Source organism: Mytilus galloprovincialis, chromosome 5, assembly GCF_965363235.1.
Source record: "Mytilus galloprovincialis chromosome 5, xbMytGall1.hap1.1, whole genome shotgun sequence".
Classification (NCBI taxonomy): Eukaryota; Metazoa; Mollusca; class Bivalvia; order Mytilida; family Mytilidae; genus Mytilus; species Mytilus galloprovincialis.
Window position 1 is genome coordinate 9473057 of NC_134842.1, and position 72089 is coordinate 9545145.

The window sequence follows — 72089 nt, forward strand, 5'->3', positions numbered from 1 at the left end:
ACAATAAAACAAACAAGTACTCAGAGTTCCACGAACTCAGTATTCGGTGTGCAGCAGGTTAACTAAGAAAAACGAAAACAAATGTATATACTATATTTCATTATGTACTTTATGCTACCGTTTACACGAGATACTCAATGCATCATTCCTAACTAAAAGGGGAACCCAGGACAACAAATATGCTGATCTTCTATACGAGCATGTGGTTCTTTGAAGTTTCGGTACTAGTATTTGTTTATCTGTTTTTAGTCTTTGAGTATGTTCTTTTTTTACGTCAGGCACGGTATAATTCCTGACGTAAGGATAAGGATAGCCTCTTTTTTTTAAATTTCACCACCTTCTTACACTGCCCTAGGACCTACATACACAGTATAACTTTAAGAACTTTCATTATAATATTCAGAAATTATTTGAATATAGGTATTTGAAGATGTGGTATGAGTGCCAATGAGACAACTCTCCATCCAAATAACAATTTATAAAAGTAAACCAGTATAGTTCAAGGTACGGCTTTCAACATGGAGCCTTGGCTCTCACTAAACAACAAATATGTAGGATTTCCGATGACTTTTTTTCTGGTATCTTTATAAACCTAAGAACACTGGCGCTTTTAAATGTTTTATCGTGCAATGAATACAAAATTCCCATAAATTCTCAAAATATCATTTCGCCAAACAAGACTAGTACACATTTTTGTTTAGATGCCAACTGAAGCCCGCCTCCGGGTGTTGATTTTTTTCACGTGGTAGAAGACCCATTGGCGGCCTTGGAATGTTTTCTGCTATCTTCTTGATACATTCCCCGTTTTCATTCTCCATTATATCTTCACTTGTATATAAAATTGTTATATCTTTTTCTACACCGATTCCTCCCTATGCTTGGGGAATTATGTTCGGTAGATACTGTATTGTTTGTTCAATCACAGTGTTCAGATTCATTAAGTACATAAAAGAGCAACCTAAATACCAGAATGTGAGTACTTCCGTGCCACTTTTACTCATTACAAAACCCATTACTTCCATTAAAAACAGATGGGATATTAAATTATTCCTCACTGGACTTTTTCAATCAAGACATCTTTTGAGTGAATTATCAATTTTTGAGATCAAAATTTCGTAACATGTAACAATAACAATAACCCAACAATCACATATAACAAATAAATGCATGTAACAAGAACATTATTAATAAAATATCTAGTTTACAATTATTTAGGTCCTGATAAATATTTTTCTCGACAAAAGCGCGATAACTATATATAAAATGTATTTGGGAAAACTTTCAGGAATTTTTGGTCCTCAATGCTTTTCAAATTCGTACTTGTTTAGCCTTTTTAACATTTTTTTATTCGAGCGTCACTTATAAGTCTTTTGTAAACAAAACGCGCGTCTAGCGTAAATATAATATTTCAATCCTGGTATCTATGATGAGTTTTTAATAAAGGTGAAAGTCTAAATAGAACTGAAAAATTACTTTCTATAAAAATAAACTATTAAATTGTTTTCATCTTCTGAAAATGTCAAAAGTATAAAACTAATATGGATATTTCTTGAATACAATATTGATAAGTAAAATTTATCGGCAGACACATTGTAAAACATATGTAATGCACATAAAGAAGACATTGACTCTTTTATAAACAAACTAATGGAAAGGAAAAAGACAAGTTAATATCAAAAAGAGTAAAAAATAAACACGAATCCTGTTACACTCGTCAGTTTTAGGGACCTTGATAGCGTGGTGTTCTGTTTGAGCCAAGGTTCCGTGTTAAAGACCCTTCTTTCACCAAAAATATTTTCCTGTTTACAATTCTTGATTAAAGAAAATCCAGAAAAGCGCTTCGGACGCATGAAATTAATAAACGTGTTGTTCCCAATTTTTAATGTAATATGTTTAGTTAGAGAACATTATCTGTGTAGCGGAAAGTAGATTTAAAGGATATTGCCAATTCTTTTGTTTCTTCCTAATAATTTCCTGTATGACGTTAGCCTCATTAGAATAAAGAAACAAGTCTGCAAGACGAGAGACAGAATTAATTCCCATGGGGATGCCTACTGTAGTGTAGTTAATAATCATTAAAAAGAGTTCTCAAGTAGATACATGATTTATTTATCAACTTAAATCCAAACCATCATTCATGATTACAGGAGTCTATAAAGAAAAGGGAAAGAAACTATTAAAATGACTATTACTAATGACTAACTACCACAAAACCAAATAAACATAATATACTACATTCACCCCCTCTAAATGTCAACAAAATAGTTCAATTAAAATTTCAGTTAATCGTCAAATCCAAATCTAGATGGTTTCTTAATTTCACGTGTAGAACATCTAATAACGGGAGATGTTTCCATAGTGTTGTCCGTGTTGTTGGTCATATTTAGTCGCACGCACATGCTTTTTCATTAAAATTGGTCCAGGATTGGCTAACCATGACTGAATAGATTGGCCAGATGATGATCTTGTTGTAAAGTTGAAAAACCTTTCATGTGGACTACAGTTTATTGATGTACATAACAAACTTCGAACAGAGTGCAGTGCATCTGGCAATACACTCTCCCACTGGGTCTCTTTAAGTCCCAAAGATTCTAATGCTAGTGTCACGGCTTTCTAGATGATACCGTTATAGCGTTTACATTGCCCATTGCTCTGTGGGCTGTATGGCGTTGTCCTCTAGTAGCTACTCCGTGCGATTGTAGAAAAGTTCGGCACTCATGAAAGATTGACCACGGTCCGAGTGAATATAAGCAGGCATACCAAAAAGAGCAAATAACTGTTGCGCTTGTCATATCGGAACAAGGAAAGGCAAACGGAAATCTTGAGTATTCGTCAACAACGGTAAGAATATACTTCTTTGTACCTACAGACGGCAGTGGTCCTTTAAAATCAATGCTTAAGCGTTCAAATGGTTGTGTAGCTTTCACAAGAGGTGAAGCATTCGGTTTAGCATACTGAGGTTTTACTTTTGCACAAATCTCACACTGTTTGATTGTTCTCTTGACGTCATCAACTGAGAAAGGTAAGTTCTTTGAACGGACGAAGTGAAGAAGTCGATTGATGCCCGGATGGCAAAGTGCACTATGTAGTTCAGAAAGAGAATCGGAGCTGATGGATGAGCAGTAAGCTCTAGAAAAACAATCGGCTGATTCATTGTCTTGTCCAGGACGATATTTTGTATCATAGCTGTAACAGCTCGATTCAGTTCTCCATCGAATTATTTTGTCATTTTTCACTTTACCATGCTTATTTGAATCAAACATATAAGAAACTGCTTACTGATAAGTGACAAGAGTGAAATGTTTCCCACTTAGTAAGTGTCTCCATTTGCGAACCGCATCTATAATAGCACATGCTTCCTTTTCTACAGATGAGTGTCCTAATTCATGAGCATTTAAAGTTCTCGAAAAGAAAGCAACAGGCCTTCCACCCTGAATGAGACTTCCGGCTACTGCAGAATCCGAGGCATCGGTTTCTACGAGAAAAGGAATAGCTTCATCAATTGCACTTATGCTTGCGTTTTCAATGTCGGATTTCAAATCATCGAATGCTTTCACTGCAATAGAGTCTAACGGAAAAGAAGTAGCGTTAGTTAAAGGTTTGATTTTGTCTGAGAATCTTGGTATCCATTGACTATAATACGAAAACATTCCCATGGCTCTTTTCGCCGATTTAGGACTGTGGGGAACAGGGAGTTCCCTTAGCGGCTTCATTCGATCAGGGTCAGGTCGTAAAACACCTTGACTGATGGTATATCCAAGTTGATCAACTGACTCGACAGAGTACACACATTTGTCCTCATTAAACGTTAGCTGATGTTTGTCGGCAACATCAAGAAATCTTCGTAAATTTTCGTCATGTTCGGTTTGGTCCATTCCGCCTATTGTAATATTATCGATATACACAAATACTGCTTCTAATTTGTTTTCGGCCACTAGACGGTCAACTACCCTTTGAAAACAAGCAACTCCGTTCGTAACGCCAAAGGGGACTAGCCGAAATTGATACAAACTGCCATTGGCTTCAAAAGCTGTATACTTCTTTTCGTGTTCGCGTAACGGAATTTGGTGATAGGCACTACGTAAATCAAGCGTACTGTATACCTTGTATTTGGCGATATCTGAGACCATTTGATTAATGTTAGAAAAGGATAAGCATCAAGTTCCGTAAATCTGTTTATAGTTTGAGAGTAATCGATTACTAGTCTTTTCTTGTGCCTTTCATTTGAAGTTACTAAAACTTGAGCTCTCCATGGTTACATACTAGGCTCAATTATACCTTCGGTAAGTAATCTTGTTGTCTTCTTTCTATGAATTCTCTATCGACTGTACTGTACTTCCTTGATTTTGTAGCAATAGGTCGGCATTCACTTGTCAAGGTGGCAAATAATTCTGGGGGATCAACACTTGAAGCAGCTAAACCACAAACTGTATTTGAGTCATTAATTTCTACGGCTGGTTTGCTTCCACCGAAACTTATTTTTATACTATCGTGTCTTGTCATGAAGTTCTGTCCCAAGATAATATCACAACATAGTTTATTGAGGACAGACAACTGCATATTCCGATAGAAATGTCCATCAATGTTTAAGTTTACTTTGCAAATTCCTACTATAGGACTACTGAGAGCACTGGATGCCATCGATACACTTCCGGTAGCGTCATTTATATTTACTGACATTAATTTTGCAAATTGTCTATCAATGAAACTTTCAGAACTACCTGTGTCTATCAAGGCTTTGCACGGACGTTCATTCACACGCACATTTATTACCACTTTCTTTAAACATTGCGGAGATGCAGCAGTCACGGTTGCTAATATTGGAGTACAAGAGGCAGATGTCCCAGTACTTGTTGTATTAGATTTACACACTTTCGAAAAGTGTCCTTTCTTACTACAGTTATGACAAAAGGCATCCTTTGCCGGACAAAAACGTCTCGCGTGAGCATTATTCCCACAAAAGAAGCACTTTTGTTTACTTCCAGGTCGTTGTACAGCAGCTGCTGTAATCTTGTCTTCTTCAGTGACGAATTGAAGTTTTGTTGTGCTATCTGGAACACTTTCATCTAGTGTTTGTCCAATCGCGGCTGTCACAGAATATGGCTGAACATACACTTAATTACTGCGTTGAGCTAGATCTAATGTTCGCGCCTGATCAAACATTGTCTTAAGGTCAAGAGTTTTATTTTCCAACAAACGCTGTCGAACAATTTGTGAGCTAATGACTAATGACTAACTACCACAAAACCGAATAAACATTATATACTACACCTATAATTTGTTGAAACACACGTACTCCAAACGTAACTAATATTTTGTCAATCAAGAAATCAAGTATCTTGATCATGTCAGTTTCAGGGAATTTTTTGTTTGAATAAAAGAGTGATTCTTTACTATTAAATTAGGATACTTGTATATATGTTGTCCATTCTTTTTTATGAAATAGAACAATACCAAATCTTTCAATTTGTCTTTTAGCTTGAAATGGGGAATAGTTGTGTAAAGTGTAGGAACGTTAAATGTTTTAATACTATTTGAAGATTAATGAGTCTTAGATTGTATGTACTCTAAAAGATCTTTGAAATGTTCTAGTATCCACGTCTGAATTACGCCACCTCTAGAAAAGGCAGTTTCATAATAACTTTGAAGACCACTTTGATTGCTGATAAAAAAGATATTATTATTTAAAAAAAGAAGCACTCGTGACACTTGGAAGAGAAAGAAATGTACCATTATTTGTAAGGACACTTGTGTAGTTTAGGTATCCAATACAGTGATAACAATCCAGTTCTTCTTTGATTGAAATTCCAAGGGAACATAGACCAGAATTATATTCAGCGTTATTTGGAGAACAGGAAATGATATTCCTTCCGGAACACATATTTAATCCTGTGTTTCTCAGTGATCATTTTTCTTTGACCTTTTTGTCATTTAACTGTCCGTCCCATTCAACATATAATACTTATGTTCTCCATTCTGGTTTGAACTTTCTGTCTTGCTTTTGATTTTGTTTTTGCTTTGAACAATTGTTTGAGATTGTTCAGGGTATTAATGTTGTATTGTGTTTACATCGTCTACCCAAATACAGAAATAGTAATCTATGTCAAATAACAACATTACCATCAACTACTATCTCACACGGCGTACGGTATATACTATTTCGTATGTACTCTTCTATACTTCCAAGTTTTATCTTGCTTTTAACTATACTCAGTGTGGACATAAAATTACTCTAAATTTCTTCGACCAGCTTAATGGTATTTCTATTCATTGATATTGTATGTTTCACTGTTAACTTGTACGAATGTACTTTAAAGAGAACAAAGTATTTATCTTTATCCATGTATTTTAATTGTATATAATTATCAACGCTCAGATCAAAATAGTTCTAAAGCCAAACAAGTACAAAATTGATGAGCATTGAGGACCCCAAATTCCAAAAAATTGTGCAAAATACGGTTACGGTAATCTATGTTTGGGATACGAATATTCTTAGTTTTTCGAAAAATTTAAAGTTTTGCAAACAGGAAATTTATAAAAAAAAATACCAAATTATTGATATGCATGTCAACATCGAAGGACTGACTACTGGGCTGGTAATACCCTCGAGGACGAAACGTCCACCAGCAGTGGCATCGACTCAGTGGTGTAAATAGTTATCAGGTACCAGAATAAATGATGAATAAGCCGAATGTCAGGAGTGCATGTTTTAGTAACTGCAAGGGATTAAAAAACAAATGAATACGAGTTTTTAACTTATGATGCATCTTATTTAACAACACTTAGAACAAATTACGTAAAATCAAAAATTAAAACATCACTACAGATACAAATAATGACTACTGGGCTGGTGATATTCTCGATATTTGATCTATTCAAAATCAATTACATTATTCAAAAAAAATTAATAAATCCCAATTTTCATCTTTGTTTATATGTTTTGAAGTATAACAAGGATCGATCATAACCAAATCACCGACACAGATGCGCGTCAGACTCATGCAATTTATAACATACTGTTTTAATTGATAACGATAAAACAAAAATTGTCCTAATTTCAGAATGATATCATTATATCATTTATCTTTATTTTTTACATTTTTTATAATTTACAATGTTCTAGTCTTCGCTTGAATTAAAAGAACAAATTGCTAACTTAAAATCATATTTTGTACATTGCACTGTGGATGCAGCTGCTTAATTAGTACCCTCTATAATCAAAGAACAATAATAAATGGGTCATTTATTTCTAAGTGCAAATTATTGATATGAATGAACATTTTGATGATGATAATGAAGGCATCATTAATAATTATAAATGATAAAGACGTTGAAATTGAAGCTTAAAGTCTTTTGTTAAACAAGTGCAGAAATAAAAATATAAGCAAATTGTTTCTTCTTAAGCTGTTAACCATATGTAAGTAAACTTTCGATGTACAAACATTTCTAAATCCCACCTTGGTTTAGTATTGTTATTCCAAATAGAACGACACAAACGGTATTGTTTTGTAAAATGCATGTAGAATCAGTTATGTATTAAGAGGGCATACATTTTTATTATATTAACAAACATTATTTGATATTCGAATTAGCTATGTGGATATTTATGCAATATAAGTAATATTTTTAATCGCAGATGATACGGACTGAAATACATCTCTACTTTAATAGAAAAAAAGGAAAAACAATTTAATATTTGGAAAATAAGTAGTATACCAGAAATGAAACATATCGGCTTGATGTTTCTTTAATATAATGAAATGAAAATGATATATAATTCAAAACCTCCACACATGGTTAATACAGACACAAGTACTGACAAACTGATCACAATTAAACAACAATGTGTATTTCTAAAACAAGATATCTGCACAGCCCTCTTCAAGACTCTTTTACCAGCTGCATCAGAAATCCATAACTTTTCTTTAAAATTTCCTTTGTTACCTCTTTGTAACTTTTTGATTGACAGGACTCTTTACTGTTTTTTTTTTTTTTAATTTACAATAAAAACGAAATGATATTTTAGTCAACCTTACAAAACAATCAACCAATACAAAAGACATATTGTATCCATTTAATTTTGTATACTTAATTCGTTCCGAGAACATTAAGTTTAACATGGACAATATTCCGTATTCGGGACATGCACATTAACGTTACACGGCGTTAGATTTAGATCATCAGCAATAAATCCTCCGAAGTCTCTATCTCGGCCAGTAAAACACAAAATATCAGGGACAACAGCAATATGGAAGTTTGGTGCAACATCTTTCAAAAGTAATTTTCAGCATAAATTTGGCTGGCGGAAATTAGCCTTAAGAAATCAAATCAGCTGTCTATTTTTTTTCAAAGTTGAAATCTCATAGATTAATTGAGATAACAAACAATAACAACATGGACTCCAAAAGAAATGATATCCAGTGTGTGGACAAATTAATGTCGCCTGTAAGATGGTTGCATATTATATGTTTTTACAAATTAAATTGTACATGCCTATGATTCTTTTAGATAGGTATATTTTTTTATAGTTTTTTTCTTCTGTTGTGATGTTACACCATTGTCTCAGATAGGGAAGTGTTAGGCACCAGCAATCATGATTAACTCTATCATATTCTCTATGCATCTATCCCAAGTTAGGAGACTGTTGTTGTATAGTTGCTTGCGTTTGTCTTTGTATGTTACAATTTTTTTCGTATGTTGATGTTAAAATTAATCAGACCGTTATTTTTTGTATTGTTTTCTATTTGTCATTTAGTGAACTTTTAAAGCTTGAAATGCAGCATGGATTTGGGATTTGGTGGAGAGTTGTCTCATTTACAATCATAACACATCTTGATATTTTGATGATACATTTTATTCAATTTTTAATGATATGAATCGTTTATTTTTAAGAAAGGTTTATCGTACATCATTTTTGAACATGTCAACAATTGTGTTTTCTGTATTTTTAGTGGTTTCATTTGTTCAATCGTCGGTTATCGGTCACTTGCTTTTCTTTTCTTTCAATGAAACATATCATTTTTTTGTTTTGTCTTGGTGTTATCTTTCTTTCTTCGTTGTATGGATTTTGGTTGTCGTTTTGTTTTCTAATTTCTATAGTTGAGTTCATTGTTAATACTAAAAACAAATATGAATGATAAGCAAGATATCAATTGGTTTATTATGCATATTGTACAGCGAAATAACAAGTATATATTACATTAAGCAATTACAATCAATGGTAAGGTAAACTAAAATCATTCTTTAAACTAAAGCTTCTAAAAGCCTATTTCTCTTTTTGTACTTATGCTGCAGAATGGCCATTCTTTATCCCAATACATTTAAGCATATTATTTCTGTTTATGTGCAGAACTTTACATTGAAATCAACTCCAGGTGAATCTAATTTGCGGAGGTAAACCTACCGATTAATGTCTGGAAAGCTTCAAATACAATACAGCTATTTCTTTACAATGTCCACGACAGTAACATTGTTGTGTTTATTTAAACAAGTTGTGTTATAACGTGTCATAGATATAGCATTTCCTCAACAAATAGGCCAACAAAAGACTGTTGTAACAAACGACACTCTGGGTTAAGGTGGGCTAACATACAGCTATAAAAATATAATGACAATGATGATGAATTGTCCTATTCTGCATTGTTCCGTTTTGTTAACAATTATATATACAAGAATACAACTAAAGCATTTCAACGATTATATCGTTCATATCAGGAAATATTATGTATATGATTATTTATATTGGCACTGGCATGATTTTTTATTAGGATAATTAATAACAGGTGATGCTTGGATGTTGAGGGGGGAGTCAATAAAACAGCCCCACCCCCCCTAAAATCATTAAAAACATTTAAAACATTAAAAATATTTACTCTACTTTATAAACATAAACATAAACAAAATCATTACTTTTGAAACATGAACACCATAAAAATCATTGTTTGGGATGATATTTAGAATACATCGAGCTCAATTCAAAATCTGACATATTCATTTAATGGAATATTGAATCCTTAACATGTCAAAATATTGTGTTTTTTTCAAATAACAACATTCGAAATATCCAAGAATTTGCGATATGCTTTTGCCAACGAATTAGTAAACTTTATTCAATCAAAATTGAAGTTACAAGATTTTTTAATTTTAGAAGACTATATGAAATTAACTTGGTAAATAGTATAAGATAACAGTAATATAACATTGAACAAAATCTATTAAAGGAAGAATACTAGGCCTTTTCATCCTAAAATTTCATTACTAATGATTCATTCTTATGCATACCAGTGAAGTTAGACTTATTGGTAATACTCATATAGATCAACTAGACTTATGATGAAACAAAGTCATTCAAGCAATTAAAGGCTATAAATTTGCATGTTTTAGATTAAACTGATCAATGTACATAACTTTCAATGTTTCCTTTAAAAAGGTCCTATGTCTACAAAGCTCATAACAAATGTAGAAGGTAAACTAACAATACTGTTACTATTGATGAGGAACAAATAGTGCTAGCTCCGTCTGTTTCTAACTTGAAACTTCTGCTTACTCGTCTACCATTTAACATTTGGACTGGCCTGAAGTTGTTGACAATTTTGTGGCTTGGCATTTTTTCTTTCAAATTTCGGAATTGTCTTAACTGCAACATAAATCATAATTTATCACATAAAATATAGTTATTATTTGTATTCAAAAGGTTTTATATGCATCAATGCAATTAGGAAAAAAATAGTGTGAAGGGTTTTCAATACCTTTGGAATTTTCGGTCCTCAATGCACTTGATCTTTGTACTTTATTTGGCATTTTAACTGTTTTGATTCGAGCGTCAGATATGTGTTTTGTAGACGAAACGCGCACCACGAATATAAAAATATTAGCTTTGTTTTTGTTCATCTAAATGCAATTGTTAAAGTGAATAATAAATTAAATACATCAGAAATTGTTGTCTTAATAGTTTGTCCTGGATATTATACATAGGATATGCCAAAAATGGTACGATGTGTCAATCATTTAGACATCGCTTTGGCTTCATGTTGAACATTCATTACAAAAATATGATACGAATACGTTTTATCTTCCGAAGCTCGATGTATAACTACAGTCGTTAAAGCATTTTGTTTGTTTTCCAATTGTTTTTCTTAATGACATGCGTCTGTTTGTGGTCTAACAAGGCTAGAGATGACATTTGCATTTTCTATATCTGATATGATTGTTCCATCTGTTCTCTACTAATTCTATATACCTGTGATTCTGAAATGGGAATAGTTTGTTCAAACATTGTCCACGTTACACTTTCATAACATGGTGGAGTTGTCAAACTGCCTTTATATCTGTAGTATTTGTCAAGTTTGGGAATGATTAAATCACTAACTAGAACATCTGTCACATCAACTTCAGCGTCTGAAATAGACAAACAAATACATTTTTATTTATAAAATTTAATAGTATTAGAGAAAATTTGCATTCATCAAATACAATTACCAAATAAAATTAACGTTTAATTTGATAAAGATAAAAAACGATAACCATTAGAGATAAACTTTATTAAAAACAGCTTTTCATATTAAATAAAAACAAAAAGCATTCTGTGAGTATTGCATGGCAATACATAGTTCCCTGCCGGTTAGAGATTCTTTGTAATGGAACGAAATTCTAACTTGATCTATAACTTATCGTAGTGTTATACATAAAATAACAATCAAATCAAACCTACTACTTAATTCTTCAAACAATTTACTAATCTAAAATGTCATTTATCTAAATACAATGTCTTTTACCAATCTTTTTAAAAAAAAAATAGTTATTTCCCTTTGAACAGAAATCTATTAACTAATATAAGTATTTCATCAAAAATGTAATTCCAGGGAAATTTTATAAAAAATAGTTATTCCCCTTTGGACAGAAATCTAGTAATTAATTATAAAGTCTGTCATCAAAAATTTAATTCTAGGGAAAGAGCTTTAACTGAACAAGGAGAAAAGCTAAAATTTTGAAAATCGAACTTAATCTGTTACTAATCATGACATATCATTCAATATTTCAAAGAATGATAAAAAAAAGTCTGGAAAATTAATTGCCGAACTGACGGATGGACAGAGTGCAAACCTGTCGGTATGGGACTAAACACATTAATCACCATCTCATATGCATAATACATATGTTGTTTTATTGAAATTTGTTGTTAAAAAATACGTGCATAGCTTTGACTGCTTGTCAGAATTTGGTTATTCAACGTTTGTATTCAAAATTTGATTTTACATATGTTAGAAGCAAGCATCACTGAAGAGACATTATCAAATATGTATGTGGTGCAGTAAAATTTGAACCATTAACGATATTAAATGGCCTATTATGATAATAAATTAACAATGTATGTACGTATTAAGGCTTAGGATACAATAATTAATTGTACTGACCATTTGAACAGAATAATATTTAGCTTCAGATTGCAGAATCGATAATGTTATATTTTGCACGGATAAGAGTCATTAACATTCACATAATCACATAATGACCGAATTATTGTTAAGGTCATGATAAATCATTATCAGATCCCCTATTTCTCCAAATTGTATAATCTACAATTTAAAAAAAAGCTGGTTTACCGCAAAATGTACTTCTGTTATGGTTTAGTATAAACTATATCAATTCAGCATGGCATTTCTTTCACTTTTTCAAAGTTTAATTATTTCATTACTTCATTACCTGCGTTTTGTATCGATGTGAGATTGCTCACCAACCTGGCAAACATTTTGTTGTCCTCGGCTACAACCTAAAACAATGAATGTCATATAAATGTATGAAATAATTACTGCTGTCTTCAACAACTAGTAAGATGAATAACATCACTAGCAAATGATTCCGATCCAGTCCCATCCTCTCTTGATCGTAATCATTGTCAAGAAAAGATGGACGAATAAGTGCATTTAATATTAGTGTTGCAAAGCATCTATATCAAACATTTAATGAGAGTATAACTAAAATATCGAACTTCAAGGTAAAGACAAAAGAAGGGAAGTGTATAAAGACAGACCAGATCAAATAGTGTCAACCAACTGAACGAGAGAAAAACAACAAATTAATGTTTTCCCCAAACTTCACCGATAGTTCGCTAGATTTAATTTCTTTTTGCTTTTACTTGACCGATTCCCAGAATGTTCTAAGAAATAGATATTTCAGTAGTATGAAAAACATTTATGAAATATGTAGGTCTTTTAACATGGGTCTTATCAAAATAATTAAACTGGCTTTAGTTATTCAAATAACAATGTTAAATCAATATTTAGAATAAGAATTGCCATAGTGACAGAATATACGTTTTTTCGAGTATTATTATACAGTTATAGAAATATCATATAATTATACCTTAAACCAAAAGCCCAGTACTGCAAGACCATCTGGTTTATTAGCAGCAGCTCCTAAGCTATCATATTTACTGTTAAAATTGACTATATGCATCTAGAATACAAATCAGAATATATGAATAGAAATAACATTTTTGATAAATTACCTTTCCTTACTTGCCACGAACACCACGACGGATGCAATTAGTCAAGCAAGAACTGATATCCAATTTGGGGTATCTGAGATAATTCCAAGATTAAGAAAGGTATCGTGTTACTGAATCTATATAATTGTCAATATTATGTTTTCTGAACTTTTGTTTGTTCTGTTTTTGTTTTTTGTTTGTTTTTTGTACATGGTGGATTATTTGTGTTGTGTTTTTTCTTTTGGCTTTTTTTATACTACTTTCATTGATTTATTGTTCCTCTTTCTTTGTGATCTGTTTTTTTTTTCATTTATAGAATGAATAAAAAAGATATGATGTATATAAGTCACGACACAAAATCACTGCAATCCCTTCAAATAATACTAAATCAAATATGAACATCGATATAATCAATGTTCGCCGTTTTAAAATCACAGCAGTGAGTAAATATACTTTGACAATTGTTCTTTCATGCCTTCAGAGAAAGTATATCTTCTGTCTTCCAAACGTTGAATATGGGGAATAACTTTTGAATGTGTTGCGTCTACATTTAATGTTATTTAGAAGTTGAAGCCTTGTTCTGTGAGTTTATAAAAACATATATACATGTATAACTGCTGTATTTAAACTTATCGAATGTCATTTTCAAGTTGTATATATTATCTATTTCCTCTAACTGTCGTTAAAGTGGATAATTTGGAAATCGTTATACATATGGTTAAACTATCAAGACAACCCTACCATAAATTTCCATTTCTTTTACTCTTAACCAAATATGTTTGTGTAAGCACGACATATGATCATCATTTATACGAAGTTTGACTGCTAATGCATATTTTCTTTTATCATTTTTTTCATCAAACATCGATTGTTATTTAATTCCGCTTCTATGAACAGTATTCTGCTGATTTTATTCTGTAAATATTCTATTCTTTATCTTATAATTACAAACACCGTTTCATTCGAAACTGAATAAAAAGAGTGACGCGAACGAAGACGAAGATACAAGACGACAAAAGGTGATACCTGTGTATCGCTAGCGACTAATGAACACTATCAAGCCACACAACAAGAAGAATTTCTTTTATGAAGCTAATCTGTTCTTTACCTCTAAGGGGAAAGCCTTTGTGTTGCGTAGATGCTCTGAGCCTTTGATACTGCTACTGCCCCAGTGGAAATGTAATTGAGCAGTTTTGAAAGTTCCTGATAAGCCTCCGCCTGATACTGTTAAATCTCCAAGTATGTTAAGTTGAGCTGCCATAGGAAAAAGAATAATTCATGAAGAATTTTAATCAGAACAAGTTCTTAAGTCAAGAATAATATTTACTGCTTTACCACTATTTTTGACATTTTTACCTATCGTGTCTGCTTGTTTTGTTTGCACATCAGTGTTTTTCCTCGGAGTTCAGTATTTTTGTGATTTTACCTTTTTCTATTCAAGAAAATGCCTGTTCCAAGTCAGGAATATGACAGCTGTTTTTCTTTTGACAAGGGACTTTCCGTCCGAAATTTTCCTCGGAGTTCTGTATCCTTTTTTCTTTTTGGGTGAAGTATATGTCAATTGAAAGAAAAAAAAACTTCGGCATGGCAAAAGTAAAACAACTTTAAGGGTTTAAAAATGGTTGCTATCTTTGCATGTGGTATAAGTAAATTACCTTGACAACCCAATATATATTGCTTCAATACACATGACTATTGTCATTGTAAAAGACCGTTTATTTATCCTTTCATTTAAACATTAAGGATATGCAGTTTATATTAGAGAGGTTTTTTATAGGGTTAAGTTCGTATAACCTTCTTTGTTATACACGAGAGGTTTTTTATAGGGTTAAGTTCGTATAACCTTCTGTGTTATACACATTGATTGTTTTGTCTTTACATTTATCTTGTGAACACATTTACATATCATATATCTTGTGAACACATTTACATTTATCTTGTGAACACATTTACATATATCTTGTGAACACATTTACATATCATATATCTTTCTAACTTTATTTCTTCGTTTGAAACTTATCACCGTGTTTAACTTGTACAGCTGACGGATGTCTCTTTGGGATAAGAAACTGCATATCGCCCCGCAGCACCTGAATAGAAGTCCACCTACGGCTTAAGTATGGTTCGTCTCGGTCAATAATTATTTTTCTGTGGAATAACGTAATGCATGATGGAGATTTATTTATCCTTTCTTCTTGTTTTCATTATTTGTGGTCATTCTGTGAAACTTTTATATTTCTCTCCGATATCTTCCTAATTTCTTTTACAGTGTATTTGAATCTTTTACAGTGTATTTGAAATGGTATATTTCTGTATATTCAAGTGAGAGGTTTAGCTAGCTTTAAACCCAAATTTAATCCACCATTTTTTACATAAGAAAATAAGGAATATGATAGTTATTATCCATTCTTTGATGTATTTGTGATTTTCATTTTGTCATTTGATTAGGGACTATCCGTTTTGAATTTTACTCGGCGTTCGGTTTTTTCGTGATTTTACTTTTGAGTGTAATTTTTGTTTGATAAGACGTCTGTTCAACGTGTTTAATTTTTAAGCAGATAGATACTTCAATGGAGTTACATGAAATCTAAGTTTTTCGTCAAAATAAAAGAAAAACACTACAGCTTACCTGTATGTCCATTGTTGACAAGTTTTAACTGGTTTGTTTTCTTTTCAAATCCCATGACTGCAAACGGTACCAGTCCTTCGTCATATTGAGCGTTCATAGCATCTGGAATGTCTATTGGTGATTGTGCCCTCCGATCACAAGCCTCATTGCCATGTAATGTCGTCCAGTTTGATGGCCCTGTAGATTGAAAATAGAAAAAAACTTAACTCATCTCTAAATATATATTTATTATTTTACTTAATTTATAAAGCAAGTTATTTCTCTATGTTAAACGTTGTCTTGTCGGTTGTTTGTTTTCTTCAAATGAACAGAAAAATATTTAATTAAACTGTCAATTGTTCTTGAACAATTGAGAGGTCTTTCCTTTTGTAATGTAAAATACATGTTCAAATAGACGTAGAATGTATTAAAAAGCTTTAAAACACACTGAAAAACCTTTAAATAAGGTTAAAAACACCAAATTCGCTATATGGGACATGACCTTGACCTTTGACCTTTTGACCTTTGTCAAGGTCATTAGTCCCCAATGTCATTGCCGAAGACCCCATGGGTCTAGGACCTTTGGTTATATAGTAAAAGATGATTTTGTCTTTCCAGAAACCTAAAACAGGTGTTATGCCCCTTAAAAAAAGGTCAAATCTCTTCGGTCAAAATATAACAAAGTTGCGCCGTAATGACCCAAACATTTTCCACTATTTAAAACTTCTGTAAGTATAATGGTTTTTGAGTTGTTCTGATAACAAGGTGTTAGGTCAAAGGTCAAGGTCAACATACACATTTGACCTTGAGGTATTTTTGAAAGTCTCATGAATTGTTGATGAATGGTGAAGATCCTAGGTCTCTACGATTTACGGTTTCTGAGTTTTGGTGGTCCACCGACACCGGTTAATTTTCAAAGGGGCATAACCCTACCAATGAGTCGTTGAATCTTTTCGAATCAAATGTAACGAAGAACCGGGGTCTGGTCCTGAACAAATTTCACCCTTCGTTTTTTTTCTATCTATTACGGTTACGGTGTTGGAACGATAACAAGGTTTTTTGGTTTCGGAGGGATTACTCCGAACCGACAAAATATTTCGACTAACAGGGTGAGTTCCGGATAGGTATTCATGACACCGATACAAAGTGAGAACATGAAAGCGACACGTCTTACGGTTTAGGCTGCTAACTTCGTCAAAGTTTGGCGGAAAAAGAATAATAATAAACAGAAGAAATACAGTAAGGTCTTTCCTTATAGAAAAAGGAAAGACCTTAATTACTGCTTGTGTATTGGCAAGTGGTCACGACAATTATATTTCACAATATCAAGAACGATTGGGGATTCAAGTTCATTTGATATAAAGTACTTGTTTACTGAACATAGAAAATGATCGTGCGAGTGGGGCATCCGTGTACTAGGGACACATTATTGTTGTTCAAATGTTTTTATGAGATGTTAGTGATGCTCTTTTTAAAGACGAACAAGGGGAGATAAAAACATATAAGAGAAAATAGATGATAAACTTATACTATAATATAATATTGTCTATACCAACTGTCAGCGACTTTAATAAATACACTATATTTATAGATATCTTATTTAAAACTTTGTATGAATATTTCATTGTTTTATTTAAAACTTTGTATGAATATTTCATTGTTTTATTTAAAACTTTGTATGAATATTTCATTGTTTTATTTAAAACTTTGTATAAATATTTCATTGATAAATACTAGCTGTACAATAAATAAGAACCTACCATATGGTGAACTGTAGCCCCATTCTAAAATATAAAAAATGTAACGATAAAGTAAGCATAAAATAATTAAATATTATTTATAAGCGGTATTTTAAATTTTCATGAAATTGTGCACGCATTGAAAGTCCTTACATGCATCTGAATATCGATATTTTTCTGACGTCGCGTACGGTGTTGGTGATAATACGGGTTTTGCTTTCCAGTTCGTGTTTATTGCATTTGTTATAAGTTTCGGAATTGATAACTATATAAATGTATATATCAAAATATGCGTAATTAAAAGCAGAAATGGAATATGCCTTAAAATCAATACTTTTATTCATTTTGTTACTCGAATGATCCCTAATAACACTGATTTTGAGCGTGTAGACAAGTAACACCGCGACATATGATCAGCGTTGCTTTGAAGTTATTCTTGTCATTTTTTAAACTTATTAAGAAAAAATTGTACTCCTAGCAAGAGTAGTCTTTGGTGTTAATGGTGTATGTTTTATTTATGACGTAATCGTTAACTGGACGCGTCTGACCAGGACGAAAAGTTCACTTTTTTGTGGTCAAGCCGAAAATAGAAAAAAAATATGGATATGGGTGAAGTTAAGAGTGATTTTAAAATGAAATTCAAATAGATTATTCCGAAAATGATATATCTTTTTATTCCGTATATAATAAGGAAAAAAATTAAAAAGTTTTGTTACAACATTTCAAAAGATCGTGGCAGAATTAATGATTTTTTGAAATTTGTATTTCTGTCACAAATCCCAAATCTCGCATATTTTTATGAGCTCTTCAAAATTCGAACGAAAGCTGCAGATCCAAACCACAATATACATATCCACCCTTCCTGTGTCAAAATTATACAACACATATACAACTTTCTATGTCTTCAATTAGTAAGTATTGTTTAAATTATGTCCTAAATTGTTCATTTTATTTAATCCGTTGAAATGTCACACTCGCCGTTTTCTGACGTTTTGGCGTAATTGTAAAGTGTCTTATGAAAAGTAATAGGCAGTTGCAGTCTTTTCTACGATGTGAAATTTTATTCAAATGTGAAAACTTTTTTTTTAAGTGTATGAAAAAAAATTGTGTCTAAGTTTTAAGAGAAAATATTGAAGAAAAAAAATAAACGCGATCTTTTTGTTTTTGTCTAGTCAAAATGTCACAAAACGCCGTTTTTTACATTTTTGTTACAAGTATGATAAGTCATATTATACAGTTTTGGAGGAGGGGAATTGGAAATTATAATAGCACAAAAAAATACTATATAACATTAAAATCTACTGTTTAGGGATTTTTTTGAACCCATTTTCGATCAAATGTCGGAAGTATTAACGACACAGTGATCGACTACTTTTGTCAAGTCATAATGTCACACCATGCCTTTTAACTTGTTTTGACGTTACGTCCTGTACAACTTGACATGTAGTGCCTAACGTCGCAAATTACGGAAGCCTTTACGTGCCATACTAATTAACTTTTTCCAATTTGATATAACGAATTATGAATTTGATATAACAGATTATGAATTTGATATAGCAAATTATGAATTTGATATAACAGATTATGAATTCGATATAACATATGAATTTGATATAACATATGAATTTGATATAACGAATTATCAATTTGATATAACAGATTATCTATTTGGTATAACAAATTATCAATTTAATATAACAAATTATCAATTAGAAATAACAAATGGTCAATTTGATTAACAAATTGTAAATTTATCTACCAATAGTATGATTTAATATAATAATGAGATTGATTGAAACATTGCGTAACCCAAATTGGCGCATTTCTTTTGTGTGTATTGATTCATTGTTTATCTGACGTCCAGCGACAAATATGTCATTGAATGCGTATTCAAAACTTTATTAATAGGTTTAATGTTTCTGACCCTTTTATCTTTTATTTGAGGCAGTTTGGGGGACATTTTTTGAACGTTCTCTATTCATATCATGGGACCTGGTGTCTTAGAACGAACGTTTATAATAGAAAAAGGATCAATTTATATTGCACATAAGAAAATCAATCCAATCAATCCAAAAGAATGAATAGTATGTTTCTAGGGACATAGGAACATGCAAGGATAAAAATGCTTCCCTTTCCTCATTTTCAAAAGCAGATAAAAAAATGAGCCCTCGACACCATTCGCGAGTATGATGGTCTTTTTAAACAATGAAAGTCCGTCGGAAGGGGGCGATAAATGACTGACCCGTGTTAAGAGAGAGCAATATCTCTTGCACGTAAAAGATATAGATTTCGAAAAGAACAGGCTAAGGCTACAAGGAAGCACTCGCACCCTCAAAGTCGAAACGGATTAATATAAGTTGTAATAAGTTCCCAATACACTATAAATAAATATGTTTAAACTAAAAGAAAAAGCAGCAGAAAAGACAGTGGTTTTTTACTTTTTTTTAAATATCCTCTTTCAATTAAAAGAAAAGAAAGAGAAGATATCTTTGCTCCAAGGGGATACTAATGTAAATGAATATTATTTTTCTGTTTTAATTTAACTGTACTTGAAAACATATATGTGCCACTTTTGCATTTCGGTTCTATACGTTGCAAGTCAAGCAAACCGCTCATATAAATTATGCTGTATGATTGAGCTGCACGAAATGAAAAAAGTACGACGTTATTTATACAATGCATGAAAAATAACGTCAAACTAACGTTACCAAAACTAACACCAACACCGTACGCGACGTCTCTACAATTAGCATTTCTTATCAACGAAAATCTATAAATCTATAGAATGCATGTAAAAAGTGGTGGAATATGTATTTTTTACCATCAGTTGCCGTTTCACGACAATAGTATTTTTAAAATATGCAAATAATATGCTTTAGGCTAAGTAAAAAAAAACCTCAAGAAACATACTGTGGTACCGAGATTAAAATCATAATACTAAGCCGCTTGCATTGACGTTAGGGAACAAAGCAACGATAAAGACTTCAAAAACTAATGTTGGAGCTAGTAGATATAAGAAGATGTGATATGAATGTCAATGGGACAACTCTCTCGTCCAAGTCACATTTTGTAAAATTAAAACATTATAGGTCAAAATACGGTTTTCAACACGGAGCCTTGGCTCACACCGAACAGCAAGCTATAAAGGACCCAAAAATGACTAGTTTAAAACCATTCAAACGGGAAGACCAACGGTATAATCAATATAAAAAAAGAGAGACGAGAAACACTTATGTACCACATCAACAAACGACAACAATTGAACATCAAAAACCTGTTTTTGTATTCAAATGCTCTTAACAAGTTTTCCTTATTTCAAGCAAAAATTCAGTAATAAACCATGAACAAACTCGGATTGTTGGTACGACAAATGGCAATGGAATGGGATATATCTTTGGATATCTCGGTCAAACCGTGGTACGATAAATGGCAATGAAATGGGACATATATGTGGGTATCTCGGTCAAACTGTTAAGGTAATCTATGTAATTAAATGTTTTATGTAATTTCTATTCCTTATTCCTGATGTATTATATTTCTTATTCGGCAGACACCTGAAGGTTTTTCGATGTTAAATTTTATAGCATGTTTGCGTTATGTATTTGTGGATCAGAGATCAAATTGCAATTATTTGCAAGCAGAGCTCATTCAAAATTCAAACGACACGGGTTCCTTGGTACTTAATCGATGATAAGTGACCCGCTTCAAGGTTAGATATGCTTTTATTTTGCATAAATAAACATGATTAAAACACTTTTATTAGAAACATATTCCTTCTCAAATAGCAACAAAAAATTTAAATGTAAAATAAGGATCAAAATGTTTATCTAATGCTGTTTAAGACTTTTCAATAATCATAAAAGTTCCTCTTGACTTAAAAAAAATATGCATAACTTTCAAAGACAAAGAGGGCGAGCAAAGTTATAACAATATTACCCAGACGTTATATAAGGAATAAAATCCTTCAAATTATGCTAAATCATTGTATTTAACCATAACGTTTTATGGTTGTTTTAAAATACAGACAGTACTTGGCATATTAAAGATTTTTTTATATGCATGACAATGCCAAACTAATATCGCAAGCACGTGTAAATGAAAGGACACTTGAACTATACATCGATGAGACAATAACCATACAAACAAAAAGACGTATAGAGGTCAAAATTCAAACAGTAATGAACAGTTCTATAGTTAGGTGTTAGTAATAATTAATATGTCAAACTCTAAATGTTCCTTAAATTAGAAAAGTATATATATAATATAATAATTTTTTCAAAGTTTAGCTCTTAGTAGAATTTCGTCAAATAAACAAAAACGTCATAATGACTTCTGATATTATGATACCCTAGGGGTCTAATTAGATCACCAGCAGTATTTTAGATAGAACATGAAAATAGAATTTATAAATTTGGTGCGTCTACTTTGCGTTCCAGCGGCGAAATACCTCGCGAAATACATCACAAGTGCAATGGAATTCGGACAGCGAAGATAAAGAAAAAATTAAACATAATGGCATAAGTAAAAATTGCAGATTTTTAAAACACGTCTACTTTATATTCCACTGGTGACAGTTGATGTCTTGTGGAATGGAATTCGGACAACAATGACAAGAAAATATCGTGGTATATACTATATAGGTAAAAATAGCACATCTTTAAATGCACGTCTAATTTATAACAGTAGTGATATACAGAAAATAAACAATAGGAAATATATTGGATGACCTACTAATTCATTTAATATATACCTACGGTTATAGAATATTTATATAATGATTGCTATATATTATCAAAGATAAATATCATAACGACTCTTAATGTTAATTTCGAGTGATTTGTATGCTTTGTCGTGGTTACATTCTGTAATTGTGATAGGGACTTGCAAGAAAGCAGCTGTTTAAGATTTTACAATGGTCCACATGAAGTAAACAAAATCTTTTAGGAGTTAAAATTTAATGCACACTTAAAAACCACATAAATCTGGGTGTATTTGTATATGTCATCTAATATATGCATCTCATCCTAGTCTTTGTTATGATACATCGTAACAATACTAGTATGATATAGGAAATATGTTAACATTCAAAATTACATACGAAACTACAACGAATCAACCCTAACCACGATTTACTGATTGGTGATTGATGTAGGCCGCAATAGATATAAATCCATTAATATGTTTTCCTGTAAACACAAAACAATATCCATATTCATACATCGTGATTTAAGCAGTAATTTCCATGCCTTCTTTTTGAAAATTCTGGCTATCGCCACCGTTTCTTCTGCATCAAATATTTTCAGTAGATGACATCGAGTCACTTGTGAGTTAAACGAACAATTTCTAAAGGACTATCGATCTTTATATAAGAAACATATAATATTGCGTTCTTTGACAATATTGACCGGTCAGTATTACAAAAGTCAAAACCAATAATCAGAAGATTATCATGGATGTGCAAGACTCTGTAGTAAGAAGTTCGTTTTTACATATGGTAGTTATCTTTGATTGCTTTTACATAATCAATATACTGTGGTTACGACAGATTAGCTTACGTATAATCAATACAAGACTGTTGACCACTGTAGTGATTGGTGGTAAAAAAGAATATACAATTTGTAGATATTCGTAAATAGTGCGTTGAATTTTCATGTTGGCATACTAGTATCATATTTTAAAGTTACAAGTAACTTTTTTCAAATCGTTATTTTTCAATCTTACTATTAAAGTTGAGTTGAAACCCTACAACTCTGATAAAATTGATGATTTTCATCATGCAATGTGGATTTCTATTGGTCAAAATTCTTATGACATTTAATTTTTTGTTGTTTGTTTGCTGTGCCATAGACCTCCACATTTCTTTCCATTTACGTCTTATGACACAATCTGCAGAAAAAAAGTACAATTTACTAAAACATTGCACACATTTTGCCACACCAATAATTTAAGTTTAAAAACTGAACGAAAAAAACAACAAAAGCAGCAGGCAAAATGAGTTCAATACAACTGTTCAAAGGTATGGCTAGTTCAATTGGTACATTTAATGCACCTGAAAAAACAAAAATCACTGGAGGAGAACAGTGCACTGTAGAAAAGTTTCTTTTCTTCTTCTTTTAGCAGATACCTTTTCTCCCCAACAAAGCGATTAAATTTATCAATTCATTTGAGATTCCGTAATTGATAATTAACGATAACAGCTTCCGGATGCCAGTAGTAAAATACTAAAATATTAAATTAATATGACAGGGTACAAATCATAAGCCAAATTATAATTATTTCAGTAGAATTTTGTTGGACACTTTTACAAATATGAATATATCCTGGATACAACATGGAGTGATAAATCAAAGTAGCAGGAGTAAAAATCAAAGGAGCAGGAGTAAAAATCAAAGGAGCAGGAGTAAATTGAAATTGATTGCAAAATATTTATCAGAAAATCATCTAGTACTATATACTTTTAAGAACTGATGTATATAAACTTTAATCCCTATGTCCTAATATGTGACCCGACATGACAGTTCCAGGCTTATGGAGGTAGAACGTAATTGTTAGAAAAATTATAAACATGATAAATATTGTAAAGAAGAGATAAACACTTTCCTTGGTTTCTTTTTTGCGGACGTCGAACTATACATCATATACAAGATTTGAAGAAGTTTTATTTTATCGTTTGAAGTGAAAAATATTTGAATTAATTTTAAATTGATACACAAAAAAAAATCAAAATTCTCTGCTCTATAGATTTTCTTGAAATATATCTATAACAAATGCACCGTATCAAATGCATGTAAGAGAACACCAACTTATAAACTGTTACGCGTCGCATACTATGTATAGAGAGATGCATAATAAATCTTAATTAAAAGAAGGAATTCTTAAAGCTTACTTTGACAAATTTTAAACTAACTTCATTTCAACAAGTTTAAATTTCATGTTCTAAAATAGAGCTAAGAATTGTTTATATTGTACATGTTGTAGTAAATTTAATTCTTTGAAGTTTTATTCAAATACGCTATTGAACATTACTAAGAGCCAATTAATACAATAATTTAAATTGTATTTTATAAATTAGTGCCTTCAATAAATAAAAGTCGTCATAGAACAGTCTCATTTTCATACCGGTATTCGAAATGACTCGTTTCATTACTATTACAACAAATATGTCATAATAACATGACAGAGAGTTTTGTTTCGGAATATTATATAGATAAATATACAAAAAGCAAATTTTAGACAATGTACCCTCCTAAGCCTGGAAGTGGCTAGTCACATAGATAGTTGACGGCGTTTTTTCTCACAATGATGTTCTACCACCATAAGCCTGGATATGTCGTGGCTGGTCAAAATATATGCATTTTAAGCAAATATTTTTTCTTTTATTTCTTCCATATAGTTGTTAATATAAAAAAGAAGATGTGGTATGATTGCCAATATGAGACAACTATCCACAAAAGACCAAAATGAAACAGACATTATCATCTATAGGTCACCGTACAGCCTTCAACAATGAGCAAAGCCCATACCGCATAGTCCGCTATAAAAGGCCCCGATAAGACAATGTAAAACAATTCAAACGAGAAAAAGTATAGAAAAGCTTAATTTTTAGAACATTGAGTGTTGTTTTGAACCAATATATTAGAAAGGTTTAAGCTGGACAAGAGAACTCTGACTAGAAAGGAAAATTTGACGAGGAACACACAATCTAAGATGGTCTATGTTTATAATTACGGGTTCCTCTGGTAAGTTTTCTTCGAGATTGAAATATTCAGATTATTTAAATTGTTTAAACAAATCCTCTGCTGCCAGATATATGTTCTTAATGAACCTTTCTAAAATCAAGTCAATTACGTATCAAACTGAATGGGGATTTTTTGTCGACAAAGTGTGTTTTTCACCTGTTGTAAGACAAGCTTATTAGATTCGCTCGACAGTTTATACAATAAATCGTCTTCCCTCTCCACCACCAAGCCAACACGCTTTGAAAAAAAATGTTCTTACCAATAACGGATGCGGGGGGTTAAATATAAGAAAAAAAGAAGATGTGGTATGATTTCCAATGAGACAACTCTCCACATAAGACAAAATGACACAGAAATTAACAATTGTAGGTAACCGTACGGCCTTCAACAATGAGCTAAGCCCTACCGCATAGTCAGCTATAAAAGGCCCCGAAATGACAATGTAAAACAATTCAAACGAGAAAACTAACGGCCTTATTTATGTACAAAATATGAACGAAAATCAAATATGTAACACATAAACAAACGACAACCACTGAATTACAGGCTCCTGACTTGAGACAGGCACATACATATATAATGTGGCGGGATTAAACATATTAGCGGGACCTCAACCCTCTCCCTACCCTGGGACAGTGGTATGATACCAGTACCTGTACAACATAAGAACGAAGTATAATATATGTTTGAATAAGTACCACAATTGAATTTTTTTCTATCAAATTATGAATATTTGAAAGCACTACAATTACTGCACTACTCATCTTCTTTATAGTGTGTATACATCAATATTACTACCCCAGAAACTACTACTATTTCAAAACGTACCTTGTCCTTGAGGGTATGAAGCTAGACGTAGCAGTAATTGTAATCAAAGCTAATAGGATCTACAAGCTTGATCTTAATACATTGTTACATTGTGTATATGTAAAAAGGTTTATCAGTATTTGGTGTAAGGTTATGTACTTCAGGTCTCTGCCAAATATTTTAAGTATACACGAGTATTTTAAGAATCACTCTATATATATAAGAGGCTGTAGAATTTTCATTTTGGAATTGAATGGTATGTTGGGTGGGTGTAATGAACTTCTTTAATTATCTTAAGTTTGATATCTTTAAAGATGTTTTTTATCAAATATTGAAGGGCGTCATTCGCTCTTACTATCGGTTAGGAGCTTAGGTCATGTGATCATATTTGAATACCTTATTCCACCCTTTGTGATATAAAATACATAAAAATAGAAATTTCGTATTTACATAACTTGGGTATTTTCTTTAAGAATTTAAGAATTGAAAAGCTTATATCTCTCGATAGAGCCTGATAATATGTAATATTATTAATTCGTATATTTTAACAAATTTGATTCGTTTAGGGATAGTCACATGTTAAACTATATTTTCTAAGGTAGAGAGAAAAAGGCGGATAGCAAAAAGCATATTGACCGGCAAAATGCATATCGCACGGTTATTTTTAGAATATCTAAAAACCGATATACTTTGTGACGTCATGTAATGAATTTCAGGATTTAATGTTTAACGTTTGAAACACATGATATCTGTGATCGATTATTTGACGAAAAAAATCTTCAAATACATAAGATGTTTAAAAAAAAGTAAATGAAATAACAACTAATATGTTGTTATTGTCAAGGAGACAATGTAATATGATCTATAAAATTCCAACAAACCTAAATGACGATTTTGATACAAATATGGTCGGAAATTAATAATATAACAAATATAGCCTTTGTATGAGGTCAATACAGGATATATCGACCCAAAGAAGTATATCGACCTCGGACTTCGTCCTCAGTCAATATACTTCTTTCAGGTCAATATATCCTTGTATCGACCTCATACAAAGGCTATATTTGTATAATATTCACAAAAAGAATGATTACCCCGTACCAAATGGAACTTCCATGTTTATATATCAAAATTTCAACAACGCCTGCAAAATTAACATATCTCAATTGATACAATATTATAGAGCTTGTGTTTCCTATAATTAATTCCTTGATAGAGGATTCCTGCTTACAAGGAAACCATCTAAACAAATGGTTCCAAATGGTAACGTTAAAATCTGCCTTTTTTAAAAGGACACAATCACTAGATGCATGATGACCATTATGAAATATCTGTGCCAGAGATAGCCATGAATACGTTGCAGTTGTCGTTATCTTTTTGTAACCACAATCCTGTTTTCTTTTTATTTGGTTGTGACGTCACCAAATGTGTACTTATCATGAGAAACATGACAGGTGCCACAGGTGGAACATGATCTGTTTACTACCATAAAAATTATCCTAAACGTGGAGGATGTATCTTTTATATTGTAAGAAGATAAAAATCATTTAGAACTTTTTTCAGGAAAAGTATCCCTTAAAACTTATGAATGTTCTGTTGTGTTTGTTATGTTTGAAGTTGTTTTATTTTTAATGTACTTTTGTACTATATGATCTTTTAACCAGATGCTCCGCAGGTCGCAGCTTTATACGACCGCAGAGTTCGAACCCTGAACAGTTGGGGCAAGTATGGACACAACATTCAAGCTTGATACAGCTCTGAATTTGGATTGTGATTAAATAGTTGACACAACATAGGTTTCTGACACAGAATGAATGTGGTCTAAGAACTTAAACTTAAAAATTAAAAAAATTTAAATTGGACATTTACCTATTATGGTCCAATATCCAAAATCTAAATACATGGTTAGATTCAGCATATCAAAGAACCCCGAGAATTCAATTTTTGATGAAATCAAATAAAGTTCAATTTTGGACCCTTTTGACCTCAATGTGGACCAATTTGATAACCAGGCCCAAATATCAAAAATCTAAATACATGTTTAGATTCAGCATATCAAAGAACCCCAAGGATTCAATTTTTGTTGATGTCAAACAAAATTTAATTTTGGACCATCTTGAAAACTGGTCCCATCAGCAAAAATCTTAATACATGTTTAGATTCAGCATATATCAAAGAACCCCAAGGATTCAATTTTTGTTGAAATCAAACAAAGTTTAATTTTGGACCCCGATTTGGACTAACTTGAAAACTGGGCCTATAATCAAATGTCTAAGTACATGTTTAGATTCAGCATATCAAAGAACCCCAAGAATTTATTTTTTGTTAAAATCAAACTAAGTTTATTTTTGGACCTTTGGACCTTAATGTAGACCAATTTGAAAAGGGACCAAAAATTAAGAATCTACATACACAGTTAGATTCGGCATATCAAAGAACCCCAATTATTCAATTTTTGATGAAATCAAACAAAGTTTAATTTTGGAACCTTTTGGCCTCTAATTCATAAACTGTTGGGACCAAAACTCCCAAAATCAATCCCAATCTTCCTTTTGTGGTCATAAACCTTGTGTTTAAATTTCAATGATTTCTATTTACTAAAGTTATAGTGCGAAAACCAATGTGTCTTCGGATGAGACGACGGCGACGCCAACGTCATACCAATATACGACCGCAAAAATTTTTTGCGGTCGTATAAAAATTGTCCTGCCCACATGGTTCGGTATACACAATGAGGGTTATTATATAAAAAAAAATAAAAAAAAAAACTTTACCATTGGACCAAAATAATACTATATCCCTTATGCTTTTGTGTCCGCTGTAACGAGGAAACTAGAGATGTCTGAATTGTCCAATAACACAGAGTATAACATCCTGGATGAGGATGTTAGATATTATGTGGAAAGGATGATAAATTTTCTCATCTATTATAATTTATAATTGAATCGAAAAAAAATAAAAGTAGGAAGTCATATTATAAATTGAATACAGATTGTCCGATTGTTCAACTATAATTTGGCATAAATCAAATTGAATTCATTATATATAAAAAAAAAAAAAAACCATGCTAATAAGAATTAACTATGATGTAAGCGTAAATAAGTAAACTATCAAACAAACAGAACAATACGACGACAAACCATTCAACATGAATAAATTAAAGAAATATCTGCACAAAGTCAGGAATATGACACTTGTTTTCATTTGTTTGATGTGTTTCAGCTTTTGATTTTGACCTTTGACACTTGAAGGAATTCCGCTTTGAATTTTTTATGGAGTCGGTATTTTTGTTATATTACTTTTAACAACAACAAAGAACTATACATTAAAGATGTGAAAGATTTTTTTTCTCTGAATTTTGATAGTTTTGAAAATACTTAAAAATTAGGGTTTGTGTTTGACACAAAAATCTTTAAAAAAAAACATTTTCAAATATATTAAAATAGCAACAGCTTGTTTGCTCAATTTCTAACCCAGTTGACCTATTGCAAAATCTAAACATTGTTTTAATTAGATGGTCTGTCGTAGGGGTAAAAATGATAAAAATCACGGTATTCCCGTTTTCCAGTGACAACCCCGGATTTTAACGTGTTTATGTCTTGAATGTGTATAAATATTTGCCAACTTAGCATCTATTAATAAATTGCAATCATAAGAAAAAAAAGTTATCAACGAAACAACTACAAAGTGCAGCCAAATAGTAAAATGGAATAAGAACATAAATGCCATACAGGTCTTAGCAGTTCCTCTACACAATGATAACTAGCCTTTCAACACAGAGGTTGTGATTTCGAAGCCTGCTCGTTGTCGATATGTATCAGATCTAATGGACCATTTTTTCCAGTTTACTGCAAAAGTTCACAGGTTCACTCCGGTATACTAGTGCTTGATCTACCAATACAAACTGGCTGTGATATAACCAAGAGTGTGAAATTGTGTTAAACACCAAAACCAATCAATCAATTATAATGTCTCCGAATGTACTTATAATTTCAAAATATAATACAGAAAGATACCTTGAGATTGTTAGAACGAATGGGCATACTTGTATCTAATTTACCAGACTATATAAGGTTGCAGCAACATGGATATCGTTCAATAATTAAGAAGGTGATATTGTTTAGGAATTTTGTCTCATTTATGGAAAAAGCATGAACAATGTACGATAACTAATCATTGTTTTAATGTTACCACATGTTAGACAGTATCAGTTAGATTTACACACTTCAGGAGTCTTCAAATCTTATCGAATCAGCAGCGTTAGCACTGTACATGTAATTATCAAAATTGGCGTAATTCATAATAATCAATGGTGTAATCCTTAATATCAATCACATCTCCTCTGATTAATTTCTTCAAAATGCAAGACAATCTGATCAAACCCCTACTTCTATATAGTATCTGATCAAACCCCTACTTCTTTATAGTCGTACTGTTTACTAGTTTTGCAAAAAAAAAATATTACAGTTGCATGATTCCCATGTAACCTTTCAGTTACCTCCTAAGTAACCACAATTGAAAGATGTAATACTAATTCTTAATCTGATACACAAAATTGTGTTTTGTGACCCTTATAATTTTCTCCTTTGAAGTCAGTATATACTAATAAGTTTATTAGCAAATGAACGTGATTTTTTTGGTGGTAATTTAAAGCGCCCTTTTAGTGTCAGGAAAATATAAATATGTGTGTTTGCCGGAGATTTATTCTGATGCGCACCAGTTTGAAAAAGTTTCGTGTACATGACTTGAAAACTAGTGCTCCATATTTTAAAACGGATGCACATGACTTTAAAACTCGTGAGCACGTTCTTATAGAGTCGGCCAAACGTTGCCTGTCAAAAAGCCGAGCACACGAATTTGAAAGTCGTGATAACCATTTTGAAAGTCTTGCGCACCAACTTCGAAAGTCATGAGCACGAGTTTGAAAGTCGTATGCATGAGTGGAAAGTTGTGCTCACCATTTTTAAAGTTGTGCGCACAAGTTATGAAGTCGAGCGCCGCATAGTTAAAAGGTTGTTTTTCTAAAAATTTTAAACTGGCGCGTACCAGATTAAATCTCCGGAAAACGAAAATGTTTATATGAATATGTTACTCATGGAGATCCCATGCATAGAAATAAGCCTAGTGTTCTATGTTTTACAAATTTACAATAAATCTTTGCCCTAAAAATCTAATGAAACAAGTTTTTCTTACATTATTAGTGAAATATTCCCCTTTTATTTAACTTACAAACACATAAAAATTAACATGTGAATAGAACAATTTTCCTTTGCAGAAGTATAGCTTTGATTCATTAATTTTGGCATGCCAACCTTTATATGAATGCCATAAAAACCTTTTTGATCGTCAATTTTAAACTTCTTACAAATACAAATTGTCATACTGATCAAATATACACGTATACATAGGACAAGAGCTACTTGTCTTTTGACGAGTAATTTCCTCTAATGAATCAGCTTATAAAAGTTTAAATAACTTTCAAAAACCTTTGTCACACTACAGTGAAAGTATTTTTTCCTGTGTTATATTATATAAGTAAACACTCTGGACACATTTGATGGGATTACCCAATTATACTTAACGCCTTAATTATGTAATTTGAAGTATATTTTTTAACAAATATTCCTGTATGGATTATAGTCTCCTTCAACCAAGGACAACAGACTATATAGTTACAACCTAAGCAAAGAACCAAAAGCATGAAGTATTTTCTTTTGTCGCTACACCATTCATTCTCGCCGCCCGGTGGTCTCAGCGTAGCGTGTACTCCTAGAGTGCGGGAGGTCGTCTTTTCGATCTCCTGCCGTGTCAAAATATAGATTGAAAACATTGTGCTTGCTGCTTCTTTGCTAGGGCATAGCAGCAAAGAAGGATAGGGTGACATGTCTTCCCAAAAATTGTAGCTTTCTAAGCTAAAACGTGAAAGATCCCGCTGAGAGTACAAAGATGGGTACATATTCATATCGCACTAATATATGTTCGGCCTTGCTTTTATCTAGCCTCTGGACTTTAAACGATCACCCATCCATCATTCATCAGTCCCGATGTGTTTTGTTAGGTATAAGGATTAGTGCATATAAAATTAATAGACATCCATGGCTTTTTTTTTTGGGAGGGGGGTTGCTGTTGCTGTTTAATTTTCATAGTATTTTAATTTTTTTTTACCAAGTACCATCTGTACATTGCACTTCGAAAATAATTGTACAGTCTATTGAACTATTTGTATAAAAGATAGAACACAAAATTGTGAACATCAGAGACATAAACCTAAAATCCATTAAATATAATTTGGATATCTTGCATTTATTTTTTTATCGTACAAAAAAGACGAAAAAAACGTTTTAAATTATTGAAAGCAATCATTGTTCATTAACCATACTATCAAGGTGTAAATGGGGCTAACGTCCTCGGGGTGATATCGATTATTATCTGTGTATGCGACAGGCTGCTTTTTAACATTGGATCAAATGTCTGAAACAAACATTGATGAAGACTACTCGAAGTCGGAATCAATAGACTGGACATTAATGGAGGAAGCTTAAGATATATCTGTATTTGTTAATCGTTAGAACCACATCTACACTGTCATACATAAGCTGGCATCGGTAAATTTGATCAACTGCAGATTTAGTGACTATCTAAGCTAAACTTGAAGTGCAAAAAATAAGTACATAAAACTTAAGAATTAATTACCAGGTTTGCAGAAGAGAAATGTTCGGAAAATTGTTGAAACTTTTAATATCATTTAATGTCATTAAATGTTTAAATCAGTTAAAACAAAAATTCTAAAATCATAACTCCAAAAAATAGAAGAATTCTATGAATTTTATAACTTTTAAGACAGAACAGTTTTAAAAATTAATGTATAAAAAATCATATTCTCTGTTCATTAATTTTTTGAAACATATTTTGTCGATTTGCAGAAAAGATTAACCGCTTTTAAATTATCTAAGAACCCTGTGTAGTATGCACTTACTGTTTTGACATGGTAATTATTGAGAGCAAGGCCATCTGCGTAAGCTAGTAAAGATAACGTAACAAATTATTCTTTTTTAAATTAAGCTTTAATCAGTATGGTTATCGGAATAAAACTTCGAGCTGCTATCTATCCCACTACACAGTCAACATCTACATGTACATAGTACTAGTATATTTCTGATCTCTATTCTATGAGTTACTTTTAATTATATGCGTCCCTGTAGGTACATAAAAACCATATGAAAGTCTCCTTCTCAATAGGGGCTGGCATGTTCATCCTATCAAGTGGGGTTTTAAAAAAATATTTTTAAAGTATATGATTTTAATACAGAACATAAGGCTGTGTAGATATCAGCATTATGAAAGATGTAAATGCCCAAGATAAGCCCCAATTTTGCCTGGCTTCGTGTTTCTAAATTTGTAGAATGTGTGTATTTCGTACTAATTGAATTTGTCCTTTTAGTATATTGGTAATCGAGTTGTCTTTCTATATTTTATCTCTAACAAATTATACGGCATAGAACCAAGATTTGTCAGAAAAAAAATAAAATAAACATATTAATTCAGTTTTGATGTAACAATTCCTTCTCCTATCTCACAGCACTATGTTGATGACACATAGCATGCGTTGATGAAACATTAAATATCCACAGAGAAGTCAAGATCTCATACTTCACAATATGATTAATATCCGATAACTCAGAACACATATCTAATGCAAGATGTCAACTGAATATCTGTCTAAATGTCATTCAAAATAGTTCACTAGATTTTTTAACTAATTTTGATGATTTTGATGATTTTGATGCATAATTTCAACAGTTTCTCATTTTATATGTATGACTTTCTTCCTTCTCATTCATTTTTTTTTTTTATTTTTATTTTTCAGGGTGAACATATAATCTTTCTTAAAATATATGATTTTAATAGTAATTAATCTTAATTTTCCGATTCATAAGGAAAATTCACGTATTTGCAGTAATATGATGAGAAAGAAAAGTTTTTCAACTGAGGATAAGTAAAAAAAGATTGATAATATCCATTTTTTTTTTATTATTTATCCTCAGTTTAAAGGAACATAATTTGGAAGAAATTTTGAGACCTACGAAGACTTATATTATAGGACTATATCACGGTCAGGATTATTTTATTTGATTCTTTTGGTAGGGTGTGGTAAAGGCCTACCTCCTAGCTAGTTCAACAGACTTCTACTTGTTTCCAACTTTACAAAATGTAATCTCATTTGCTGAATATCACGTTTTAGATTATTTTTTATAATCGAAAACAGCCACACCGTAGTGAAACAAGCAATCCATTTACTTCCTACCATGCATTAAAAACATTAAAAAAACACAGATTTCTTTTAATTAGATCTGCGTGTTTACTTGATACCATGCATTAAAACCATTAAAAAAAAGATTGGTGTTAATTTGATCTGCGCGTTGACTTTTAAATGAAGTTAGAAATTAATTTCCATGTATCTGGATAATCATATTATACAGTTACAGATATATTTTATAAAATGAAGTCCTGTATATGTAAATATATATTGTGTGTTTTTGCGTATGAATGTCTCTATGCAAAACGAAAGGAACCAAGCATAGTTGAGTGAACTGATCCCCCATGGTCCCTCCTCTTCATTACTAAATATAAATCCCTGATTTCCCAATATATATATATCAGTTATTTTCGCTATATGAATACCAATATACCAAATTTTAATCTGAGTATATATTTACTATCAATATGCCACTGGACTCGTATTCCTCAATACGTGTACGCCCCCATCTCATTTCTTGATTACAAAACAATATCATTTTTAGCATAAAAGAGAGGCAAAAAATACCAAAGGAAATTCAAAGTCAACTGTTTTAAATAATCTAACAACCCCCTGGAAAAAAAGAAAAAGACCACAAGAAAACAACAGTATATACACAAACACAACATAGAAGTTTTTAAAAAGACTGATCAACAAACCCCACCAACAGGGGATGATCTCATATGCTCCGGAAGGGTTAACAGATTCGACTCCACATGGGGTACCCGTCGTGTTGCTCACACATATGCAAACCTGGGATAGGCACAATTTGGTAGGTTACATTCGGGGGAAAGAGGTCCATATCTTCTATTCTACTAGTTGAAACCGATGCTTGTGTGTTTTCGTTATTGATGAAACTCCTGAATTCATGTGTAAAGTTTAACTTTCATAACTGTGAAACAAACATAACAGGTAATTCGGATTTACCCAGATAGTCATTTAAATAAAAGACATCTGGTTTTCTAGGACTAACATCATGCGTCTTGTTTTTTTCTTCTTGACTTGGCTTAACTAGCAAAATTTGTATCTTAATGTTGAAGATGTTTACAGATTATAGGTATTGGTTTAAAACAGCTGATCTGCACCATATAACATGCCACCATATATCATGTCCCGTGGTGAAGCAGACAGGGAAATACCTCACTCGACTAGTGAAATATATAGTGTATAGTCTAGTTGACAGAGCGTACCACAGCGATACATTGCAGACGGAGTACATCAGTGTGCTGGATACATTGCAGATGGAGTTGCAGTCGATGAGGGACAATAATTCGTTATCGCAGATCTAACATTATTGGACTAAATTTCAAACGAATAGAAGAGAGAATGGAAACGGAGAATGTTTCATTTATTGTGTTGGTCATTTGATGGAGTGAAGAATTTGTAGTTAATATGAATTTTATCGAACACAGAAAGCTTAAAGATTTATATACGTATAATAAATTGTATAAATGAAATTTATACCGGGTCCTGCGAATGTAAAAACAACAATTTAATAAAACATTGCCATAAGGTGGCTTGCTGTCTCAGGGTTGCTGAGTCGATGTTATTAAACCTGGCCATACGGTGTGTTATTGAAAATGATTTATATCATGTTGTAAATACATATCTTAATATCATTTTACCTCCCACCTCTTATATATTCATAGTGTTGCTGTTTTATGTTACATAATGTTCCATACACACACGCCCCTGCACAGTTATACAAATGATTTGATTAGATCATCAGCTTTATAATTAAATCGTGTAATCTATTGCATCAAAGACATCTGTACCCAACATTTAACGACCTACATATACTTCAAATTAAAAATATCTAAATTTAAATATTGCATATTTTTATGATTGATATCAAAATAAGGAGATGGGGTATGATTGCGAATGAGACAACAATCAACAAAAGTTAAAATAGAGTGGAAACAAATATGTTTCATGTAGTTTCCCTTTAATGAAGTTTTCAAACCATGAATGAATCAGTTATCATCATGAGTCGATTTAATCCGTCTGCTGCAAGACACGGAACGATGCATCTGTTTATTTTCACAGAACTTTTTCATAGAATAACTATAATAAGTTAACAAGTCAAGGAAATAACATAATAAATCACTTGGTCCTTTAAATTTTCACCGAATTATAAAAAAAGGAGTTGTCTACCGTTCTTTTTCGAATGCACGAAAGCATATACAATCGGTTAAGCAAGATATAAGTGCAAATAGTAAACCTCACTAAATTATGCATATAACTGTACTATTTGCACTTATCTTTGTTTAATCCCTTGTTGAAGAAACTTTTCTTCATTCCCAAAAAAAGGACATAGATTAGCAACTATAAAAAAGTACAAAAAGTATGATTGAATAGGATCTGATGAACGTAGGTAAAGCTTTAGAAAATGTCTAAATTCACCCCAAAAACTGAACAAAATGCAAAAAAGCTGAAAAGAGAGTACGACAAGTATACACCTTAATAGAACTAATTAATCATAGATTTGATTAAATCATTTTTAACAGGAATTTTATGTTATATCCTATTTCTGGGAATAAAAAAAATGCTTTTTAAAATCAAGTGATGATTGTTTGTCCTATTTCTGTGAACGAAGATATGCTTCTTTTTTATTTTTTTAATTACTTGTAAATGTAATTCCCCTGTCTGTGGTTAAATAGTTAACTTTGCTGTATTATGCATGCAACTATTTCCTCCCAACTTACTGGACGTCCATAACTTACTGACAGTTATTAGTACAAAGAATAACGTCAGACCTCTTCTTTGTTTAATAGAAATATAGATTCCTACACTGCAACAAGTGTATTACGATATTTCTCCACTCGAGACAGTTAAATTTTATTATTTAAAGCGCGAGGCTTGCCGAGCTTTTTAAATAATTAAAATTTAACTGTCGAGAGTGGAGAAATATCGTAATACACGAGTTATAGTGTTGGAATCTGTTTCTCTGATGATTTTTATCCTTCGCTTTCAAAGATTTTCAGAAACTTGTGTTCTTTGTATGCGACGTCATCAGACATTGGTCGCCTTTTTTCCTGACGTCACAATAGGAAAATTCAGAATTAAACACAACATTTTGACGTCATAATCATATTTCGACTAATCATTTGCCGAGAACAGATTTTCACTAGTGAGGAGAAATATTTTTCTCACACCGGTCAGGAAATGTGAAAATAGCACAAAAATTAGAAAATATCTATTCTAACTTATTGAATGATAATTCCCTTTAATGACAAATTAAAACAAAATCTAAATGTGTACGTGAATTCATTCTCTTGTTTTCTTACTCTTCAATATAAAATGCTAAAAGTGCATAGAAAATATCTTCTGATAATCTTTTTTTTTTACTAGAACATACATACAAATTTGTTTGTGTTTTTCCCCCAATCTTATTTATAAAAGTCATAAGTAGACTTTTGGAATTCCATGATATAATATTTTGACTATCTGTCTAGATTCTAATCAGACCATATACAGATCAGAAAGTTAAACGATTCATAAATACATAAACTAGGTTTGGAGTAAAAGATAAAACCGCCAAACAACTTTCAATAATTAAATTCAAACTTGCCGGCAACATGTCCAATAAATAAGTATTAAAATTAAAGAAAAATGCATAAATATATTCCTACCTGCACATGTGACAAAGTCATTAATTAAGCCAAACAACACTAATAAAGTTGGAGAATAAAACATTATTCTTCCGTCGCTAAATACTGGATATCCAATAAGTATGTCTTAGTGTGGTCAGCTGCGAATCTCTTAAACATATGATCAATCAGCACATCCCAGCATAGTATAGTAAGTACTTATATCGGCGGAACAGAACTATCGAAACTTGGAGGCTTGCCAGCAAATTGTTTATTAATATTATCTCAGGATATAATAATAATCACAATTAGTATCATACTTTTTGATCCCACTATAAACAATTGTCTTATTTTATTTCATCATTTTGCATGTTTAACTCCAGTTGACGTTCACTTTTATAATGAAAGTTATAATTTGCATTTCAATTATTTAACAAGATATTTTGGAAGGTCTTGATAAGGTTTTAAACTCCTAGACGAATTATAAATTATCTCATTTGCATTTATACATAGAGTTATAGAGATATTGTATTTTTCTTTTTGTTTGTTTTATATTTCGTGGAATCAGGAAATAAAATAAGGCCTTGTAGTTTTGTTGTAGTCAAAGAACAACTCGTTTTTATTCTGATAAAACTACCGATTTACTGCTAAGATAAGATTAAAAGCAAATCAAATTAAAATATTTATTAGTATGAAATCAAAATAGTTAGATTTACATGCATGACATACAAATGACAATTTTATAAACATACAAAATTCGAAATTAACAAATATTAAAATCATATACGTGTATCCCATCATAAGATGTATCGAAGGAGACGATTTTTTGCCTAGTTAGAAATATAAGTACGATATTCCTCATGATATTGTTATGATAGATATAAACTGAATGTATTTTGAAGAAAACAAATTACAAATTTATAGAGCATAATTCTAGTTTTTCTTGTCAGCTCAGATGATTTCCTTTTATCGAGTATCAAGTATCGAGTGGTAAAAGTGAGTATCAAATTATGAAAACGGGGCATCGAGCAACGCAAAGTATGTATCGAGTGAAAAAAAGAGAGTATCGAGTAACAAAAAGTAAAAATCGAGTAACAAAAAGTAAGAATCGAGTAACAGTAAGTAAGTATCGAGTAACAAAAAGAGAATAACGAGTAACAAAACGTAAGTATCGAGTAATAAAAGTAAGTATCGAGTAACAAAAGTAAGTATCGGGTAACAAAAAGTAAGTATCGAGTAACAAGAAGTAAGTATTGAGTAACAGAAAGTAAGTATCGAGTATCAAAGAGTAAGTATCGAGTATCAAAAAGTAAGAATCGAGTATCAAAAAGTATGAAACGAGTAACAAAAAGTTAGTATTGAGTAACAAAGAGTAAGAATCGAGTAACAATAAGTAAGAATCGAGTAACAGAAAATAAGTATTGTGTATCAAAAAGTAAGAATCGAGTTACAAACATTGTGAATTGGTAGCTAATATTATACATGATCCAACATGTAGTTGAAGATTGGATATTGATGACATGCGTCATTTTGCCTTTGACTATCTTTCCTTTTTTAATGAAAAATTGAGAATGGAAGTGGGGAATGTGTCAAAGAGACAACAACCCGACCAAAGAGAAGGCAACAATGGGTCTGTAATACAGCGAGAAACCCGGCACCTGGCTTCAGCTGGCCTCTAAACAAGAATATGTACTAGTTCAGTGACAATGGACGTCATACTAAACTCCGAAAAATATAAAAGAAGCTAAAATTAAAAATCATACAATACTGACTTGGGACATGCGTAAAAATGAGGCGGGGTTAAACATGTTTTTTTTTTAGATCGCAACCCTCCACCTATACCTCTAGCACTATTATGTTTGATGTTCTCAGTTGGCTTCCAGAATCTGCAATTTGGGCATTAAAAATATTGGTTTTCCGTGTTTTGGAAATGATACCATTCTTTCTCTTTATGTGATCAAAATGTGCAAACTGTTAATCTAGTCTTTAATCTAATAAGGAGATCAAAACGGTTCCTCGTGTTTAATATCAACATAGGTTGTGTCTGACGATAAAGTTGTTGCTATGGGTTTTTTTTCTAAAAAAGCTTTAATTTAATTGGTCAAAGTTGTCATAAGCTCTTGCAATTGGACACAACGGAGCAGCTTGAGTAATCTTAGTAAACATAAGTCATATATATAAGAAACCTACAGACTATAACCGATTTTTGGATGATGTTAATGAACCTTTTATAATGTAGACTGGTTTTGAATTCGGTTGAATACTAGCATCTCTATAGGCGTTGATAAATGAAATCTTATTTCAACCGCAAATCAATCATATCAGCTGGTGTCCTTTCACCAATAGTTTAAACCAAGTTATTATATAATATAACGTTTATAAATTACATAATGTATATAAAAAAGAAGATGTGGTATGATTGCCAATGAGACAACTATCCACAAAAGACCAAAATGACACAGACATTAACAACTATAGGTCACCGTACGGCCTTCAACAATGAGCAAAGCCCATACCGCATAGTCAGCTATAAAAGGCCCTGATAAGACAATGTAAAACAATTCAAACGAGAAAACTAACGGACTTATTTATGTAAAAAAATGAACGAAAAACAAATATGTAACACATAAACAAACGACAACCACTGAATATACAGGCTCCTGACTTGGGACAGGCACATACATAAATAATGTGGCGGGGTTGAACATGTTAGCGGGATCCCAACCCTCCCCCTAACCTGGGACAGTGGTATAACAGTACAACATAAGAACGAACTATAAAAATCAGTTGAAAAAGGCTTAACTCATCAGATGGACAAAAATATAAGTGGACGTGGCCGGGTACTTATACATCCCGACACAAAAAGACACAATGAACAGATCTGAGAGTACTCGCAGTTATCTGACAGCTAGTTCAAAGCCACTAACAACTAATAAAAAAACATGCGTCTAAGACTAAACTATCAATCCGTACACATCCAACATCCAATGGATTTAGTGTAAAGACATCATAAACAGCCAGAGAAAAACATGACCTTGTGCAATGTATTTTACAGTTTATAGAATACTTTGTGATCCATTCGTGCGTCTTTTATGGTAATATTCTCTCGTGACAAAGGACATTTACCTCAAAAGCTAATTTTGAATCGGAAATAAACACATTTATTCGAAAACGAGTTGTTGGTATGATTCAGGTTATGTTCTTTTCGCATGAAAATTTATGATAGCTTGATTACTAAAACAAAACTTGGTGATATTCATATAACGAAGACAATAATCTTTCAATCAATTTTACTGAGATGGAGATTTCATGTCAGAAACGTCTAGTTATATATGGTGACCGGTGAAGGCCATTTCGCGTTTTCATATTCTATAGGACGAAAACGCGAAATCGTAAATTCGAAAACGTGAATCCGAAAATGCGAAATCGGAAAGAAAAAATGTTTCGCATTTCGCGTTTTCGACTTTGCGTTTTCAAATTTTAATAAGTTACTGATATTTTTAAAAATCGTGTTTTATTTTTGTTCCTCTGTTGTATTTTTCACTTTTTTCACATTTATAACGGGGTATGCCAGTATCTACGGCACACAAGTGTATCCTTTGCATAATTTGAGACAGATTTGTAAAATCAAATTTTCCTGTTTTTGAAACTTAAAGGTTTATTTCAATTGTATTAAACCGTTATGTGATGATTTATCTGAATAATTATAGTTAAATCTTAGCAATTTTATATAGGCAACCGCGCGGCATTCAACAAAGAGAAAACCCCACATCCTATAGTCGGCTATAAAAGGCCCCGACATGAAAAGTATATCAAATGTTCAATTGAGACAACTAACGGCCTAATTTATAACAAAATGAGTTACGAAAAACAAGTATGATAGACATGAACCAACGACAACCACTGAACTGTAGGCTCCTAACTTGGGGTAGGCATTTAAAGAAAATGGCGGGGTTAAACATGTTTGTTAGTGCTGAAACCCTCACCTAACCTGGGACGAAAAAGCGTCGAAAAAAATATTCCCTGGATTTGGACAGTTATAGGAAATAAATTCCGCGTTTGATCTAAAACAACTAGTGCTTCAATCAGCGATTTTACTTCAAAATAAAAATTGTGGAAGCAGTAGATTCTAAGAAACTGGATTAATTGATTGGTTGCTTGATGTCATGTAGCAAATAATGGTTCGCTTTGAAACGAGCAGAGATTTCGCCTTGCAACGGGACTTCTATACGTTACTGAGAGTTTTACTTTGCAACATGACTTATACGGTCCTCAGATTTTTGCCTTGCACTAGGACTTCTTAACGGTCCTCGGTATTTTGCCTTGCAACAGGACTTATACTGTCCTCAAATGTTTGCCTTGCGCTAGGACTTCTACAGTTCCTCATAAGTTTTGCCTTGCAACGAGACTTCTATACTGTCCTCAAATTTTTGCCTTTTTCAAGTACTTCTACAGTTCCGCAGAGTTTTACCTTGCAACGGACTGCTATAAGGTCCTCGGAGTTTTGCCTAGCAACGGGACTTCTAAACAGTGCTCAGAGTTTTGCCTAGCAACATGACGTATACGGTCCTCAATTTTTGCCTTGCACTAGGACTTCTTAACGGTCCTCGGTATTTTGCCTTGCAACATGACTTCTACGGTCGTTAGAGTTACCTTGCAACGTGACTTATATACGGTCGTCAGAGCTTTGCCTTGCAACATGACTTCTAGGGTCCTCGGAGTTTTGCCTTGCAACAGGATTTCTTCGGTCCTTAGAGTTTTGCCTTGCAACAGGATGTCTATACAGTACTCAGAGTTTTGCCTTCCAACATGACTTCTACGGTCCTCATAGTGTAACCTTGCAACAGGACTTTTGCAGTCCTTGGATTGGTGCTTTACAACAGGACTTCTTCAACCTCAGAGTTTTGCCTTGCAACAGGATATCTAGGGTTTTTAGAGTTTTGCATTTCAACATGTCTTCTACAGTGGTCAGAATGTTACCTTGCAACAGGATTTCCAGGGTCCTCAGAGTTTTTACTTTCAACGGGACTACTGAAATCGTAAGGGTGTTGTTTTGTAACAGGATTACTAGGGTCCGTAGAGGTTTGTCTTGCAAATAGACTTCTACGGTTCTCAGGAGTTTTCCTTGAAACAGGATTTCTAGGGTCCGTAGAGGGTTTCCTTGCACCTAGACTTCTACGGGTTCTCAGAGGTTTTCCTTGTAATAGGATTTCTAGGGTCCTTATAGTTTTGCCTTGCACCTAGACTTCTACGGTTCTCAAGGTTTTGCCTTGTAACAGGATTTCTAGGGTCCTTATTTATAGTTTTGTCTTGCAACTAGACTTTTACGATTCTCATGGTTTTGCCTTGTGACAGGATTTCTAGGGTCCATACACGTTTGCCTTGGAACTACACTTCTACTGTTCCCATGGTTTTTCCTTGCGACAGGATTTCTAGGGTCCTTATAGTTTTGCCTTGCACCTAGACTTCTACGGTTCTCAGGGTTTTACCTTTTAACAGGATTTCTAGGGTCCTTAGAGTTTTGCCTTGCACCTAGACTTCTATGGTCTTCAGGGTTTTGCCTTGTGACGTGATTTCTAGGGTCCTTATAGTTTTGCCTTGCACCTAGACTTCTACGGTTCTCAGAGTTTTTCCTTATAACAGGATTTCTAGGGTCCTTAGAGTTTTGCCTTGTACCTAGACTTCTACGGTTCTCATGGTTTTGCCTTGTGACAGGATTTCTAGGGTCCTTATAGTTTTGCCTTGCACCTAGACTTCTACGGTTCTCTGGGTTTTACCTTTTAACAGGATTTCTAGGGTCCTTAGAGTTTTGCCTTGCACCTAGACTTCTACGGTTCTCATGGTTTTGCCTTGTGACAGGATTTCTAGGATCCTTATAGTTTTGCCTTGCACCTAGACTTCTACGGTTCTCAGGGTTTTACCTTTTAATATGATTTCTAGGGTCCTTAGAGTTTTGCCTTGCGCCTAGACTTCTACGGTTCTCAGAGTTTTACCTTTTAACATGATTTCTAGGGTCCTTAGAGTTTTGCCTTGTACCTAGACTTCTACGGTTCTCAGGGTTTTGCCTTGTGACGTGATTTCTAGGGTCCTTATAGTTTTGCCTTGCACCTAGACTTCTACGGTTCTCAGAGTTTTTCCTTATAACACGATTTCTAGGGTCCTTATAGTTTTGCCTTGCACCTAGACTTTTACGGTTCTCAGAGTTTTTCCTTGTAACAGGATTTCTAGGGTCCTTATTTATAGTTTTGCCTTGCACCTAGACTTCTACGGTTCTCAGGGTTTTACCTTTTAACAGGATTTCTATGGTCTTTAGAGTTTTGCCTTGCACCTAGACTTCTACGGTTCTCAGGGTTTTGCCTTGTGGCGTGATTTCTAGGGTCCTTGTAGTTTTGCCTTGAACCTAGACTTCTACGGTTCTCAGAGTTTTTCCTTATAACAAGATTTCTATGGTCCTTTTAGGTTTGCCTTGCACCTAGACTTCTACGGTTCTCAGAGTTTTTCCTTGTAACAGAATTTCTAGTGTCCTTATTTATAGTTTTGCCTTGCAACTAGACTTTTACGGTTCTCATGGTTTTCCTTGTAACAGGATTTCTAGGGTCCTTACACGTTTGCCTTGGAACTAGACTTTTACGGTTCTCATGGTTTTACCTTGTGACGGGATTTCTAGGGTCCTTATAGTTTTGCCTTGCAACTACACTTCTACGGTGCTCATAGTTTTACCTTGCAATATGACTTCTATTATTCGGGAACTGCTCTCGTCTGTTGACTCTGTGTTGATGTCTTTGTTTCGTGTTATTTCTTTATTCTTTTTATGGAGAATTATACTCATGTATTCAAACGGGACCCTTAAAAGGATAATCCAGTCTGCTAAATATATTCTTAACATCGTTCACAGTCTAATGAACTAACCAAATTTTGCACTACTTTATATAGCAGAACTACACTGTGGATTACATTTGACACATGAATAACTCAGTGCACAGGTTTCTTTGATCTATGTTTAATGAAGAAATAAAATATAACGGATAAGGGAAGAATTATATGTAATTTACTATTCAAATCCATTCGTTTAAAATTTATTTATAATTATCTTTTGCCTCCCAAGTTAGCACAATTATCAATTTGCTGGTGTGCATTTTTTAGACAACATTAAACATGTTTCAGAAAGATAAGCAATTACATTGATATTTTTAGAAAATTGTTCTATACTAGTCAACAAAAGAAACGATACACGACTTTGGAATAAAATTTATCAAAAAGTATTAGTTATAAAACAAAATGAGATACATTATTTTAAAAAGCTTTCATTTGCAATGTATGCACATATGACAATGAAAATCAAAACCTGTCGGAAAGTAACAAAATTCCATGTAAACGATCTTAGGGTGCAAATTATTTTTGCGGAAAGTTGGATAAAATCGGCACACAATTTTCAAAGTACTAAATGAATTTTAAAATTCAATTAAAAATATCCAATGTGCTCATGTTCATATTGTAACTAATGGGTTGAAACATTGTATTTTACAAGTTTTGGTAAAAAAGGGTTTCAACAAATGCAAAAAAAGAAAAAAAATGTTTTCGTCTCAAATCAATGCTTAAGCTATGAAAACAACACACTGTACATTTGGAACCTTTCGAGTATAGTTTTAAGATTGTGACCGTTTTATTTTTTTTTTTTTTTTTTTTTTTAACTTTCACTTTACACATACTGTCTATAGTAAATCAATGGGCAATGTATACATTTTGACGATTTCTTGTGGGGACAAACTTTGCTTTACAAATAAACAAACAAATGGCAAACATCGTCTTACCTTTCAATGAGAGGTTGGTATCATTTGTTGGAACTTCTGTTTTTAAAATTGTCGTTTTATGTAAATTTTGTCAAAAAAAAAAAAAAAAATTCGCCAAATGACGTCATGAAAGCAAAAATTCTTTTTTTTTAAACGGATTTATATTTCCATAGTCATTAAGTATTACTACCTTCAATATTGGTCCTATAAACGGAAAAATTCATCTTGAAATTCGAAAAAAAAATCGCGTATCGTTTCTTTTGTTGACTAGTATCTATATAAACAAATTAGTTTCTTAAATTCGTTTTATAGTTGAGTTTATTTCTATTCCAACTTATTTTATAATTTTATGGTAAATATTTTTAACTTTGATGAATTTACCCATCATTTAACAAAACATTATTAATAAATATTACTAAGTAATGTCTTTAAGTATTTCGCACTTTTGCATCATTTTACTTCTTCGCATTCGGCTCTCTGAGTTTTGTAGCATGTTACACAATTGGTAACATTAATTAATTATCAAGGAGTATTAATTAGGAAATTTATTAAAAAGGAAATAAACAATTCAATGACAATCATGTATGCTTTGGACACTAATAACCATCTGTGAATACATTAAATAGCAGAAAGCCTTTGGACACTAATAACCATCTGTGAATACATTAAATAGCAGAAAGCCTTTGGACACTAATAACAATCTGTTCGTATACTATGGACATATATACCCCGAAGCCCATAAATGACCATGTTTACTTCAAAATAACATTTATCCGTCAGGGGTTAATTACATTATTTGACAATTAACCTCATGTAAATAGTACTCGATAACCGGACGATTATACAACCGGCCTACAGCTATAGGCAGGTGTATGGACCATTGGACTATATAAGATACCTCAATGGACTACAAGGACACAATTCGATCACACCAGAATTCGTCACATCTCGGCCAGTGTCAGTGCAAAACATTTATTTGAACTTTAATCGCTCTTTGAATATACTTGTAAATTAAGCAATAAATACTAATTGACAAGTATCACTTATTAACTTATTGATTGTGCCACATCAGTCAAATTGGTGCCGTTCAGACCACGGATTAAGGACTTCTAACCACTATACGACCAAGGAACCAAGGAACCACGTAAGTTGCAATTACCATAGCTTTCATTCTTTTTTGATGGATAACCAAGATACTTCTATGTCAGCACAAAAAGTAGAATTAGCTTTCAATTCTGTCGCTAACGAATTACATGGGTTACGAGAGGTAGTTACGATTCAAGGCGATGTAGCCACGGAAATTAAAGGGTTAAAATCAGCCATTTGTTCTCAAAACGTAGTTCAAGGAATAACGCCTTTTGAAGGTAATACGAAAGATTTTAAAGCCTGGATTAAGTCAATTGAAAAATATGCTTTACTTTTTAATGATAGGGATCGAATCAAGGAAATAGCTTTTCAAACATGTAAAGGGGCTTGTTCAGATTACATACAAAGGTATTTAAGAGACCATCAGGACACCACTTGGGAACAATTAAAAAAAGAATTAACTTCAAGGTTTGGGGAAATTACTGACCCTCAACATGCGTCGACACTTTTGAGACAATTAAAACAAAAAGGGGACGAATCTGTTCAAATTTATGCAGAAAATTTATTGAATTTGGCAAATGAGGCATATTCAGATTTAGATGGACATAACGAAGCTATAGAAAGGGAACTCGTAGGCATTTTTATAGATGGTTTAGCTCATTCGTATTTAAAAATGAAATTAATGAGAGAAAACCCAGCTACTTTTTCTTTGGCAGTTAAAAGTGCAATGACTGAACAAAATTTGAGAAAAAGATTTACTTTAAGAACGGAAAGGGTAGACGAACCAAGGTATAAAACGACACGACCAATGACATTAACAAGACCAAGACGGACTGAACCTTTGAACTCTCATGAACCAATGGAAATTGATCATTATCGTGATGCAAAACGTTGTTATTCTTGTGGTAAAGTAGGTCATGTATCACGTGATTGTCGTTCTTGGGGAAATTTGAGACAAATTAATGCCGTAGAAATGCAAACATATCACGGAAATTCGGGTAGAAATAGGGAAATTAATTGTTATTCTTGTGGTAGGGTAGGACATATAGCACGAGATTGTCGTTCTAAGGGAACCTATAGACAAGTAAATGCAGTTGAAACGCAACAATATCAAGGGAATTCGGGAAGAAATAATGAGATAGTTTGTTATCAGTGTAATCAACGGGGACATATTAGGCCAAATTGCCCAAATAGAAAACCTAGGACTGTTAACATGGTAGAAAACTGGGGTGTATATCCGGAAAACTAAAGCGCTCTTGTCACGTTGAAGCCAGTGATAAGAGTCCAATTAAATTACCTACTTATTCTATAAATGTTGCAGGAGCTCCAAATTCAACTTTAATTAAATTTCAAAATCAAAGATATAGAGCTCTTGTAGATTCAGGCGCTAGTGTTTCTTTGATACACAAAAGAATTTTTGAAACTTTGAGGGATAAACCAAAATTATTAAAGAAAACGGCTAATTTACAGTCCGTAAATGGGGGGTCTTTACATGTAGAAGGTTGTGCAAACCTTACTTTTAAAATAGGTAGTACAAAAGTTACTCAATTATTTTATGTTGTTAGAGACATGAACAGAAATGTTATTTTAGGAAAAGATTGGTTAGTACAAAATGGAGTTAGGTTATATTTTGATTTAGGATGTTTGAGAATTCAAAAAAATTATGTTCCATTAGAAGAAGATATTAATGTGGCTTCAGTTGTAAGATTAACCGTAAATGCCGTATTAAAACCACAATCAATTAATGTTTGTCCCGTAGGCCTTAAGAACAATCCAAGTTTTGGAAGTACTAAATTGTTGGAAATCTCACCTGTAGCTTCAGGGTATGTTAGTACAGAACCAGGCTTAATGATAAGTAATACGGTGGTTAATTTTAATAAAAATAGGAAGTTTCCTTTGATGATTGTAAATAACACAAACAAATCAATTAGGTTAAAAAGGGGTTGTGTAGTAGGTAAGGCTTCTCATTTAGAAGAAATAAATTTAGTCAATGTGAATCAATCTCAAGGAACTTCGGGACTCAAAAAGTTAGATGAGTCTGAAATAAGTGTACCGCAAGAATTTAAAAAGGATATACTTAGAATGATAAGGGACAATGAAGATGTTTTCGCAACTTCAGATAAAGATTTGGGGTGCACTGATACAGTACAAATGACTATCGATACAGGGAATAACCCACCTATTAGATTAAAACCTTATAGGGCCCCACTCAATCAGAGAGAAATAATAGATAGGACAATTGAGGAACTACTAGAGGCTAAGATTATTAGGAAGTCTAGGTCGGCTTGGGCTGCGCCTATCATTATTGTTTCAAAAAAGGATAAAACTTCAAGGATGTGCGTTGACTATCGCAGGCTAAACGCAATTAGTAAAATTTATTCATTTCCGTTACCATTGATTGATGACTTGCTTGCTTCGGTAGGTAAAGCCAAAGTAATGACTTCGCTAGATTTAAAGTCAGGTTATTATCAGGTCAAGGTCAAGGAGTCAGATAAGGAAAAGACTGCTTTTGTATGTCACAAAGGATTATTTGAGTTCAATGTATTACCATTTGGTCTCGCCTCAGGGCCCAGTTTATTTAGTGAACTAGTTACAGAAGTATTACAGGGGTTAGAGCATTTTTCAACTGCTTATATAGATGATATTTTGATATTTTCCGAAACAGAGGAAGAACATTTAGGCCACATTCAACAAGTTTTTGATAGATTACGACAGCACAAACTTAAATTAAAATTGAAAAAATGTAATTTTTTGCAAAATGAAACCAACTATTTAGGCTTTATAATAAGTAAAGATGGATTAAAACCAGACCCTGAAAAGGTTAAGGCCATTCAAGGCATGAAAGCTCCCTCGAATGTAAGGGAAGTAAGAGGATTAATAGGTTGCTTGAGCTATTATCGCAGATTTGTACCTTCATTTTCAAAAATTGCAGAGCCTATAGTGGCTTTAACTAGGAAAAACAAGGTTTTTAATTGGACCACAACTTGTCAGGTAGCTTTTGAAAAGTTAAGGGATGAACTAGTGAAAGTACCATTATTGGCATACCCAGATTTGAATAAACCCTATGTGCTGTAGACGGACGCTAGCGATAGTTGTGTAGGGGCTTGTTTAACGCAATTACAAGAAAATCCAATCAAGGGTGAAAAGGAAGTGGAAAGACCGATTTATTTCCTATCTCATAAATTGAGTGATACGCAAACACGTTGGTCAACCATTGAAAAAGAAGCATTTGCTATTCATTATGCGTTACAAAAATTGAATCATTATTTGTATAATGCTGAATTTGTGATAAAGACAGATCACAAACCTTTGAAATACATTTTAGAATCCCCCATGCAAAATAAGAAAATTCAACTGTGGGCTTTGAACATAACGGGTTATAACTGTAAGATTCAGTATATTCCAGGGCCCCAAAACGTGTGTGCAGATTTCATGTCTAGATTACCTTCAGATGAAAAACCAAACGAAAATCCAGATCCTTATCCAGATATTAGTGACAATACTTACGAAGTTAATGTGATTAATTCAAATAGATTTCATTTTACTGATTACGCAAATAATGACAAATTAGTTGAAGATATTCCAGAAAAAGAAAATTTTCAGTTTAAAGAATTTGATATGTCAATTGAACAAATGAAAGACAAAACATTACGCGAGTTAAAGGAACAACTTGTAGGCGATAAAGTACCCGAGGCAGTGCAAAACAAGTACATCATAATAGATGACATACTTTATTACATCTCAAATGTAGATAATGATCCTATTATAAGGTTGTACATACCTTCTCATATAAAACAAGCAGTTGTAGAACAGTATCATGATAAGAATGGGCACATGGGCATTGACAAAACATTTGATTCGATTCGTCAAAAATATTTTTGGCCAAACATGTTTAAGGAATTGTATAATTATGTCACCACTTGTGTACCTTGTCAATCACGCAACTTACAAAAAGTTAGAGCGCCAATTCAGGAAACAAAAATTCCGCCTTATCCTTTTTGTCATGTAGGGGTAGATTTGAGTGGACCATATCCAACTACCATGTCAGGTAACAGGTACATTATAGGATTTATCGATTTGTACTCGGGGTGGCCAGAAGCTTTTAGTGTCGCAACAAAAAGCACTGACAATGTTGCACATCTTTTGATTGAAGAAATTACTTCAAGGCATTCTGGGATACAAATTCTAACAAGTGATAACGGAGGGGAAAACTGTTCTAAGGCTATGGAAGAAGTTTGTAAAGAACTTAATATAAAGCATATTAAAACTTCATTCTATCACCCTCAGGGTAATGCAAAAATAGAAAGATTTCATAGAACATTACATGATGTTTTGTCAAAATTAATAGAAGATCATTCCACAACTTGGGACTTATACTTGAACCAAGCTTTAGCAGCAATTAGATTCAATATCAATGAGTCCACCCAACTTTCACCTTTTTATGCATTATATAACAGGGATCCAGTTTTACCTTTAGATAACATTTTACAGCCTAGGAGAAAATACAATGGGGAGGAATATCATAAAATTGCCTTACAACAACAACATAAATCATTTATGCTGGTTCATAAAACTATGAAAAAATCTAAGCAGAAACAAGCTAAGTACGCAAACAAAAATAGCAAAGATATAAAGTTTGAGGTAGGAAACCCAGTTTTTTATAAAAATCATAGAAGGGCAAGCAAACTTTCAAAAAAATGGACTCCGTACTATAGGATTATAGAACAAACTTCACCTGTTAGTTTTATTTTAAAAAATCAGTTAGATGGGACAACCACAAAAGCTCATGCAGAACAAATTCGTTTGGCTAAGTTAGATTGGGAAATTCCTAACAACAATCAAGGTAGGACATTACGTAAAGCCGCGTATGTAGTTCCCATGGAGTCACAATCGGAAGACTCCTCTGATGATGAAAGCATAGATTCAGACACTCCGTTAAATCAAATTGCAAAAAGATATAAGAAAGAAAGGGAAAATTCTGATTATGAAGATGATATACCATTAATGGAATTATCTAAAAAATTAAGGGGGAAGAAAATTTTCTCAGAAAAAGATAATGTCAATAATGGTCAATTAGAAAGTGATGATCAAGTCATGAAAGAAAAAGTAGGAAATTCGCCGTCTGATTATGACGTCTCTGACATTGATGATAACATGTCTAGCACTCATTCTTCGTCAGTAACATCTGAAAATTATGACATGGAAGATAACATGTCTGTGAATAGTGTTAAAATAGAAAATAATCAGAAATCTACTGAGATTGGGGCTAACGAAACAAAATTGGTATCTAAGGAACATGTACAAAATTTAGTGAGGGCTTTAATAGGTATTATGTAGGTATCAATTGGCTTTATAGGTAGTAGGTAGGATGCAAATCATTTAAGAATTTCTAAAACTTATAAAATATGTTATTTAAACCATTTGTAATTACAATTAAACATGTTGTCCTTAGGACACATGTCACCTAGTCTTATCTCACCCGGTAATTTAAGAGTACTATTGACTGACATAAAACGACTACCAGCGACATTAAAAATACCTGGTGACGAAGTTAAAGATATTTGGAACTTTTTTTATAAATTTTTGACCATTGCTGCAAACAAAAAAAAACAAAAAAACTAAATATATGCTGTTAAATACCAATGAAATTGACAAGTGTTCCAATCCTTTAGTTAATTTTTGTGAAATTAAAAGTCCAGTTTATCCAGTTAATTTAAGTAAATTATGTATCATAGCCTTATTTGCCAATAAAGAAAATTGGAAAACAAGATGTACAGCAAAAGTACGACCAAATACAATTTTGCCTATGGCAACTTATTTGACCGATAGTATGTGGGCAGTTACTACCATTAAGGAATTTAGAATCACAATTAGATGTGATGACAATACAAACATGTTGACGGATCAGATAATTAATCCTCCTACCACTATAATTAATTTAAAGCGAACTTGTACCGCTACGAGTGATCATTTGACCTTATTACCTACTTATCAAATGGAAAGTACATTTTTAACAGAAAAAAAACGTTCGATAGATTCTTAAATACCTTTCAAGTATTGAATACAAGTTTATGGGAACCCTTTCATGCTGCTTTACCAAATTTTACAAAGCTTGAACTACCAAGAGAACTAACGGCTATTAAACAAATTCCTATGAACGCTTTGATTGAAAAACTTAAAAATTTACGGGAAATTGAAAATGATGTTGTATTTCCAAATTGGGGAGTAGGTTTATCCATGGGTTTGGGTGCGATATTCATTGGAATAGCTATATTTTTGTACTGTAAGTTTTTTTAGAAACAAATCTTGGTTAGCCAAAAAGAAAGGTGAGAGTTCGGGTTCTAATGCCACGAACGATGGGTACCAAATGGTGACAACGAAAATGGTTGGGACAGAAGTACCTGATTCCAGAGAGAAGCTTCCCTCTGCACCATTACTCAAGGACGATGTTAGACCAAAGACCGATGCGACCAGTCTTTTGAGAAAGATGTACCCAGAGCTAGATACGTCGACTACTTCGTAAAAGGACTGGATTGTAAACCATACAACGTAGACGACCGAATCAACTAGCGGAAGACGAACCGTGTAAATAATTTTCAAAATGACTTTATGAACTGTGTAAATAGAATTGTATAAACATTTGCGTTCCTAATCAGTATTGAGGAACAACTTATTATGAGGGTGTTGGAAATAAAACACGAACTATGTATATCGAAATATTTTCAAATGACCTATGTGTAAATATATTCAGATGTTGGACTTGCCGAATTTTAGGAACTATATATGTGGTGATGGTTACCAAAAAACTTAACAATGGAACTACTGGATTTACAATAGCATAAATGAAGAAGGATTATCGTATTTTCCGAACTTTCATTCTTATTGCGAGGGAAGGAATAATGTTACACAATTGGTAACATTAATTAATTATCAAGGAGTATTAATTAGGAAATTTATTAAAAAGGAAATAAACAATTCAATGACAATCATGTATGCTTTGGACACTAATAACCATCTGTGAATACATTAAATAGCAGAAAGCCTTTGGACACTAATAACCATCTGTGAATACATTAAATAGCAGAAAGCCTTTGGACACTAATAACAATCTGTTCGTATACTATGGACATATATACCCCGAAGCCCATAAATGACCATGTTTACTTCAAAATAACATTTATCCGTCAGGGGTTAATTACATTATTTGACAATTAACCTCATGTAAATAGTACTCGATAACCGGACGATTATACAACCGGCCTACAGCTATAGGCAGGTGTATGGACCATTGGACTATATAAGATACCTCAATGGACTACAAGGACACAATTCGATCACACCAGAATTCGTCACATCTCGGCCAGTGTCAGTGCAAAACATTTATTTGAACTTTAATCGCTCTTTGAATATACTTGTAAATTAAGCAATAAATACTAATTGACAAGTATCACTTATTAACTTATTGATTGTGCCACAAGCAGGGGTGATTAATTATGTACACCTCTGAGGAGTAAAGAAAAATCTAGAATTGTTTTTTTCTTAATCTGATTTCAGGATTTATATGAGAAATAGATGAAGAAAAATTCATATGGTTGTGCACTTCTTTATCTTTTCTTCGACCATTTGAAAGTACCCGTTTTTGATATTTTCCCATTTTTCATCCTTAAAAAAACCCATTTCTGTGCTTTTATTCTGAGACTACTATAACACGTGTCTTATATATATATATATATATATATATATATATATATAGTACTCTCAGTTGTAATGTTATACAATAATACACTTTCAAAATTAAACTTTATACTTTTACTGAAGAAGATTTAGTGACCAATCTGAAGAAAAAAAATAACTTAACATATTATTTCAACTTTTTTGTTTATAATGATTGAAAACAACATATCCAAGAATTTTTAAAAAGAAAAAAAATTGATATGACATGTAAATTTTTTGGGGAAAACCATTTCTTTGTCCGTACCTATCACCATCTCAACATTGGCTAATGATATTGATCGGATTGGTTATAAAACTTTTATATATTTTATTACTTAAAAACTGCATATTGATATATCTAACAGAAGGACATCTATACCTCCGCATAGGCTTCAATGCCGGGCGATACATATAATTTGTAAACCCTAGTCCTCTTTTGGTGAAAAGTTAACCACAAAAAACATCCTTGGAACTCATGAGCAAAACTACAAAAGAGGGGCGAAAGATACGAGAGAGACATTCGAACTCATAAATCAAAAATAAACTGGAAACGCTATGGCTGCAAAAGAAAAGGACAAACAAACAATAGTACACAAAACACGTATATTTAGAAATGAATAGTATACTAGCAAACCCGAAGTATCATATAAGTTGTAATGGTGCCACATGAGGAGCAGGATCTGCTCACCCTTCCGGAGCCCAGTTTTAGGTTGGATTCGTGTTGCTTAGCCTTTGTTTTTCTATGTTGTGTTCATTTGTTTCATTATCACTAGCATATTCAGGTACCGGATTTCTTAAATAGCTTGGTCACGATCATCACAGAAAAAAATATTATTTTTTTTTTAAATGTACATCTGGTGCAATAACTTTGGTGCAGTCAATCTCTCTGGAATTTATCACAATATTACAAGACATAATTTTAGTGCAAATATGTAGGATGTCAATGAAGATGGCATTGAGTGATCATGGTGATGGCTAATAACTAATTGAAAACACATTCAAATTTTAGAATTGCACTTTAATTGTTCTCAGATTCAGACAGGAAAACAATTGAACTCATAGGATGTATGTTAACCTTTCTACATTCGGTTAGATTACTTAACTTCTACATCTTATCAAGTTTTTCATTTGACAAAATATCTTTGACTTCTCTTTGTTCTTACACAATTATTAAAAATGAGGCGACATGCTGACTGTTTAAACAGCGAAATTTAAGTGATTAAAGTTATATTTCTAATGACTCCAATGGTAATACTGAGTAAAATACAAATTGCACATCCACTTCTTTTTGTTCCTTTTCCCTCTTTGTTTTGTTTTAGGTCTGTTAACATTAACCTATATATATATATATATATATGTGTGTCCTCCTTGCTTATGTGTTATAATTAACATAGGTGTACATCTATGGTTATAATAAAAGTGTGATACTCATTAATTTACTGTGTAAATAAATTTATTAAGTATAATTTACTATTATAATACACCAGCATAAAGTATATTTAGAGAGATAGCAACACAGCGTAGCATTTTTGTTAAGGTCAGCTACCACAGAGACCTGAAACGGCAATAATTATTGGGACAAAAAGAAGGCATAGATGTTAAACTGTTCAATGACACGTTCACTTAGCCATGTTCTTTTGTAAAGAACATGCATAATAAAGAAACAAAAATAGGTCACTAAAATTTCTATTTCAAATCGTCAAGAGCACATGTATTCTGAAGAAAACCCTGAATTTATAATAACTGTATAGAATAGTGTTCATGTCGGTGTTCTTCGTTCCATTGCTTTTGGTTAGAAAAATGTCCTTCAAGGATGGATCAACTTCGTTGTTACTTGATAAACTGCATTTCTAGACGACTGAATGTCGAGTAAGGACGATATTCGACTACTGTAATTACTTAATCTTACAGCCATAGTCGTTTGTAAACTGGTTATGAATTTACAGGGAAGAAACTCAATTATGGAACCGCGCTTTCAAAAAAAGGGCCTGAAAAAAGTCGGCAGTCAACCATCAGAAAAATATAATAAATACACAATTTTCAAACCATAGAGGGGCATGAGAACCCCTCTAACCTGAAAAGTATATCAAAGCCGTTATATATTTACTATAATATATACCAACGCACAGTATTTTTGTTAGGAGACGGAAGAATCTTAACAGGGTATCTATAAGAATCTCTGAGTTGATTTTAATTAAATACGAAACGTTGGTAACATCCAAACAATACCTCAAATTATATTTTGAAAATATTTTCTGAAACTGTGTTTTTATATGTATTAATAATAAGGAAATTTCATATAAGTGAAACATTTTTGATATAAGACGGTCTACTTTTATTCGACCGTCTCGACGCTTTAGTTCAGGTCATGATTAGTACAAAGTAATTGAAATTAAAGGACTCACTTGACATTTTATTTTTACACTATTTGTCAGGGGGAAGATAACACTGTCTGCTTTTTCATCCATAATTATTTAGAAAGTATGTGTCATTATATAAGAAAGTCTTGTGTCGGAAATACTTGAAAAGGAAATGGAATACTATAGTACTTGATAATAGTGCTGTAACAGCATTTCTCACACCATCAAATTCACCCAATACTTTGTCGAAAGCCTATAGTCATAGTTGCTTACATCTGCTTTTGTAAACCTCTGGTGGACAGATGTCTCATTGGCGATCATATCACATCTTCATATTTTCATATTAAATTTAAAACTGAGATAGTAGAATTTCAGGAAGATTTTTACTATCTTGACAGTGCACTAAGGAAGATGTTATATGCAACCAATTAATAAATATTACTTTAAAAACTTTGTTCTTGAGTTACCACTTTGCAATATCATCCAATAATATGAATTATTTCAAAATAACTGTATTCGTCTACAGAAACTACTTAACGATTTTGTTTCTTCTAATTGGCTAACTGAGAGCACTAAGATTTAATTTATCAGAAACGCAATAATTACTTTAAAAAAAAAAGCGACATAAGAACCATTTCCCAGTCAATCAAGGACAATGTCATCAGACCAACAAACTTTACAAATCCTTGTAGAAGTTGATTGACCATTTCTGTCGTTTGTCTATTTGACGATCACATTTTGCTGATTATTTCTGCCATTGCGATTTTCTCTCCATCATTCAATAGTATTTCGAAAGAAAAAAACATGTCATTTAGGAGCAATAACTCCACTAATTAGTCCGGTAACATATATGTTTCTGCCATGTTTTAGGTAGTATTGTGTTGAACATATTTTACTATTCACAGTTTTCAATCTATTATAATTCCATCGAAAACACAAAAAAAAATATTGTATTTCAAGGACAATTACTCCTATAAGGAGGATCATTTGTCAATAGTGTTAAGTTTTTGTATTTTAAAAAAACTCACAGATACTACAATAGGTCAACTAAATGAAATGAACAGAATGATTGGAAGTTATGCATGTAAACTCTCCTAACACTTTAGTCCATAAAATATATAATAATGTAGAGAAAACAAGTAAATGGGTTAACATTGTAAAAGACTGGTTAAATAAATTAGGTTTTGGTCATCTCACTTTTAATACTTTTAATTTAAAATATCACATAAATAGTATCCAACAAAGAATCTATGACCAGGCTTATCAAATTATGAATTGTTCTATCAATAAATGTGAAAAATTAAATTTCTTTTGTCATACTAAAAGAATTAGAAAAAGGCCCCCATATATTGATATATGTAAATTCAAAACCGACCGATCAGTTTTCAGTAAATTTAAACTAAGTGCGCATTCCCTAGCAATTGAAAGAGGGCGTTATACCAACATTGAAAGAAATAAACGCATTTGCTTATCCTGTAACAGACAAGAAATTGAGGATGAATACCATTTCTTCTCAATCTGTCCATGCTATAAATCATTAAGGGATACCTATATACAAAATATTAATAAAAATCTTAATTTCAATTTTATTAAATTGCAGTCCACTATAACACTAAATCATTTAACTGTACTTTTAAATAGCAGTCTACCAGTCATTATAAAAATCACCATAAAGTATATTAATGATTGTCTTTTATTAAGAACATCTGTGTAACTTTTTTTAATATGCAACCTAATTTTTGTTTGTGTTCTTTTTTATAATTGTTCATGAACATTAACAATGTGTAAACTGTTGATATTTATAGCCTTTTTCTTCTTCGCTGTGAATACCACTGTCACTCTAATATAGTTATAATCAATTTAACTATTGTCAGTTTATTGTTTTAATTTTGTATGCCATAACCATTTAATGTAAATGTGTTTGTGCGAATAAAATATTGTCTATTGTCTATTGTCTATTGCATGTCTGACTGACAGGTATCATATGACCTTGACCTCATTTTCATGATTCAAAAGTAAATATTCAGTGTTCCTGTATTTCAGAAACTATAACAGGGGCGGATCCAGCAATTTAAAAAAGGGGGGGGTCCCAACCCAGAACAAAAGGGGGGTGGTTCCAACTATATGTCCCCATTCAAATGCATTGATTGTCCAAAAAAAGGGGGGTTCCAACCCACGGAACCTCCCCCCCCCCAAATTTGTTGTGAGGTGCACATGTCTGCCAGGTATAATTTAACTGACCTTGGCCTCATTTTCATAGTTAAACAATAAATATGAACTTTTCCTGTTTTTTCAGAAACTATAAGCAATAAGTCAACACATTTGGTGTTAGGATTGATTGTACAGGTCTGTCTGGCAGGTATCATCTGACATTGGCCTCATTTTCAAAGTTCATTGTAGTAAATCCTTGACCTTATCAGATAGGATTTGACCTGCTGCCAATTTTTACCCACAGCTAATTTTCCCTTGCTTAACAATTTGAGATATAAGCAGTGGGGGATCCAGAACTTTTTGTAAGAGGGAACCTGCTAACTGACCTAAAAAGGGGAGGGTGCTCACTTCAGACATGCTTCAGTGATTCCCTATATAATCAACCAAATTTTTCCCACAAAAGAGGGGGATATATGATAAGCAAAATATAGCTGCTTTATCCCGTTCTTTATTTAGTGACAGCTGCCTTTTTTGTTGATGGATCAAATTCCTGGATATAATTTTAAACTATATTCGCTAAGGAAAAGTTGGTGTTGTAGTTTCATAGGTTTCTTTGAAGTTTAGTGATAGATGCCAAGTGATGGCAATAGTTCACAGAGACCTGTTGGCAAGGTGATGTAATAATATGTGATGATATCATTGACCAATAGCTACAAAAAGGACATGTTGGATGGAATTATGTCAAAAGAAGGTTAACAGGCATGAAACACAGGCTATTATAAAATTATAAAACTATATTGTAAAAGCAACCCAAAAGTTTTGGAAAAAAGATACAATTAAAGTTTTGTCTGATTTTGTTTGATTTTTTATTCTTTTGGTGACCGTGCAAGTCATTATTATTTCATTATTGTTGAAAGCAACTTGCCTTTTTAGTAATTCTAATTTGAATTGTATATGAAATTGACTTCTAGGGATTTTTTATTGATAATAGGCTATGGTGGTAATCACCCTAAAGTGTCCAAACATTTTCAAATTGCACTATGGGACTTTCAGTGATAAAACAAATCTGTAATTTTAACTGACCCCCAATTTTACTGGGAAGACAAATCTCGATTGTCCATGTCATAACAACACTTGATCAAAGTACTGTATCAATCAGTCAAGAAATACAGCAGAGCTTTACATGTCCTTAACATACACTTTGGCAATGACATAAAACAAAACACTTTTGTCCATATTTAACTTATATTTTATTCAAACAATTTAAAATCATAACAATTATAACTGTCCTTAAATTAACCTAGATAAGTGATAACTAACGAGACAATGTATAAAGTCCAGACTTTATACAGATGTATAACTGTGGATTCATTTATGGTACAATATATAGCAATTTTTATGGATTTTGTGAATAAGAAGAACATGTTTCATTTTTTATAGGCTAGTATGTGGGCTTTGGCAAACCCATAAAATCAAAAATATCCTAGAAATAGAACTTCACCTCTTTCCCTGCAATTTGGTACCAATGATTTAAAAAAAATAAACAAATCCACAAATAAATTATGAAATATTTTTATACAAGTTTGAGTAACTTGTTAGTCTGCCTTTGTCCATTCATAAATAATATTAAAAGATAAAATAATGCCCTTAAAAATCTGAATGGTTAATAATACTAGTTGTAATATCTTTTCTGAACCTGTTTCACTCCATTTAACTCTACCTAAACATTATAATATCTCACATCTGTGACATCAAATGAGAGACAAAGGGATATCTATATTTGTAACAGAAACTTTCAAACAGTCAACTTTGATTGTGTTGAACAATTGCTAAACAATTAATCCTGTCAAAAAGAAAATTAAGTCAGGAATCTGATGTTCAGTAATTGTCGTTTGTTCATGTGGTTCATAAGTGTTTGTCGTTTCTGTTATTTTATAGAATACTTGGCATAAATTCTGAAGATGTGACACTTTTAATATTTAAATAAATAAAACAAGAATGTGTCAATTGTACATGGATGCCCCACTTACATTATCATTTTGTATGTTCAGTGGAACTAACAATTGGGGTTAAAACTCTAATTTAGCATTAAAATTAGAAAGATCATATCATAGGGAACATGTGTACTAAGTTTCAAGTTGATTGGACCTCAACTTCATCAAAAACTACCTAGATCTAAAAACTTTAAGCTGACGAAAGGACGGAAGAACCAACGGACACACAGATAAGAAAACATAATGCCGCTCTATTTCTCTGGATTCATTTATTTTCATGGATTGTCGAAAACTTACATATTCATGGATATTTGATTTCGGGGTTTTGCCAATTTCTGTATATAAAGCCTATTGAAAATATGATATTCGTTGAACATTTAAATTTGTGGTTCACCTGTTCCCATGAAACCCACGAAAATTGGTATCCAACGAATAATGATGAATCCACACTATCCTAGATGGGGCATAAAAATTGTCTGAATGTACCAGATACATGAGGTATACCACTGAATGTACCAGATATGTGAGGTATACCACTGAATGTACCAGATACGTGAGGTATACCACTGAATGTACCAGATACGTGAGGTATACCACTGAATGTACCAGATACGTGAGGTATACCACTGAATGTACCAGATACGTGAGGTATACCACTGAATGTACCAGATACGTGAGGTATACCACTGAATGTACCAGATACTTGAGGTATACCAATATATATTAGTTCATGTTATGATAGGCTAATTTTTGATATTATTGTATGCATAGAATTCTAATCATAAAAGTAAGTAAACATTTCTTTGAAAGGTAATTTAAAAAGTGTTTAATCATCCCATCTTATTGTCCTTGGTGGTCTTGTGGTAATATGTGAGCCTCTAGAAAGGCAGGTCATGGGGTTTTAATAGATTGTCAAACCAAAGACTTTAATATTTATTTTTGTTGGTTCTCTGCTAAGCATTTGACATTTTTGGTGACATAGTCGGACTTATGTCTGGGTTCGTGTGACCTGATACCTTGTGAACTGGCATGTTAAAAATTTTTATCCTGCAATTGGGTGTCCTACTATACAGATACAGCCCTACAGATATCGCTATGCTGTATCTGTATACTATACAGATATCGCTTTAAAGCTCTGCCCACTGCCGGACTGAGTATTGTTTGAACCTGTGTGACCTCAGAATGTGTATTCCAGTTGCATTCCAATGAAGATGACAATTGTCGATTTCAAACTTGAATGTGTATGATTGTGTTACAAAATCAACCATGTCAATTTCAGCATGCATGTTTAGTGAATGTCAAGTCTGAAGAACAAGACAACTCGTACACTTCTGTTTCAAATTTGACAATGTTTTGCTATTTGTTTTTACGGTTGAAATTAGTTGTTATGTTAAAATAGATAATTATTCACCTTGAACAATGTATTATTGTTGACCATTCAAGTTTCTTTTTTTGCGAACCCGTCTTCAGCGTAATGTGTGATTTTGATATTACTACTCGGGCCTCAAGGGATTACAAATCGACAATAAATTGTAAATATGTTAGTTTTTGTGTCTTTCAAAACACAAACAAAATACAGAATTAATTGCAGGATAAAGACAATAACTGTTTAGTGTCTTTAAATATCAGCTGTATTTGTACTCGGCTAGAAACAGGTGTAGTAGCTTGCTAAAAGCTCTCTTACACCTTGTTTCCTAGCCTCAAACAAATACAGCTGATATTTAAAGACACTAAACAGTTATTGTCTATGTCTCAGCTTTTTGGTTTTAAAGTACATGCATTACTTTAATATGCTATTGTACTGACACAAGAAGAAACACTGCTAAACAAATAAGCCTGTTACAGAGGTGAATACAGATAGATCAAAAACATGTTTTGCACATCATAAATATTTTTAATTTTTTAAATGACAATTTTAAAGTGTGAAATAAATATGTTCAGGTGTACCATGTAACTCAATTTATAACTTGTGGAACTACCAGTACACTAATTGCAATAGTTTTTAATTCCATAGTTTCAGGAATTGTTGAATTAATGAACATATGCATCATGCTACAGTTCACAATATAAATTCCCTAAAAATCTGAGTGGTTAGTAAAAATCAAAGTTTAAAATACATATAATATACACATACTATAATATGTCTGTCGCTGTGATTCATTTATAATAATTTTATAATGAATACTGGAAATAGTGGGTGATTTACCATGATATATATCCTTGTATATTCTATAGATATTAATTGACAGTCCTTTGTGCAAGTTTATGAAAAATAGCATAGTATTTAAACAGTAAATATAAACCAATTTATGTCTTTTTCTGTTTTCTTTTATGTCAAATTATATAATTATTGATGTGTTCATGTTTCATATCATTATAACATTCCATGCTATATATTTGCTTTGTCCTTTGAAGAAAATATGAAAATTTCAAAAAACTTGAACCACACACACTATCGGACAAATTTTATTGAATATATAGCTGTTTACAGAGTTATCTCCCTGTACTGTTATGTACAACCTTAACCTAAACTAAACTACAATGCATAAACTAGTCCTAAAAAAAGCTGTCACTTTTAAAATATTATTTCTCACAACTGATGTTTACTGTCTATTTTTCATATTGTCTTGAACATACACAAAAAAACTATTACAAAAGGAACCCTCCATTTTTTTTATGTCTGTATTGTTCACATGTGCTTTAATATTTAATGTAATTGTTTATACATATATATTTTATATTACTATGTTTTGTAGTCAATGAGACATAATAAGCATTCAATCATTCACATTGGCATAAACAGAACTTCACAGTAAAGAGTCTTCAGATAAAAATGTCTAGTTTTCTTGTAATTTCAACCTTAACATCATATAAGCTAAAATAAAGCTAAATATGTATTCTAGAAAAAAAGTTGCATAGGTGTTGGAAAGCATTTTTCTAACATCCAAAACCCATTCAAAATATATATAAATAAATATAGGCTGTACATTTGGACCCTAAATTATGACTAAATTGATAATTTTGTGTGCCTTACAATCTCCATACAATTTTCTGGAAACTTTCAGATCTGCTAAACATTTAATAATTCATTATGTGATAAAAATATGATTTTTTTTCTAAGCATTCAACAATTACTGCAGAAAGACAATAGGGTAGCTTTATACAACAATATTCTTCCATTTATTTGAAAATAATTAAGGGTTTTCCCATAAAAGTATACTTGGTTCAAATACAATTTAAACTTGACAGATTACATAATTAAAAGCCAAGCAGAGAAACACAATGGTAGGCTATATACTAAAACCCTGGTGGTGGTTTTACCGACTTTTCAGAGAACCCCGGTGGTGGGCCTTTAACTTCAAATCCTGGTGGCCTACTAGTTCTTGTATCTGTTTTGGTAGTTGAGCTCCCTGTTATTTTGTCTACATTTTTATCACATCCTTGTTTTTCTTGTCTGTCTGAACTCATTTTTGAATGATTAATACTGGTTCTATAACTTCTGTGAGGTATTGCTGTTATTTCATCCCTATGTACATCTTTTCGTATATGCTTTGGTTTTTCTTCTTTTCTTAAAGCATGTGACTTAGCACCTTGTTCACGAGTAGTTTCTCTTTTGTCAAAATTTGAAATATCTTTTTTAGCGGATTCAGTTGATTTTGAATCACTTGAAAACATCTTATCTGGTTCTTTAGTCTTTGCAGATTCAGATGACCTTGAATCACTTGAAGACAGTTTTTCTGGTTCTTTTCCCTCATATGTTTTTCTGTTATTTTCACTCCTGTGTTTTGGTTCATGACGTTTTCTGTCATCATAGTACCCTTGAGCTTTCCTACCATAGTTCTGCCCTTGCCCTCTCCTTTCATCTTGACCTTGACCTCGCCTATCATAGTGTCTATTATCACGATAATCATCATAATATTTTCTGTTACCATAGTAATGATCTTGATCTCTCCATCTAGAATTATCATGATGATGTTCATCCCTGAAACAACCTTGACTTTTCATTTCTCCTCTATTAACCTCACCAGCATGCTTCCTTTGACCTCTACCTCTATATCCATCATTCTTTATTTGATCACGAGTGACCTGTGATGAATCTTTAGTTTCTGTTTTTGATACTGGAAGTTTGGAACTGTTTGCAGGTGCTTTGTTCTTTTCAGAAACTTTTAAATCAGTAGAAGTCATTTTCCCCCGATTTGACTCATTCCTTGTTACAACTTTAATCACCCCACTACCTTTATCACTTGTTGAGTCACTCATTTCTCCATCAGTTTTCTTCTCAGCTATTAACTCACTTTTACTTCTTTCTCCATTTTCTATTTTCTGCATGTCATTCACTTTTACCCCATTCCTTGGTGATCCTGAATCTTTGTTAGTTAATTTCTCTTCCACAGATCCATTTATTTCATCGCTTTTATCTCCATGATTCTGCTTTTCACTTCTGTTATCCTTAAAATCCTTAGTCGAAGAATCATTTCTAGGTGATTTAGAGTTACTTCCCCTACCAAACCCTCTCCTATAGTTGTTACCAGATATTGGTCTTCTATCATATTCCCTTTTTGAATATTCTTGTTGTCTACCTGATGATGGTCTATAACCATAGCCTCTTCTTTGGTTTGGTCGATCAGAAGCAGAATGGTTCCTATCATATCGATCATCAAATTTACGACCACGAAAATGAGGCTCTCTGTCATATTTTCCCTGCCCGCGACCTGTTTTGTGAAATTTAGATGAGGCTGAAGTTCTTTTTTTTAAATCCTCTTTTTCTACATTTTGTTGCTTTGTTTGGTCATTTTCAGTATTATCGGTTATTACTTTTGAAACAATTATAGGAATTTCATTCTGAAAAAACAATAAAAAATAAAGATAAGTTACAAATCTGTTACTTCTTACATAGTCTACAGGAATTATTTTCCCATACATATGTTACTTCCAGCAAAGTTATCTAACATACATTTTGATGTACCCTGTAGTAGTCTGAATGTTTGTTTTGTTTGTATTTGTTGGCCTAAATTATGACAGCACATGTTTTATTTCTTTGCCAGATTTTATTGATATTACACCATTGTTTTTGTTCTTAAATTCACAGTTGTGGCATGATTGTCAGATTTATTATAATTCTAATCAAAATAGTGCTAGGGGTCTCCTCAAACTTGCAATGAGGTGAAAAATTGTTTGTTCTGAGCTGAATGTTTGACGATGACTTTGAGATGAAGAACAACAATAAAAGACCTTGTGTATTTTGTTATGCATGTACTGATTATGTGTCATGGATGGATACCCAATATCTATTCTTTTCAATTAAGTACATAATCCTAATGTAAAGATAAATCAAAATACCATTTTTCCTAGTCTGTTAGAATTACCTAACTGGCTAGAAATGTCTACTAGAAAGTTAGATTGATTCTAATGCACAGTAATGGACTGATGAAACATTTTTTTTTATTTTTTATTTTAATTGGGTAACATCTTGTCAAGTCAGGCTTTGATGTCATTTTATTACTTGTGTCTATGTTTTTTAGTTAACTTGTGGATAGCAGTCTCAATGGCAATCATACCACATCCCCTATCAATATATTGAAACTGAAATAAGCTCCTCAATCTTTAAGACAATATTCTCGTCTAAAGTTGCTTTATAAAATTTACATCAGAGCAAGTCATAACCATCATGGTTTTTTTTCGTCTTTGTAAACTTACATCCGAGTCAGTAAGTAGATACTTGTTTTTCTCAGCCTCTACATCAATTATTCCTCCTTTATCTTTCTGTTTCAGGTACAGCTCAGCCATATTTTTCTGCCATACCCTCATGTCACACGATGGTTGGTAGAAAGTCTCATCTTTTTTCAATTTACTGAAATCATCTTGTAAAAATTCTGCATCATAGCTTAGTTCTTCTCTGCATACTGGACACTTGATCTTAAATAATAAGTGAAACATTTACAAATAAATTGGGAATGTGTCCTGATGATGCCCCTGCTTGCATATCATATAAAGTTATAAAGGGACATAACTGATGAACGATCAAGTTGACACTACTCAAATTTGTACTTGATCTGAGTTTTGTGGAAATAAGTTTTGTGCATAAAGTTCATAACATTTGGTTGAAGCAAACTAAAGTTAGATAACAGAAACTAAAAGTTCAGCAATTTTTCCATTAATAAAGGGGCATAACTCTAGAAAAGTTATGGTGACGCTAACAAAATTCAAACTTGATCAGTGTTTTGTGGTATATGTAATAAGCATTGTGTATAAGTTTTATAATAATTGGTTGAGGCAAACTAAAGTAAGAGAACGGGATATAAAAATTTAGCAATTTTTTTCATTTATAAAGGGGCATAACTATAAAACTGTTAAAGTGATGCCACTAAAATTCAAAATATCCAGTAAACGTTTCATAAAATTTGATTGAGGCAAACTAAAGTTAGAATACAGAAACTAATATTCAGTAATTTTTCCATTTATAAAGGGGCATTACTCTAGAATGGTAAAAGTGACGCCACCAAAATTCAAAATTGATCAGTGGTTTGTGGTAATAAGAGTTGTGTATAAGTTACATAACATTTGTATTTTGGGCAAACAAAAGTTAGAGAACAGAATCTAAAATTTCAGCAACCTTTTTTATTTATAAAGGGGCATAACTCAAAAATGGTTAAAGTGAAACCACCAAAATTCAACAAGATCTGTGGTAAAAAGCATTGTGGGGCAAACTAAAGTTAGAGAATGGGATGTACATACTAAAGGACAAGGGTAAAACTTAATGTCCCCTCCTCTACAGCGGTGGCATAAAAATATTTAATTGAAAAATTTCAAAGAAACATTTTGCCATGATAAGCAATCGAATATGTAAGGGAAACAATAACACTTGGGTCATGTGATTTCCTTTTAAGAATGACTAGCCATTTCTGAGCAAAGCATTTTTTCCTAGACTGTTTTTCGAAGTAAACCTTTTTTATTGGCACTAGCTATATAGTCCAGTAAATATTAATTTTCAACTTGGTCAAGCATTCTTTCCTATCCTTTTGATTTTAATTTCTTATGATTGGTCATTAAGTATAGTGATTACCTAATCTTAAAGTAAAACATGTATGGTAATGTTATTTCTAAGTACCTTTTTGTCATCTTCATTAATTTCTGTATGTTGTATACGAGATTTGTCCACCTGTTTTTGTACATCTAACTGATGTTTAATGTAACGTTGGAGACAGTTGTTGTGGAAATAATGATAACAATCAGTCTTGGTAAACATATCCTCCTCGGTAAAGTGTTCACAACAAATTGTACATGGACAGTGTGGAACATTCCCATCTGTTAAACTCTCCTTGGCAAGCTGAAATAAAAACCCAATATAAAACATTTGATATCCTTATCTATATAGATCAATAATATTATTGATGATAAAATTATGGCTGTGTTCTTACATTTTTGTCTGATTTTATATGTATGCCGATTTTAAAATCTTTAAAGTGCTTCTGTTTAACTGTTTTGTATGCTTTTTCCACCGACTATAAATAAATCTTATTTGATTTAAAGCTTAAGGATGAAATTTTAATACAGCAAGACAAAAATTTAGATCAGAATAGAATTTTCATTCAACAATTTTAAATTAAGCTTTTCTGTGTTCAGAGCTTCAACATTAAAAGATACAATTTCTCAACACAAGACATGTTGCTTAACAGTGACCTAATTTTTCACTGGAAATGTGTGCTATGAATAAAGAAACCCCAATCATTTTTACATTAAAATTCCAAATACATCTCCACATATTGTTACAATGTCAGACAGAAATCATAATTTATTTAATAATACAAGTCACTTTGACTGACTAGTTTAGATAAACCAATTTGAAGGTTGAGCTACCTCTCTTAGTTTCATTTTATAAGTAAACAAGAATGTGTCCATAGTACATGGATGCCCCACTCGCATAATCATTTTCTATGTTCAGTGGACCGTGAAATTGGGGTCAAAAGTCTAATTTGGCAATTAAATTAGAAAGATCATATCATAGGGAACATGTGTACTAAGTTTGAAGTTGATTGGACTTCAACTTCATCAAAAACTACCTTGACCAAAAACTTTAACCTGAAACTTGCACTATCATTTTCTATGTTCAGTGGACCGTGAAATTGGGGTCAAAAGTCTAATTTGGCAATTAAATTAGAAAGATCATATCATAGGGAACATGTGTACTAAGTTTGAAGTTGATTGGACTTCAACTTAATCAAAAACTACCTTGACCAAAAACTTTAACCTAAACGAACGAACGAACGGACGGATGGACGGACGCACAGACCAGAAAACATAATGCCCCCTACTATCGTAGGTTGGGCATAATAAAAAGTCATATTTTCTTGAATTCCCTGGAATATATTGTTTTTTTATAAAATGTTTTAAGTGTCTTTCTTTAATAGTAATCTATATCATTGAAAATGTCAGGTTCATAAGTAAACAATCCTACCCATATAACCTTACCTCAATCAGTTCATATAACATTTCTCCACCTACTCGCTCTAGGGCTAAGTTTTCTAGTTCTTCAAGTAAACTGGAAAAAATATTTTAACAATAAAGCATTTTATCATGTAATGAAAATTCAAACTCCTCTACATTTCTGCAATAAAGAAATATTTCTTAAATGTTTCTTTGTTCAGTTCGATTCACGTTTTCATCTTATTCAACATGTATTTGCATTTATATATTGCACTCTGAACTTTCAATATTTCCATTTCTCAAAGTATAATAGCTTCTGTATATTTCTAACTTCCACTCACTATCAGATGCAGTTGTATGTAATATTTATGCTTTTTATTTAAGCCCATAAATACTTACATCATTTGAACTTTTTTATAAAGGCTTAAGAAATTTTGTGTGTACCATGCATGACTAATTCAATCGTTTATTCTATTCAAGGAATGACTGTTATATTTTTTTCTGTCTATGATGAAATAACATCAAAAATGTGGTGCACACTGAATAATGCAGGTAGCAGGTTATTTTGAAGTGTGCACCAAATTCTAAATTCAATTTTAAACCCTAGTAAACCATGAAAAAATGTTGATGACGTCACGGTCACATGACTAAATTATGTCTATGAGCTGATAAACAAAACGACGTCAGCCAATCAGAAGACGTGTTGCATCTAAAATTAAATTATATGTGTGTAACAAAAACATGTTCTTTTCAAAGTCTGTCGTCTATAAATTTGAATAAAACCTGAATATTTCCTTTCATACCTTTGAACCTCCTCTTCAGCAATACCTCTAGGATTAGTGATGACAATGTCTGGTACTTCATCAGGGTACTATAAAGTATTAAAACAATAGCTGTATGTAAATTCACTTAAGGGTGTATTGCTAGATTTATTTCACTTGACTGGGCAGAGTTTAAGAAGTTGGCTCATTTAAGACCAGTCCATCTATAGCCAGGAGTTTTGGGATAAGCTCATCAATGAAGGGTCCAGTTATTCGTCCCATATCATACATTCAGTACATTTGTATATGCGTTTGGTGACACTGAATAGTGATTAGAATTCAATTAGTATAATAACGGCAATCATCCTTATCACACATATCTCCAAATAGACTGTCCTTATGCAAATTAAAACATAAGCTCCGCCCGATCAGTTGAAACAACATTGGTAATACTTAGGTGAGGTTTTGTAATTCGTGTCAAATGTTTAGACTCCTTGGGTTTTTTCCATATAATGCAAGGTAAAATATTTTGCCCCATAACACCCATTTATTTTTTCATATAAGTCTTAATAGCTAATGAAAGGTCATTTACCAAAATTTTAGAAGATTCTTAATTTTCTTTCTTTTGTTTTGAGACCCAAATAATACCAATGCAAATATAAGGTAAAAGTCTGAGTCAGCCTTTTCCCGCCATAGTTTAAATCTCAAATATCTCGAAAAGGAGGTCCATGACCTATCAATATTTTTAGCATATTTTTTTATCCTTAATGAATGCTCTACCGGCTTATAGTATCAATTTCAAATTCTTAATTTATTAATTTTTACCTAACCTCACCTAAGTACATTCTTAATTCAAAGAACTGTACAAGATATTTATGGTTCCAAACAAAATTTTATTTCATGGACATTCATGAATTAATGTGCTGGTCAGTCACTTGTGAATATTTTTCTTTTTTCAAATTTTTTCATCAGATATTCTTTTATTACATGGACAATGTGCTTTTTAATAAAAATTAAAATTGAAACCCTCAGAAACTTAATATTTTTTTACGTATTTTTATATCTTGACAATACCTTACTTGTTGTATGACATCAGAGGAATGAAATAACTAAGTTTATTTCACATAAGAAATTAATCTTTTTTATTTTACTGGGAAATCACGGTAATTCATTGCAACCAATGAAATAATACTTGTTTTGACCAAATGAACTAACTGTATGAAGTCATTCTGTTCAGCTGTACTTGAGAAAAGTGTGAAAAAGATTTAAGTTCATTCAACATTTTATTTTAAATTCAATTTATTGGCAAAGTAGGTATATGACCATGATGACAGATCCATAAAGTGCTCACACATTACAAATCATAACTAGCAAGCTGCTGACTAAATATGAAAGTCATTCAGTACATTGTATCTGCTGAGAAAAGTGTGATGTAAACATTTGTTAGATGAACAGATAAACGCATGGAAAAGGTGTATACAATATAGCCCTTATTGTAGAAATGGGGGTATAATATAGCCCTCACTGTAGAAAAGGTGTATACAA

The 72089-nt window shown here is 32.3% G+C and overlaps 2 protein-coding genes across 3 annotated transcripts in view; both read right to left on the reverse strand.

Annotated features, from left to right (window-relative positions):
• Window positions 1-10048: 10048 nt before the first annotated feature.
• LOC143075094 (carbonic anhydrase 2-like) lies at window positions 10049-38509 on the reverse strand. 2 transcript variants are annotated; one of them, XM_076250391.1, is made up of 8 exons: window positions 38308-38509; window positions 17855-17878; window positions 16116-16292; window positions 14595-14740; window positions 13363-13455; window positions 12703-12769; window positions 11240-11397; window positions 10049-10636 (listed from the first exon to the last, which is right to left on the reverse strand). In XM_076250391.1, exons 1-8 carry the CDS (start codon window positions 38369-38371, stop codon window positions 10448-10450), a joined length of 918 nt encoding a protein of 305 aa, XP_076106506.1. In that variant the 5' UTR covers window positions 38372-38509; the 3' UTR covers window positions 10049-10447. The 2 variants fall into 2 exon arrangements, with proteins under 2 accessions (XP_076106506.1, XP_076106505.1); XM_076250390.1 differs by lacking the exon at window positions 38308-38509 and adding an exon at window positions 23555-23683.
• Window positions 38510-64515: 26006 nt separating this feature from the next.
• Window positions 64516-72089, reverse strand: part of LOC143075095 (uncharacterized) — a 12820-nt gene continuing 5246 nt past the window's right edge. Inside the window, exons 4-8 of the mRNA XM_076250392.1 lie at window positions 70587-70654; window positions 69829-69898; window positions 68468-68686; window positions 67057-67275; window positions 64516-66201 (exon numbers count right to left, since the gene is read on the reverse strand). Coding sequence (XP_076106507.1) covers window positions 64657-66201; window positions 67057-67275; window positions 68468-68686; window positions 69829-69898; window positions 70587-70654 — 2121 coding nt within the window. The 3' untranslated portion in view covers window positions 64516-64656. The remainder of the gene's footprint in view (window positions 66202-67056; window positions 67276-68467; window positions 68687-69828; window positions 69899-70586; window positions 70655-72089) is intronic.

Coding starts and splice junctions, on each gene's coding strand:
- LOC143075094 (XM_076250390.1), bottom strand. CDS start 23,678: ATGGCACAGCAAACAAACAACAAAAAATTAAATGTCATAAGAATTTTG. Junction 16,293..17,854: donor GGGCTACAGTTCACCATATG/GTAGGTTCTTAT, acceptor TTCAATCTACAG/GGCCATCAAACTGGACGACA. Junction 12,770..13,362: donor TACTGGGCTTTTGGTTTAAG/GTATAATTATAT, acceptor TCATTGTTTTAG/GTTGTAGCCGAGGACAACAA.